Below are 72,089 nucleotides of genomic sequence, written 5' to 3' on the forward strand. Positions count from 1 at the left end.
AGGCTTTCAGCTTTAATTTATCCCAACTAAAATATTATAAATTGACTTTGAAGTACCTTTCTGGCTGATAGCTTGCATATAACAAAATTACTGTGTTCACCTGGGCTCAGCGTTGTATAATAGCTACATTCAAGTACATGTCAAACACATCAGTGTTAACAGCTTGCACTAGTTTTCTTTCTCTCTAGGATGGAAGAACCCTATTATTTGGAGTGGTGGCTCATGTCTGAGACAATAGCAATATTTTATGTGAAACAGAATGTAAAACAGAGTGATATCGACAATTAAAGACATGGTAAAGAGTTATTTTTACTAAAATTAAAACAAAATATAACAAAGCTTCAGTTGTCTCATTGCTGAATGATTCCCAAGACTAAAAAGATGAATTAATCTCTCTGTATGGCGTGAATGTAGTTGACTATTTTTAATGGTTGGATAAAGGCCAGGGTAAATGCGAGTAATTAGCATTTGATTTGTTTACTACTATTTTCTTTGAATGGAGCATAGTGAGAACCTGCAAACACCTGCTTACATTTACACTGTTTATGGTATTATAATGTATGATTACAGTCAACCTTGAAATACAACTTGCAATTTGTGTTCCTGTTCCCAGCTCAAACGAGATCAAATCTCTGGTGGTCTTAGCTCAAATTACCTTTTAATTATGCTACAGTACATCACTGTCATGACATTAATGTAAGGCACTCAAAAGGTCACAAGTTCGAATCCTTCAACGCCTCATTTCCAACATCAAATGTTTATTTGAGTGAATTATGTAGATTCTCAAGCAAATGTTTCCTTCACATAAAAGCATTTTGCTGTCTCTCCAGAAGGCAACATATCTATATAAGAAATGCAGTATTCACACAATTAAAAAATAGAAACTTTTTTCTTTAACATATGTTGCAGGACAGTTCACTTAAGCTCCATTTGAGAGGTACAGTTATGTACAAACTGGTGTATTTATGCACTACTTACCTAAATAAAAATATAATTTATATTTACTATATTTTGCGGTTGGTTTTTGTTTACCAAAACTGACTCAAATGACTAATGGTGGAGACTAGGTTAATGTAAACTGGATAAATTAGTGAATAGCTGGATAGATAGGTGGGATGGTTGGGATTAAACATGGGTAAAGGGGAGCAGTAGAGGGAGAAAGTGAAAGACAGGATTAGTCCGTAATGGGAACCACTGTGGTTTTCCCATCTGCTGGGCATCTTTTAACCTTGTGTGCCCCAGCCAAAAATAGATTTCTTTGACATGTTTCATGCATGCAGATGTACATAGAGAGATCAAAGGTGAGAGAGCAGGAGAGAGATCATATTTTTGTCTTCATATATGCATGCATGTATTTGCCCCCGTGCATACATCACTGATATTGGCATAGCATGTCCGCACATGTAAGTAAGTAAGTGTGTTAGTGAGACATACATGAATTCACTGCATATTTTGGTTCTGGTTTGTCAGTTCTTGTCTGTGCTCTTGCCTTTGCCTCATGGTGAGGTTAAGCACTGTGCATTAGAACCAGGCGTTCTCATTACATTACAGGATGAGTAATGCTTGGCAGTGGCTGCTACGGTTCAACTTAACTGTTACTGCCGTATGCCCCCATCATCTCTGCTATCATTAAGGACGTCATTGTCATTGAAACCATCATCATTTTCATAAATATAATCACATCGCCGATGTTGATGTTTTTTTTTTCTTTGTGGTTGCAGTCATTATCATTGCCACAAGTTGCTTCACTTGTCATAATTATAGTCATCCTCTTTGTATCTGTCACCTTCATGATTATCATCTCTCCATCGATGCTCGCTTTGTAGAAGTCATAATTATTCGTCTTGTCTACAGAACTGCCATTGTCATTGTCATTCCATCATCATTACTGTCAGTAAATAAATTAATTTCTATTTTTACTATTTTTTATTAATAATTATATTTGCAGTATCACCCCCTTACTCCAACCTTTGCAAAACTTTCTTCTTAAACTATTTTAGTACCTACTTTTCAGTGTGATTATTCGAGTACTGAATACATATTTGGGCATCTCTGGAATTCCCTGCAAAGTATTCATGAGCCTAATTTCTTCCACAGCTTCAGACATCATAAAATAGACTGGTGATTTGTTCCACTTCGATGCTGTTACAGTTACATAAGTGTTCGCAAAAATGCGTCTCATTGTCTTAAATCGAATTTTATCCCTCACAATACAGTCCTACAGAGTTTATTGTAATAACACCTTTTCAGTGTTTTGGTTGCTTTAAACTGTATCTAGAGGCATTTGGAATGTGGATTGCTTTCAGTAGATAAATTGAACACTACCAAACACAACTAAATAATCCTCATTGTTCATGTTTGGCTCTCACCTGAATTTAAACTGTGACCCAAGTTTGACCTCTGCAATTAATCGTGGCCAAGTTAGAAAACATGTCATTTGTTTCATTTTCGTGTCTTGGCAGGTGGATGGATTGATTATCCAATACCCAGTTCCTGCCAAAGTGTTTCTTTATAATAATGAAAAAACAGAAATTTCAGCACCAGGTGAAATGACCCTGAGTACCAATCATTCTGTCAATATACACGATGAATATACTCATATTTCCAGTGCAAAGAATATGTGCTTCAGGTTCAAATTTAATTACGTTCATAGTGACTATTTTCTCAAGAACTAACCCCTTCCTTGTAATATTTCCTGTGGCCATGTCTACCATTTCCACTCTGCGTCTCTTGTAATTTACAAATGCTGCTTAGGCCGCTTGGAGAACGTGACGTGACAATTTTCCCAAAAACATGAAAAGCCACTAAGTTTCACAGACAGTGTTATCCGCTATTAAAGATGTACAATTTCAGGGGAGAGCAGAAGGCTTTTGCATAGCTCATCCTCTCCCTGCAGTAAAACGGTGTTTTCATGAGTCTGATGAATATTTTAACTTTTGGGGCAATTACATGACTCTAAATGAGATGAAGCATAATTCAGCTAAGCTAAAATATGCAGGAGACCGTGAAAGACATGATGAGCATTGCCAAACAAGTGGCATGTATCTGACGCAAACACCTCCAAAAACTGACCTTGCCCTGTGTTTCTCTGTTCTTTTGTCTAAACTTCATGCACCGATGAATGGGTTGGATCTCATTCATTTCTGGTATTTACAGTCATCTAGCTCTTGCCATTTCTCTGTGTTTCTTTCACTTTTACTCCTGTGAGAGATTTAAAAATTAACACTCAAGAAGTAAATTTGAGCAAAATCACGAGCTAACCGGCTGCTCAGAGGACAGATCTACACACAAATGATAAATTCTCTAAAATTGTATATTTGCTATTTACTCTCTTACAGTTCAGTTTTGAAATGTTATTACTGATTAACTGCCACAACAGTTAACAGCTCTTACAACTACACTTTTTATTCAGTAAATGGAAATAGTTCCCCAGACACCTGCTGCCATGTTTCCTTAATAAACAGTTCTAAATTCAGAACTCAGAACAGCTTACATTTTGCACACACTGTACGCTGCAGCAAGCAATAATTGATAATTATGTCACATAACTCATTAGAGTGCATTATTGTAATTCAATAAACCTCTAACACAATGAAAAATACAACAAATTCATTTGACAGGTTTTATCCTTATCTCTCTGTTTACTTTTCAATTTTTTTTTCTTTTTTTTATCTCTTTTCTACAGCACACACACACACACACACACACACACACACACACACACACTGCAAAAGCAATATCATTTCACTGTTTCTGGGTCTGTGACCCATGGGGTTCTTTGCTGACCCTACTGTCACTCATATCTGCAACAAACAAAAAAGAAACCTCAACAAAGCATTGAGTAAGCAGTTTCTATTCTGCTGACCACGATGCCTCTCCACTAAGGCCAATCAGACTGGGATGAGTTACTGGATGTCATGGACCCACACAAACATGCCCAACTCTGTGTGTGTGTGTGCCCGTGCAAAGGGATTTGCTCTGTGTCAAGACAAAAAGAGACACAGCACAGTGTTTGTGAGGACACACACACACACACAGTAAAAAAACTTATGCTTCCTCACTGTATTGTAAAGTCATGATATTGGTTTTGAAGGCTTTTGGGGTTATACTGGATTCATTTTGTTGTGTTTGCAGGGTGGAGATATTAGCATAATCTGGGTCAAAGCCTATGAATGAGGATGTGGATGCATGTTTTACAGTTCTCCCCAAAGACTACAGCACAGCCCAGTTCATACATAATTCACTTGACTACAAGTGTCTCTAAGAAGAGATGGTGAGGGAGAGATAGATGTTCAGCCAAGAAAAAGAGATGACAGAAACTCAGCCAGAAATAGCAAGTCTTCAAGACAGACAAAAGGGCAGAGGTCTTGTCAACTGGGGCCAAAATTAATGCTCAATTCACATGTACAAAGAAACAGGCCAGTTTTAATTAAGAAAGAGGAGGGAGTTTTTGTCAGATGTTGGACCCTGAAATGGGCATGGCTGTTCTAGTCTTTTGGCCTCATCACAAATCTCACAAAGGGCAAAAAATGCCAAAAGGTCAATCCTCACTAGAGTAAACAACCCACAAACCATTTAATATTAAGGTGGCACTCAACTGACCAAACATTATGCAGCTGCACGGTTTTTCCTTTCCTTTTTTTTTTCTTTTTAATTACTGTCATCCTGACTAGCATTTTTTTCTTACAATATGTATTCACACTGCACCGATTGGTCAGTGTAGTAAAGGCTGGTGTTACTCTTGGTTAATTTCGATGCAAAACCTAATCACTCAACACATGGCTGCTCAACTTCAGTTAAAGTGCATGGTATGGGCTTGATATTTTACACTTGCATGTGTGCATGTCTGTGTTTGCATGTCAACAGTTCTAGCGTTTGCATGCAATCCTTTCAACGTAGCAAATTCAATTTCAGTACAAGGCACATACTTGATAATTTGAGTATGCATGTGTGTGCACGAATGAGTGTGAGTGTGTGTCAGTGTGTATACGTCTGCAAGTGTGGAAAGGGATAAAAAAAAAATCTGCTTATTACAGAGAAAGGAAAAATGTCAGCAGGGTTTCTTTTCTGCATCCAGCTGCATTTCTTAGCCTTTTCTGACCAATATTAGATTTCTGCCTCCATTCAAAGGTAACTGCAGAGATTTTCCAGGTCTCCTCTCTGTTCAGGTGAGAGTTTCTGCAGGCTAGAATCCATTGTTCTGAAGCTATTGTGGATGGATTCCAGAGTGGGGTAGGAATAGAACTTAGTCTTGCAGGAAAAGGTTCAAGGGCAAAAGCTCAGAAAAAAAGAGATTTTACGATATTGATTTTACACATACAAAAAATATTTTTATTCCCTATGTATTTATTGAGTCAAATGCTGCGCCAGTGAATGAAGGTTTACAGTATGTGCACATTGCATATGTGTGTGCATGCAAGGTTTGCATATTACAGTATCTCTACATGTGCAAGGTATGCATGTTTGTGTGTAGTGGAATGAAGGCGCTATAAATAGTTCTAAATCATACTGCATGGCATGGAAAGGACAGCAAGTCATCACATATAAAATATTCTCATTGGAAGAGGAGGCAAGGCCGTGACACCAGCCTGTACACATCTGACCAGAGCACGCTGAGTGCACACACACATCTGTCTAAAAGATTTATACTGAGTGCAATTCAGTGAATATGTGGTGTCTACAGGTCCTCGGTCTGCGTGTGCCTGGTCTATGTTTCTTTGCTTTCATTTCATGTACTGCCGACTTTACCTATTGCATTATTGTAATTTACTTAGTTTAATGCAATAGTTGTACCATCCCTTAAGTGATTCAGATTTTGTCCTTTGTCTGCAAGCAGAACCAGGGAATTATTAAGTAGCATAGTATGGGCACACATGAGCGCACTTGTGTATATTGGCAATTTAAGGATTTGCAAATGTTTCCATTGCAGCAATTACTGTATACAGTGGCAAGAAAAAATATGTGAGCCCTTTGGAATTACTTGCACTTATGTTTAAATTTGTCTTAAAATATAGTCAGATCATCTAAATTACAATTACAAACACAATCTTTTTTCAACTAGTAACACAAACCATTGGACTGCTCTTGTCCATAATGAATACAAAATGAACCAATCCATAATGAAGCCAGGCTGGAGGTGTGGGCTAGAGCTACGAGCATAAAAAACACTCATACATTTTGAGTTTGCTAATCAAAACAAGGACCTAGTGATGTGAACCATTCCTCACAAGATTAATGATCGAGAACTACTGATTTGCATGAATCTGAATCTTACGAAGTCATGTTAAGATATTCATCAGTGAGGGCACAAAAGATTTTGAATTATTGTCTTCAACACATTGTGTTTGTCTATAATTCTGGCTTGGATGAAGATCAAATCACATTTTTTGACCAATTCATGCAAAGGATTCACTTATTATTATAATAATATATATAATATAATAATAGGTATTATAATAATTCTGTATGAATTCTGTATTAAAACTGTATGAAGAATGAAAATCTTAAAGTTGCATGAGAAAATGACAGACTCACATCACTTCTCTGAACAAACAGCACACTGAGACAAACTCAACTCATTAAGAAAATTACTCAGAGTTTAACGGAGGTATGTATTTACTATTAATGTTTTCTACTTGGGAATTTTCTATAGCAGCCACCAATCTGCTTCTGTTACAAGCTAAAGATGGGCAAGTGCAACTCTACACCCACGGCTGAACTCTTTTTCACATTTTAAGTCTGCACTGCAGATGAGTATAAATGAGTATATCGAATTCAAAGTAATGAATGAATGCATTTGTAAATATTTGTCTGTGTGCATGCCAGCGCCCAGAGCCAAGAAAAGTAAAGCTGCTGTGCTAAATACATCACCACAACACAATGTGTGTGTGCCATCTGTGTTTATTCTACCAGCCTGGATAAGACACACAATCACACAAACAGTGAGTGCGATACTATTGCCTTTTCTTTTTATTTCTTGTTCTGTATCAAGTTAACATTTTTGTGTTAATCCCAATAGTCATAAAAGAAAAGTTAGAGAGAATTTTATTTACACCTGCATTCACTTAGTAGACAAGGTGTAAACAACACTGACATATTTTAGCCTTTTAAGTGGTGCATGGTGCTCAAAGTTTTGCTGACCAGTGTCAGTGATGATGGCTAACACTATATCCATAAAAACGTAGATTTTAGTTTAGATCAGCTCATCATGTTGTCGTGTGGGGTATTGCAAGTGTTTATGACACAAAGCCAGATCCAAACCTGGGGACTAAACAATACTACTGCTACTAGTAGTTGCCTGTCCTACTCTACAGTGAAATGGTTTTGCTTGTAACAGTCTATAACTTTCCACATGCAATCTGGAAATACTTACAGAAGCCCCTAGCTGCTGGGGAAGGGCCACCTGATCTCCCATCTACATAAATCTCTGAAGTATGTAAATTCAGCCACTTATTTGTGGTATCTGTGTAACTGATACTCAATGTCTATGTTGTCACAACAGCTTGGCTGGTATTATTTTCACCTTGTGAGTCTGTGTGTCATCATGTGGTCCTGAGAACACCTACTGTAGTGGGAACTATCTTAAAGGCTGTTTTAAGTACTTTGGCAGGTATTTTTTTATATGTCTGTCGGTGGGCAGATATTGTAACTGTGATAGTGTCACAACTATGCAAGATACACTCTTTACTTTATAGGAGTGTAGATGTGATCAAAGATGGGTGTGGTCCAGCCCAAGAATGTCAACATGTTGATGGGTCATTGTGCGGGGCTGCGGCTGAGGCACTAAACCCTAATCTCACCTATAGTATGAAAATGGCTAGAGCAAGTCCTGATGTAGCTTCTTTGCTATTAGTCAAACATCAGGAAATACTGTGTGAGAGCAGGCAGCACTGAAAGTAGGACTGGATATGTGTATATGTGTGTTTGTACGCACGTACGAGTGTGTTGTAGGTGAATCCCGTCTCTGAAGTCTGGAGGCCTCTGTCACTGTCATACCGGTCCATTCCATATTTCTCCTGCCTATGCACCTGGGACGTTTTATTTTATTTGCCTGACATAGTCCAAGGTCTAGAAGATTGATGGGCTCACATCAGCCTCTCTCTGACTATTTATCAATGGCCCAGTGTTCAGGGTAGGCAGGTCTCATGCGAACACGTACATTGATCAGCCGCAACATTAAAACCGGTAACAGGTTTTAATATTGTGGATGATCAGTGCACAAACCAATATAAAAATGAATACGATAAACACGGCTAACTCTAACTCAAATCTATAGACAGTGAAGCTACAACCCAATTCATCTTTTGTGCCTGTGTAATTTACATTTATACATACGTATCTTTGTGAATGTGAACTAAATTGTCTCTGTAACTAATTTTACTGCACTGGTGCCAAAACATGCAGCTCAGTTTGGAGTCTTGCAGAGACGGAATAAATTATAGAATCACTATTCTAAATGCCAAGTGTTTATCAGCCATTTATGCCTAACAACCTACAGTTCATCACTATAAAATCTAAACTGCGAGCCAAAGCTGGGAGCAATATTAAAATGGAGAGTGATTAGAGAGATAGCTCAGTCTGTGTTGTATTTTTTTGGAACTAGTAAATGAGCATTGTGTGTTACAATGAATTATCCATAGTAAATATAAAGATTATAGTCAAACAGTTCACACAAACATGGAGAGTGAGGCAGATGGAAGGAGGAAGAAAGATTTGTGAAGGAGAGGAATAGCGCAGAGAAAGATAAATGTGAGTAAAAAGAGTTGCAGGTAAAGTCATGGAGGGCTCACTCATTCATGACGCTAGATTTATACTCTTTAAGGTGTTTTTATAAGATATGTCACTGAAGATGTGTGACTAGATGAGTATCAGGTGGCATGAGTGACACGGGAAAATACAAGTAAGGTGTGACTAACGCTAGAGAGCAATATACAAGGGGAGAGCGGGGCTGTTCAGAAGCTAATGTGGCCAAAACAAGTGGAATAACAAAACAATTTAAACTGCACAGCAATTATAACAACTACAACAACACCTAAAACACCTAAAGTCACACAGCACAGTTTGTAGATTCCAAACTGTGTCAAATGACAACAACAATCCTAAGTTACAATAGAAAAAGGCTCTGTGCTGTTACATAAAAATACCTTTCATGTATTTCTCTTAATCACTCCTCATCAGCACTTAAGTACAGTGCTGTATGGAATGTGTTTTGTCCTGAGGTTAAATGATAGCAGTATTAGTATGTGATGCTTGTCATGTTCAATGAGTTCATTTTGACATAAAAGGTGCGGAAAAGGTGCCAAGCAACAAATAGGAGACAACAGGAACAGGGGAACAGGCAGTGTTCAAGCAGCCACTTAGTATGAAGAGTCATTAATAGGCAATGACAAGGCTGCATAGAGTGGATCCTTCTGCTTGTGTCACTGGCCTGAAGGAACATCAAGCTGAGCATTTGTACACTGAATTACTTTATACAGTTAGACAAGCAGACAGGAAGATTCTGTTCGGTGTTATTATGGTTTTGTCAATGTCAGAGTTCTGATGAGATGATCCCTCGTACTTAAACGGATTTGTGGTTGACTATATCGGCTAGAGTGGAAGGAAAATAGCTTAAAAGTGGGTAGTTCATGTTCGGGTTTAGGAAATCATGTCTTGCAAAGTGGTGACTGCCGATTTTTTATTTTTTTCTTATTTTTCAGTTCAGTGTCTGTAACCCCTGGCTCTGTTCAAGGATGGTCAAAGAGAAGAGATGAATGGCCCAGTTCAGCCTTCCTCCCAACTGATGGTCACATGTTCAAATTTGATTTTGTATTTGCCTCTAAGACATGTTGCATCTTTTTCTGTCTGTCCACCTCTTCACTAATAAGATGCTCTGTTGTAGGGGGCGTCTTAACCACTGATATTTTATGTTGTTGTGAGAGTTAAAATGAAGCTTCTGGTCTGTGTAACCTAACTAACCACAGCCCCGTGACTCACTTACTGACTCGCCTCTTCTGTTGAGTCATGACGTTTAGCCTGCAATCATTTAGGGCTTATGGGAAATGGTATTTGTTAACATAAACGAGCCACACAACATACTGATGCAAAAGGCTTTGTTGGATTTTAAATGATTAGCCTATTTATAAATGTTAATGGGATTTTGAATGAGCTTTTCTTCTGGAAGTTCTGGTTTCACTTCAGCTGTCTTCTGAAATGTGACATTGTTTGTGTGAAGAAATCTGGAATTCAAGCTATATGGTGTGCAAGAGAGTCATTTTTTTTTTTTTTTTTGTTATTTTAGTTGCTTTGTAAATACAAATAGCAAATATTTGACAATGCATTGTGACCAACTAATGATAAATATTTTTTTTATTATTCTTAAACATTTCCATGCTATGACTCATAAGACAGATTGTGTAGACGCGTATCTTTCATTCCAGGGAGGTCACAGTCCTCTCTGTGGCACACATTTGTATTCCTGATTAAATGCATCTATTATAAATTCTCAAATAGTGCAAGGACCTTTATTTGTCTCGCTATGACAATGCAATGTGTCCAAGTGGTGGGTGGGTTGCTGTGTCAGTGTAAGCTATATACCCAGAAGTTATATCTTTTTTTTTTTTTAAGTATCATGTACCCTTGAAAACCCAGCTGTTTGCAAAGGATTCACAGACAATCAATAGGCAGAGTAACGGGTAGGCAGAGATTACTCTGGATAATGATGACAATAAAAGGATTGAGGAGAATAAAGATAGTGGAGAGAGGGTAAGAGGGAATGGGATAAGACAGAAGAGACAGGATGGGGGCACGAGATGCTTAAACATTAACAGTCTGGAGTCAAAGTCACCTTTATCACTCTATTGCGTTCTTTGTTACATAAACATGCTCTATCTCTACCTCCCCCTGTCTTGAGACAGGGGCAGGTACAGCATGGGGTGCATGGGGACATTTTTGATAGAATACGATTGCCAAAGCTTTTTTTTTTTTTTTGCCAAATAGTCAAAATCTGTTTATGTCTGTGTGTCGGATCTGTGACCTCTGCGTCTGCTTTTCAGTGTGTATGTATGCTAAGTATGTGAGTATGGACTGGATCATGTTTTGACAGAACTCATTTCATACTGTAAATGGTCCCAAGACCTGTTTTGTCATTCATGTCATTCATGCATTATGCATATATGTGTTGGTTTTTAGTGTTATTAGCTTTTTATGTTGTTAAGTTTCCACATCTGTGTGTGTGTGTGTGTAAGTGCAACAAATACCTGATACTAAGCCCCCCTTACTAAAGGTCTGATGTTGTGTAATAGAGTGCAACAAACAGCTGTGCATGGGACATCAGCATTGTGGATTGTAGCTCAAGTGTGCATAATGCAGCCATTACATCATTTCATTTTGCCACTCTGCCTTTTCTCCTGCTGTTCATTTCTATATTCTAACTTTTCTCTCAACACTTCTTTCCCTCTTTTCTTGTTTGGTGGTTCTAGTACATAGAACATTTCAGTGGTCCAATACCAACTCCCTACTGTGTTGGCAGGGATCTGTCTGTGCCTGTCACTGTAAAGACAGATTGAATGACATAAAGAAGACGTGACAGAATAAAACAAAAAGAAGCAAACAGTGGGCTTCATCAAATTATGCTTAAGACACATATGTGTAATGTTCCAGTTACTCTGGAAAAAATATTAGCCCAAGAGATAGACTTTTTTGTATTTTAATCACATAGAATTGGTATATTTTGTTTTCCATAAAATTCCACTAGTCTGACTAGTGCGGACTAGATAGACCGATGCGTATGAACTGATGAAGCCCCTTGGATAAGAGGCGAAACGTCTTCCCAGACAAACATATGTCCAGTTGCCTTCGATTCAATTTTCAAAGAGAGAACTATGACCTGGATGAATGAGAACATTCACAGACACCTTATAGAAATAGATGACTATACTGACCAATAAGTAGGGTAAAAGGTGTTGAGATTTTAGGACTAAAATCTGCTCTGATCTTCAGCAGACTAATTCAAGTGAAACAACCATGGAAGGGAAACCTTTGGTGAAAGACAGACAGATTGCTCTTTTTTCAGTTATTTTTGTTATATACACAAGTCAGTGTGAGCATTATTGCTTTTCAATCCCCTAATACTGTTCACATGTTTACATGGTTGTTTTGTTTTTAAAAACTTAGTACTAATTCTAATGGGGTGAAATGGGGAACTGTGTCAACTATTTAGGTTGTATTACATTGAAGACAAAAAGCTGGAGAGGCATTGAGTTTAATTACTGCTATATTTTGCTTCAGTAATTATTTTGTGAACTTGATGTAACAGGTTTTGCATTCTTCTGATCTCAGCTTAACTTCCTGCCTTTCACATGGTATCAAAGGTGAGCTTTGTGTTTGCCTGCTTGTGGTTTTGTTTTAGTTCAGTTGGTGCAGCCAGTGATGAGTATAGGAATCTGGCTTCATCCCCTTTGGGCCTGAGAAACAGAACAAAGGTTGTGCATTGTAACTCTACTTCAACGATGACTAGTGGAATCTTTAAACTTTGTCACTCTGCCACTTCTAATTTGCTGACTTTGTGGATGACAACTGGAGAGTTTGATTGCCATTTATACAGCCAATACCAGGAGGCTTTGTTGTGATGCTCTGCAAAAAATAAGACTATAAAGCTTGTTAGAGTGTTGCATTTTGCTAATAAAACAATGGTTTCAATGTGTAAGCAACACAAGCAAGACAAGAAGTACTGCAGAAAGAAATGAAGTAATAATAAATATCCCATTAAATATACTCTCAAAGGAGGGAAAAAAACTCTTCCTCTCACTCTCTTTCCTGTAGTGTATTTTTTTTTTACTCTTCCTCTCAATGGCTCTGCACTGGGACCAATCAGTTTATTTTTGCTGAGGTGCAAGTCTGTGTGTGTATGAGTAAGTGTGTATGTGAGCGTGTGTACTCAACACTCCAACACTCTTGGGAGTTGTTTAAGGTATCAGAGGCGGGAGCTTTCTGTGCTAAACCCTTTGAAGCAACTCATCTCGATGTCAGAGGACACCATTAGATTGTCTAATGTGTGTGTGTGTGTGAAATAGAGAGAGAACTGAACATCACAAGTGTACATATACATTTTTGCAGTGTGTATTTACATGCATGTCTATATATCCTTGTAAAATATGTGCAACACATGCAGGAGGCGTGAGTGTATTCTGTACCATACACCAGTGCTTTGATAATCTGTGTGTGCCTGATTGTATGTCTGTCTATGCAAAGGCTCAAGTAATCTTCTTGACCAAAGTAAACTTTGAAGTGTCATTAACTAACAACTTCAGACTCACATTCATTCTTTTCTCACATTCATACCATCATCCAAGTTCATTATTTCAAACACAAAGAGAAATAGGAAGAGGATTTTTTTTACAAGGTGTACTGTATAAGGTCTTTGATATCAATAATAAAAAGTGAATAATCTCCCACATTTTTTTCAACTCCTCCTCCAGTTTGAGAACTCCAACAAAGTGAAATATCACTGGCCTTTCCATCTGCCTACGTCAGTACCACAAACCAACAGCTGATTGCAAAAGTAAGCACATTCAACAGAGGCTACAAAGAAAATCACATAAACGTCTTTCACGTCACATAACTTGTGTGCCTTTTCATTCTTTCATGAAACACATAGCAAATGATCCTCTGACAAAAGCACAGTCGTTTTTTTGCAGATTCCTCTTGACATATTTTTTCTTGGGAAATGTTTTGCTTTGATCTAGATTCTAACTTACCTATTTAGAAGACATTTAAAAAATATCACCAAATTGCAAAAGGTCCAGTCTATAGTCTATAGTCTATGTTTGTGCCAAATTTCAGAAAAATAGAGTCATGTGTGTATGACAGGGTGATGCACCAGCATCACCCTGTCATACACACATACACACATACACACACACATACACACATGACTCCAGTTTGAGGAAAAATATCCTGTACTACTTTAAAATTAAGCATTTGTCAGCATCTATTCTGTGACAGAATTATTTACTCATTTTGGACAATTCATCCCACTGGAAACACCTATGTGGCTCTGAAACCCTTTTAGCTGAGTGCAAGATATAAACTGCTGTCACAATGGTTTAGTCAGTTTGTACTATATTTTGGCTTAAGGCAGGCAGTAACACAGCAACAGCACACAAGCCCACGCACACTCACAAAGAGCACTGGTTTTAGCTGTGCTATTCCCACCACACCTAAGGAAGGAATATCATTGTTGCATTGAGTTCCATGCTGCTATCTCTGGTAATGCATAAATACACTCACAGAGGGAATACAAGCAGGCTATGACTGCCATACATGAATATATCATCTTTTTGTAGGTGATAACACCATGTCACACTGTGTCCCTTTCACATGTGCAGTTCGAATCACAGATACATCGGTCCTGTTGTGATACAGCCAAATTGTCACGAGCTGTTCCTCAGATCCCCCCGGCCCCTGTCTCCAGCCTCTGCTTACTTCTCCCTGGCCACGTTTGTCCCTTCATCTAACCACACCTGCCATTTTCCATCCGCCCGCCAGATGTCCCTGGACTTTCTTTCTGTCTCTGTATCCATCTGCTCACCTGTTTCCTCTTCCCAATCACCTGAGCTTTCCTGCCCACTCACACACCTGTTCCCAGTGTTTTTATCACCCAGCCAGTAGTTAAACCTGCCATTGCCACCAGCTCCTTGTCAGATCTTCTGTTTATGTCGCTGGGTCTGTCAACCTGCCTTCCTGCTTGTCCACTGCTCTGCCTGTAAGCCTTATTTCATCAATTAATGTAATTTCACTGCAGCCGCCTGCCTGTGTGTCTGCGTTTGGGTCCTCCCTGCCTGTGCTGCTTCCACCAGCCGTGACACAAATCAGAATGCATGTATAAACACGCTCATAACTTTGTTGTCATGCTTTGTGCACATCCTTACACACACCTTGAGATGCTACATAGTGAGGGTGAGTCAGTGGAAGTAGAGCAAATTAAAAGTGGTTGTCTTTTACCAGAAACAATAGGAAATGAGAGGCAGGTGTTCACAGATAGACGCAAAGAAGAAAGAAACATGGAAGGAGAAGGACAGTAAAGCGGTCATCAAGGATACAACTAACAGACAAAGAAAAAGGAATAGTCATGCAAACGCAGGATGGACAATTTAAAAGAAAAGATGAGAGAGAGAAACAAAACAAAGTAGTTAAACAGACAAAACAAATAATTACTGACTGACACCGGATCTATTGGGTGATCTATTTGCAGAGTGAGGTGAATCATAGCCACAGATTATGGTGGTCTACAGTCTATTGCTGACCAGTCTGTGAAGGTACCTTAAGCCAGGAGGAGGTGAGAATAGACCCTATATCCTCCATAATTACTCACCAAAGCCCACGGGAGGAGAGTGGGCAGGAGAGAAAAGGACAAGAGCAGGAGAGGAGAAAGTTGTGGGGGTGGAAACTGGAAGACAGGTAATCTTAAGAGGACATTTGCTATATTAGTAAAAGTTGATGATTTAAATTAAATGTGGGAGGTATATTGTGTAAGATTAAAACGGCTGCAGAACTATTCTATGTCAGCTAATTGGAGAAAGTGAGAAGGGGGGTGGGGGGGTCGGTAAAATGTGATATGGTTGGGTAACTTCAATAGATGAATAATCTAACTAGTTAATTAGTACACTGATTAATCTGCTAATAGATAATAATTTTAGATCATGTGTTATCACTTTTACACCTCTCTATGCAAATGACCTGGAGGGTAGTGAAGCATATCTACACGTATCCAAGTGTCTCACATTTTCTCAGTGCAAAAGTGAAATATCTGTTGGTATGCCTGTGGAAAACGAGCTTGACACACAGTCTCGGAGAATACATGCTTAATTAATTGAATGCATTTCAAATGGGATAAAAAGACAAAGATGCAGAATCCCAGTATAGCAGAGAACAATTTCTGTAACCCCTCTGGATATTGCAATGAACAGGAGCCAAGTAAAGCAGTAATGCCAAAAGATGTGAGATACATAAACGCAGTGTATTCCAGCTAGTGGATCAATCCACCTGTGGAATCAGGCATAGTGCAGCCTATAGAGTGCAGTATATGTCTGGAGGAAATGGTTTCACAGGATTGTACTTGCTAGTAATGGATCGCAAACCAGGGCAAACACAAATCTAAAAGGTCGTCTTTACGGGATTGCAGATTAACTGGATACTGGATCCGGAGAACTCTCTCTGGACCAAGCTATTATGGTTTGTGAATGGGTTGTGGAACATTCTTGCTCCATAACAACTACTGATAAAAACTGGAAATTTACATAGGACTTACTGGGGGTGGGGGTGGACAGATATTGAAGCCAGATTATCTGTGTGACAGAAAACATTAAGACAAAGAGAAACAAAGTCAAAAGAGAGATCTAAAGAGAAAAAGACACAAAGTGTGAGAGAGCGAGAGATGTCCCATCCTATTAAGGGTCCCTAACTAGTAAGGCACTGAGGTTTGGTCTGTGAATTATGGATAGAAGGGGATTAAATATGGATGGGTCCCTGCCTACTGTACAGCAAAGGGGTGAATGAGTAGTGACTGTTGGTCTTTCTGTCAGCACACACACACACACACGTACTTGCACTTACATCTTTGTGAGGTCGCTCGTTGACATAATGTATTCCTCAGCCCCTGACCCTAACCTTACCCCTAACCAATACCCAATTCTAACCTTAACCCTAAAACCAAGTCTTAACCCTCAAACAGCCCTTCAAATTTGTGAAGACTGACCAAAATGTCCTCACTTTCCCAAAATGTCCTCACTCTGTATGGCCTATGCTGGTCCTCAGAAAGACAGATCTACAAGTAAACATATACACACAACAACAACAACAGCAACAACAAAAGAGCACATTTGTAGAAACAGAAAACATTTCAACATTCTGTTTAAGAATTTATGAAATACTGTATAAAAATACAAATACAGTGTGCAATGCAAGAAGTGGTTTGTCATTGAGTTGTTAATAAGAAACTAATCTTTTAATTTAAGTAATTTTAGTTGCGACATTTTTTGTGGAACTGAGAACTTTTTTTAATCTAAAAATTCTTAGCAACAAATTATTTTATATTTCATAAATGGTAGTTTTAAGGTTATTATGAAATTAATGTCACAAGGGCGAACTGCCATTTCTGTCTTTGTGTGCATTCACACTACACAGACTGGGATGAAAGGTTCAAGGTATTTAAAGGCAATTATTCAGCTGGAAGACACAAGTCCGTGCCATGTTTTCTTTGCACCATGGCACAACTGAGAAATATATTTATTGAATTTAACCTTCGACAATACATTCCAAAAACCATCTATGTTATTTTTTTCCAGTGAATAAAGGATTTATAGTAGCTGTATCCAAGTATAGGAAAAATAAGTAAAATTTAAAAAAAAAATAAGTATAGTATCCAATAGATGTTAAGATACCTCATTTAAAAAGTAAAGTGTCATCTGCATGGTGGCACTACAGGAAATGTCAGGGGATCATCAATGTCAGTAGGATTGATCCTCTGGGATTCATGCATGTCTGTACAAAATCCCACGGCATTCCATCCATTAGTTGGTGATGAGACATTTCAGTCTGGACCAAGTGTTGAACCGAGCAACTGACAGACTGGAATTGCCATCCCTAGAGTCCCTAGAGTAAATCCCTAGAGCTGCTAGCATAGCTCAAAAGTAAAAATAAAAATTAAAAAAGCAAGGATAAAGGTAAGGTAAATGAAGAAACTACTAGCAAAATGTTATCTCTTGTAGGTTGGAAACTATATATTACTGTAAAACCTCAGCAGGAAGTTCTGATTTTCATCAGGTGCAGCTCAACATTGAGAGAAACTGATTGAGAGAATGCTAATGTGCGAAGCTGTCATCAAAGTAAAAGGTGGCTACATAGTCTGGTTGTTTGATGTCTTCAGTATGAATCCACAATGTAGAAAGTAATAAAAATAAATTAAAACCACTGAATGAGAAGGTGTCCAAACTTTTGACTGGTACTGTATGTACATGAACCAGCAATTTTGTTTTTAACCTTAATTCCCCTGGTCTTTATTTGACCTCTATTCAGTTGTCTCTGGCTGTTCTTTAAGACCCAACTATTGGTCAAGTATCAGAATTAGTCTGAGGATTTATGGTATGTCCACACAAAATGCAGACATTACATTTATTACACACTTGGTTAGCACACCATCATGATAATATTTGTTCATCATGAGCCTGTCCAATCAATGGTTAATTATTGCCACTTAAGTGTACAGCAGAGGCAGAGAATGAGTCTGGGTTGTAATTAAACACTGACCCTAATGTAACAATTCAGTCATGCTTCCTTTCGTCACTTTCTACCTCCAACATCGCTCCGTTCTCTACTGTCTGGTGTCCCCCGCTTTCCACTTTCATGGCTTCTTGCCAGAGGGAACATATGCAATTATGCCACTGAGTGCTCTCACACAGTACTGCCACTTTAAACTCACATATACTACACCTGCACTATGTGCACAGCACATACACACAGATAAATGGACTGCACAGCTTTTTTATACAGTATCTTTTGATGATGCGTATATTTTATCACTCATAACAAATTACTTACTGCAAAATTACTATAAAATTACTCATTTGTCGAAATGGTAAAATGAACAGTGTTAACTCACAAACATAAAACTTCATAACTTCAAAAAGGCAATTAACTGTCATTCATTATAAAGGGTAAATATGGTGTTCACAGCAATGCTGAATTTAGGAGTATTAAATTACATGAATCCTCAAAAAGAAACTTCAATGATTTTATTAATCTGCTTTGAGACAACAAATATCTGAGAAAACACAAGGCAATGATTGATATACTGTGTAATTTTACAAATACTGTCAGAGCACACTATGCTCCTTTTCCCTTTTGTTGTTATATAATGATTAGATTTGCTGCCATATTTTTACTATTAACTAAAATCCGGGAGGGACCACAGAGAGATAAGCAGTTATTTCCTTTGAAGTCTGAAAAACAATGATTTAAAGAAAAATAAAATATCATCCAGTAAAGAGGTAATTAGCACAAAACTCAATTGGTCTTTACCTCAGAAAGACCATTATAATGAGACCATTAATATGAGAATCCCAGTGACATCCAGCATCCAGAGGTAGCAGTGTTATTGGAATAAAGGAAGGTCAGGAAAAGTTAGAGCGGCCATGCCTGATTCACACTAGTACAATTTGGGAGTTGTCTTTACAAAATTAATGTGCTCTATAATTCACTGGGATCTGATGGTATAGTGTCACATTCATATGAATAACACAGCAGGATATATCCAAGGGATCCAATATGTTGATTAATTTCCCATGCAAATCAAGACAATGAAATACCATGTGTTCTTGAAAGATTTAAAATACAAAATCATGAGGAGGATAACTGAGGGAATTCCTCTAAATCACCTTCCCTTTCAAGTCCATCTTCATTTTGTTTCTGTTTTTACAAGTAAAATAAAGTATTCTGTGCAGTATCTCATCTAATTTGTAGTTTCTAGTCCATCATTTTGAGAAAATTGTGACGTGATGAATATCAACACAGTACTTCTTAATTTAAATTCTACTTATTATCATATTACGGAGCACAATTTCAGTTCTCTCAGAAATTGGTAAGGAAATTAACACTGAAATGTCCATGAAGACTGAGTATCCCTGATGAATACAAAATGTCAGTAGTATACACTGTATTATATAATAGAGACTCCCATGCTATGTGTAAACTGAAATAATCCAGTATTTATGGCTTTTTTTTATTTTTTATTTTATTGTGAAGTAGCTTTCGTAAGTGTAAAATAAAGGGTTAAATAAGCTAAAATGGTTACCACCATGTCAGATGACCCCCCAATCACACCAACAAGCTTGTTTTCTGTCTCTTTAGCTTTTTCATTCCCTATTTACTCATTCACTGTCACACTCCTTGAATCTGTCCCATGAACCTGGCATCTCCAAGCAAAAGCAAAGGCAGGGAAGGCTGAGTTTTCCATTTGTGACTGTGAAATATTGATGTCTACTCCATGCAGTCAGTATCTGCACTACATCCAACTTGTGACATGCGTGCTGTACATACATTTTGAGCCTCATTACTATTGCACCCCCATCATGCATGTCATTTAGTCTACCATCTTAGAATACCTATAGTATGTAAAACACACAGTGAGACGATATTCCCGAGCATGTATGCTAGAATAATGTCAAGCCTGTGCAAGATTTGAGTTGTCCGCACATGTACACAATTCGTCATATGAATTTCCTGGCTCTTGGGATGTTGATATGGCTCACACATCGCCCCATGGCACGCTTCTATCCCTATTAGGACAAGAGTTCCACGTTACCTGCGGTTGTAATATGTCAAATCAGTTTATTCTTTGGTTACCACTTAATGTATGTTCTGTTATGGTATCTGCAAGCCTGCAAACATCACTGGAGTGTGGATACCCCAAAGGATTATCTGTTGGCCTCACTTAAAATTGTCATTATACTTGACTTCTTGTGCTCACATGCCATGCACAAACCTGTAAGCTTTTTTAAGCTGCCTTTCAGCTGCTGTAGAATTTGAGCTATTTAGGTGTGTGTGTGTGTGTTGTATATAAGCTTGTGCATGTGTGTGTGTTGCCCACAACCCCTTGAGCAGTCTAATGACACATTAACATGCAACATACATTAGCATTTTAACTTCATCTTATTTTATCTTCAGATCCTTCAGATTGCAGTGATTCCTCTCTCTCACACAGATGCACACACACACACACACACACACATGTGTGAGCATACATACATGGTAGTTTGTTCCACAAAAGCATGTTTTTTGTTTTTTTTTGTGAGAACATGGCATTAATTGGTAATGGCACAGCACCACCTTGGGGTAGACACTGAGGTGATATAAACTACACACATACACACAATATGTAATTTTGTATAATTCAAGAATGAGTGTAGTAATTCCTCATCACCAAGCAAAAGCAAAGCAAAAGAGAAAGAGAACTAGGTGGGCGGGAAAAGACATAAAGAAAAATTGAAAAGAGAGAAGGCAGGGGTGCATTTGAATTACTTTGCATGGGTTATGAGACCTCTGCACACATATAGTAAAACTCTAAGACACTAACAACATGCACGAACATTCACACTCAGCTATTTACTTCAGTGAGAGCACTCTTTCCTCGCTACTTCACCTTTTGTCTTTTCAACACATCACAGCCTGAAAGAGCAGGAGAGAAGACATTTGAAATCATATTTGAATTAATTTTCAAACACTGTTTCTCCTGTCTGCCTAGAGAAACAACAAATGAACAACAATAACAACAAGTGTTTATGCGGGAGAATTTTCAGATGCTGGCTTCTGATGTTGGCTGCATCACAGGAGTGCATTGTCCCTTGGCTACAAGCTTCTGTCTTACTTCCTCCCCAGTGTGTTGTCTGAACTCTATACACACTTTTATCTGTCTCAGTTACACGGGGGATATTTGGGTATGTTCTTTCCTTTTATTGCAGAACAGTTGCATGGAATGGGGGAGATCAACCGGAACACTGGTGCCAATCTCAATCTGACCTTCCGATACCGGATGCCTGCGGAAATACAATTATAATTAAATCTTTATCTCCTGACTCTCCCAATGATTAAATTACAGTTAGGGGCGTCTAGTTCTGTGACTGTTTCCGCCTAATGTGATGCAACCTATTTCTATGTTTGTTATTTATAAATTCTGCCCTAGACAGTCTGAGTTATGTTCTTTCCTAGAGTTATTATGCCTCATCTTCACTAAATGAGCTGAAATGGGTATCTCAAGCTAAATGAGCATACAGTAAGCATTCTGAATGATGGGCCAGTCAGTGGCAGCAGTTAATCTTTTTCATTATGCAGGAGACAAAAGTTTAAAAAGAAAAAGGGATCTATTTTAGAAACTTAATTCAAATTGAACAATATGTTAATAATGCAGTTATGGAACTCAAATAACTTTTCTTTATTCTTTTAAGTTATCTTCTGTGGAGGTCCTGAAAGGCATGATTATATATTTCTTTATTCATTCAGTTAGTATCCAGGAATGATAAGCAATACAACACCTCCTTACTTGTCAGAGTGATTGATGGCATTTGTGTCTTCTGGCCATCCCAAGGCTACATCCTACTCTCAGATAGTAACGTATCTAGTGTGTACCCAGAGTACTGTAGAAATAACTGCCTATACACCAATCAGCCCCAACATTAAAACCAGTTACCTGATCAGTGTACGTGACCGTGGGAGTGACACGCTTCAGCTTATTCTCCCTTTTCAGAGTCATGCACAGCTGGGGGTTGCTTTGTTGGTGTGACTGTTGGACTGTGTCAGGGTAGTCAAGCCTGGTTAGGGTGGTCTTTCCCTCACACCCCTAACACAGAAGGATGCTAGAGCAATGGGCAACATCCTTTTTTGGCCCACATCCTTATGTGACCCAAAGTCATGTGTCATGTGTCATGTTGGTCTCACAACAGGGAATACAGGCATCATGCTTAACCCTTTTAGGTCTATAAAAACCATCAGAGGGCAAAATCTGTGAGAAATACAACCATGGTTACCCACTGTAACCCCGGTCTATGTGCTCTGGAGGTGTGAAACAATCCATGTTGGCTGGAAAAGCATCTAAATCCACTCATTCAAATCATTCACCCCTCAGGACTATAAATAATGCACCTGGGGTAATTGTCCCTACATTCATGTTTAAGTAATATGATCCATTAAACAAACACATGGCCCAGGCTACTTTGCACAGTTCCATTTTTGCAATTTTGTTTATTCTACAATTGATCTTTGCCCATTGATTTCTGCACATTTGCTCTTACACATTATATTCACTTGCAGTGTATCTATTCTTATTAGTATTATTATTATTATTATTATTACTATTACTTATTTTTTACTGGTTGATTTTTTTTTCTCTTTACTTTTGTACTTCCTCTTCCCTAACTACATGTTAAGCAATTGTGACATGGCAATTTCCCTGCAGGGATCAATAAAGTTTTTCTGATTCTGAAGTACATCATGCTAGATGGAGAGCAATTTCAAGGCTATTCACTTGACTCCTTCATACATAATCCTGTTGATTGATTTGATTCCAGAACACTGTGTGACCATAAGCATGAGAGCATTTAGCACACTAAACGAGACACTTCCTCAGCAAACATTCGGGGTGGAACCATAAGGTAAATGATGGCTAACAATTGACTGTAGGTGATATAGTAATTTTCTCAGCCTTGACACTGAATGTGAAATATCCATCAAAGTTAACAAAGGAAGAGTTACCATCTGGGCTTATTGTCTGCTGTCAAAGACATCCACGCTTCAGCTACCAATGGCAGGCTGTTGCTCACACCCCTTCTGTCTCTGTCTTCTCCTCTTCTCCATCCCTCTGTTTCTTGCTTTAGTCACATACTGTCTCTCCTTCCCTTTTTCTCTCCCTTTGTTGCTCCCCCTCCTCCCTTCCCTCTGCCTCTGCCAGGCGTTGAAGAGGAATGATCATTAAATGATTGCTGGCTAGATGATTGAATAGCACGGTTGACATTTTCCCATCGGTACGATACAGTGGAAGGGGGAGGGAGCCGCACTGACCATACCCCTCCAGCATATTGCTGTATTGTGTGCTGCTATTGTAGTTTCTTTTCATCATACTCCGTTGACTTGTGAGGGTCATGGTTGTTATTGTTGTTATAGACCCAGTGTTGTCGAATTCACTTCTTGCTGCTCCTATGTTGGTGTGTGTGCACTGTATGTGCAGGTGTATACTGGTCAATGTCTATATTTCCACTTTCATACAGTGCAGACACATGGGAATGTGTTTTTTAAGGTATACCAACAGTCTAGATATGTATAAAGGAAATAAATATGGAGTCAAAATAAATAATCAGCCATTTTAGAAGCTTATGTTGGCCACAATGCTCCCTGTGCTCTGCAAGGTCAAAGTGGATTAAAAATGATGCAATGATTACTTTTTATCACAGTTATATTGTTTTGGGATCTTTAATGGTCCATACGTTGTAGTTGGATATTAAATTTGTTTTCAAAGATAAACTTCTTTGCAGTTTTTAAAGTTTTCGCAGTACCTTTCAAAGTATTCTTGCAGAGTTGTTTTGTTGTTCTGTCTGGGCTGTTTGCACAGGACAAACCCCCATCATGATTGCAGCCTACCTGAAAAATAAGCCAAGGTAATTCATTGTCCCCACTCTAGACAAAATAAAAGCAAAAATATATATATAATTTATGATAAAAACAAAAATATATGTATGCCTTTGAATTATTGTATCCATTGTGTATGATAATCACTTGTTTACTCAAAATATGAGTCTACAACACATCAAAGCCTTTATTTTTTTCAAAAATTTCTGTCATCTTCTGTCAAGACTTTCAGTCATTTATCCTGTGTATCTATGAACCCCCCCCCAACACACACACACACATCTCACCTTCCTATACCTTGCTCTCTCTCAGTTTCCTCCACATATTCATGGATTCTGGGTAATTTTCATCCATGGCATGTCCTTTTAGGCAAATCTGTTGGAGCCTGAGGCAAAATCTATCTCTCCGTCCTGTCTTGGTATGGAAATGAAAGAACTATTCCCTTAATTATACTAAACATAAGTTGCTAACTTTTCCTGAGATGCTGTCCTCTTTGACACACATTCAAAGTAAGTTTTATTATACACGCATTAAAATAAGGACGATTTCCCCAGCTGCCAGGATGTAGAGTGTTTTATTGTGATATTGTTTTATTCTTGTCTCCCTCTACTGCATATGGGAAGCTATGTGTATTAATTACAGTTTGTAAATGAAGCTGTAATACATCTTTTAAATGAACAGCTGTCTGAATGCCTGTTGGGATGCTCCCAGGTGAGTTTTCTTTATGTCTCCCACTCTGTTTAGAGATATTTATTCAAATGGAAGACAACACAAGATGATAAGATATCATATATCATGATCGTTGTTATAACACCTAGTGGCACTTCTGAAATCCCAAATTTTCACTCTACATTCAACTCTACATTCAACACGTTTGTGTATTGCCACTGGAGAATTCTGCAAAACTTGGTTATAGTTAACAAAGAGATTGTTAGTTGGAAGACTGCGATTGGATGCAAACTTATATGTTGCGTGAAAGCTGGACACCATCCATCACCAGAAACTCTGCTGCCATACTTCCTGCCTTACTATATATAGGGTACACTACTTACTTCATTGACACTGAATGTTGGCGCTGGGCTAAATGCAAAAGTTCAACATTTTTCATACAGCCAGCAGTGGTTTCACTTAGTGCAAAGACTGAAAACAGTGGGAAACAGCAAGGGCTCTTTCCAAAGGTAAAATCACTAAGATGACTAATAAAGATCGTATATCTTGTTTATTTAATTGGTATAAACACCAGTGAAAACCATCAATTAGCTGTTCAGTGGAGGTTTATGTGCTGGACTATATCTTGGCCAGGCACTGTAACTTTCCAGCATTTCTGCAGGTTACCCAGGAACTACTCAGAGCCAAGAAATAGTCTGGCACATCATAACCCTACATAATATGACACACACAAAAAAAAGTCTAAATATTCCTTTAAATTGTGAGCTGAGATCATCATGTATGGACTTAAATCCTAGTAATACTTGGCTGTGCTCTTAGGTTTCTCTTAATAATGACTTTTACACCCATTTTTGTTTTGCTTGCCATGTTTGCTATCTACTATGTACCAGTGTATATGTGTTCTTACATTTGGTATGTTTGTGTGTAGCCCATATTTTCATCTTTGTCTGGCTTGCACAGCATGTGCTTATCAGTACGCACACATGTCCATGTCTCCTTATGTAATTTAGTATTTCAGCTCGAGTGTGTCTGTGTGGCCCTCTTCCTTCCCTTTCCCTTTCCCTTCCGCCGTATTTCTCTTATCTGACGATGTTATCCGATGAACAGCCAAATCTCCAGTAGTGCAAATCTCCCCCAAGGGAATCCTGACACCTTGTTATCATAGCACATGCAAAGCAGCCGCTATAGCATCCTCTCTACATGACATTTTCTTACCTAGGAGGAGACAAAAGAATAGAGTATAGAGACAGGGGAAGGGAAGAGACAGAAGCAGTGTTTAGTGTGTGCTGTTTCACACCTCCATTTACGAGGTACACATTTAGCCTTCACACAGTGGCCTGGAGGGGTTTTGAGGCCTGGCTTTCTTCTTCTGACTGTGTGTTTGCCTATTCATTGCCTTTGTTCTAACTGACCTCCTCATACCTCATCTTTCTTTACCTCCTCTGTTTTTTTGGTTTTTTTTTACCCTTGTTCTGATTGTCGGATATTTTTATACATTTAAATGTATTTTTGTACATTTAAATCAACGGGGTAATTTTTCTCCCCTTACTTCTCTTTTTTATTTCTCATCTAAATATTGCAGATTGTCCCATCTCAGACCCATACTTGGTCCTCATGAAAATCTAAAACCCAATATGTAAATGGAAGGCTAGAGTATGCAAACATATCCATGTTTTTTCTGTTTTCTTTTTTCAAAAGTGTCCCACTCTCCCCTTCTCTTTCCAGAGCATGTGGTGAATTCTGAACAGTCCAAAATGCTAACCATCTGTCTTGTTCTGAGGGGGGGCATTTTGGCTCTACACATTGCTGATGACTGAAAGACACCAGATCAGTTTCCAGGTAGTTACTCCGGAAAGAGAACCAGTTCAGCCAATGTGGACTAATCTCCTCTCTCACGTCTACCAACATGTTCGTTTCCTCAGTGCCATTTTATCACTACCCAGATATGACTGCCACCACACACACATCTCTCCAACTGTCTCCTTCTTTTAATCTCTCTATACTTAGTTTAAGTTGATTCCTCTTCAGCATCTTCGCCAAAAAACATGCCTTTTGGGTATAAGATTTTGTGCCCGTTCAGGCCTCAATGAAGAAGAATGCTTCTTTATTACACAGTGACTCATTCCGCCGCTACGCATGCCCTTTAACAGACAGTCATCACGATGAGTATTTTGCACTGAGCTTACATTTAAACCTCCTTCATTACCCATACCCAAATACAAAACTAGTATTTGCAAGCCAATTAAACACTAATATGAGAGAAGTGCCTCTGGTGGACGCAACTTTAAAAACAAAGCCCTGATTAAAGCCATACAAAAGGGGAGGCTCTCGACGAGTGCAGGGGTGCAAAAAGGGAAAGAGAAGGGGAAAAAAGATGAGAGAAAAACAAGAATAAAATGGTAGGATTACCGTGGCACCCCCGTCAGCGAAATGTTTGATTTAGTTTGGTTCTGGCCACTTAAGCCCCGTGTTAGTCCTATTGTTTTCCTAAGCCAATGCAGTAATCCCCCCCCCCCACCACCGACTGCAGTGATGAGAGAGGTGAAAAAAAGGAAAAGAGGTGAATCAGAGAAGAGAGCCATAAGCAGGACTGTAGCCACAGTTTAACAAAAAAAGCACTACAAGAGAAAACGAGGAGATGAGGGAAGAGGAGAGAAAGGGCATCCCCAATTAGTGAAAAAGCAGAATACTACAGATACAGACTTAAGTACTGCTTCCATCCCCAATCTGTTGTTCTTTTTTTTCAAACTCTTTTCACAGTCACTGTCATTCTGTCTTTGTCTCACCCTCCTTTCATGTCTGTTCATTTCATTTCTGCCGAATGGTGGAAGCTAGCGCCTCTCACTGTCGCCCAACTACAAAAGCTGCTAGAAACAGTCTTTCTCTTTCTTTCTACACTCTTGTGCCTTCCTTGGTTTTCTGTCTTTCTTTTAATGGGGTTAATCAGTAAAACTCAAAGTAATATCCCAGCTAGAAGTAATTAAGTTGTCAAAATAGGGTTCTTTAAACTTCTCTCTACTTCTGATGGTGCAGCACTCATTCTCTGCCTCCTGCTGGCCCATTAGCATATTTTTTATTATCCATCATTAACTCAGTGTTGACACATTGTTCACTCTTGGTGCATGTTTATGTGTGCAGAAATTTGTGTGCGTGTGTCCTCAAGCTGACACATCTCGTGTCTGGAACCTGGCGTCTGCACTGAGAACAATTCTACACACATGAACAGATACAGATGCTCGCAACACTGGAACACACTCTCGGGAGGGAGAGAGAGAGAGAGAGGCCAAAGATGAGAGAAGAGAGGAAGGCGATAAAGAGACAGAGGGAAGAGAAATGGAGTAGTAGAGCTGGATAGCTCGCGAAAATTGAGCTGTATTAAACCATAATCCGGTTAGCAATGGCTGGGTGTAATCTCGCTCATTAATAACATTCTGGCGGTCTAATCTACCAACCATCAAAAGAGAGAAATTTTCCATGGAGGAGTTCAGTTGCTTTTAGTGAGTTTATGAGGATTCTTGATGCCTCATTTTCACAGACGTCAAACGTCAGATGGGTTGACAGTTTGGCAGGCACGGAAGAAGAAAAAAATCTCACACACACACACACACACACACACACACACAGAGGGGAATTACAAGTACCCCCGAATCCTGATTCCCAGTAATTAGTGGGGATAAACAAACTGTAGCATGATAAATACCAACAAATAAACCACTGAAAAGTGAAGGTTTATACTTGTGAAGGTCTCAGGAGGAAACATGCACACTATGCCTAATTTATTTCAACATTTACATTTCTTTTTAGTGGAGAAAACATATAAAAACTATGAATTTAACTTTCTTAACTCACTAAAACAGGTAGGATATATGAAATATGAGAAAACCCCACATTGTGATGCAATTTTGTATTATTTTGAAACAATTTCATGTTACTACATTTACATAATATTAATTTGAGTGTGAGTGTGTGATTTTTTTGTGAGTGTGTGATTCAAGGTAAGATTTTTCTCTGCAAGCACACACACTAATTCAGTGTTTCCCTCTCTGTATGTTCCTCACACTGGTTTACGCTCTTGTTCACATTTATGCTTGCTGCTTTTATGTCTTGCTTCCATCTCCCTGACTCTCTGACCTATATGTATCTGGTAATCCCATACATAACACAACAAGAAGTCACTATGTTTATGCATAGCCTCTGAACATGATGTGCTCTGATTTCAATTTCATTCCTCTGACATAAATTGGACTTGGCCATGTAATACAACAGCAAGGACACACTCTGGCACGGACACATAAAAGCACACCGACAGTTGCATTCCCTTTCTCTCTTACACAGGCAGGTGCACGGACACACACAAACACAAATCGGGCTTGTCTGTAACAAAAGCGGTCCAGATGCGAGCAGCACAAGCCACTTGGTTGGCTGTAGGCATTAGGAAATCCAATATGGATGTGTTAAATGAACGTTAGCAGAGACGGAGAAAGCGAGCGAGCGGTGGTGTGGAGGGGAGGGAGTGAACGAGGGACACAGACAGGAAGGCAGGCAGGCTTGTTGATTACTCTGGTGTTTAACATTAGGAAATGCCAGAATGGAAATGGTGCTCATATCACCCTGTCAATTGCCTTGTTAGCTACAGCCAGAGAAAGTGAGAACAGGCGACCGGGTAGAAAAATCAGCTTTCTGAAGTGGTTGGTTTAAATTTCCATTTGTCTCAGCAGGGTTTGGGAGGTAGGGGGTGGGAAAATGGTTGTAATATGAAAAACCTTTTTCACAGCCCTCAGCACACACACTCACACACATGTATCAACATTCCACACAGAAATATACACACAAATACACCAAGCACACACACACACAAACATATGCCCCTAACTGGATACACTTGCCCACAATCTGTCCCTCACACACCCTCGCTACCTCCGTTGCTGTCTTGCCAATCTCTGGACTCAATTCCCTGCAGTTCATTCTGCTGTGACACCTGTTGGTGAGGAGAGGTGAATTGAGCATCGGAACATTCCACAATGAGAAGAGAGAAAAGAGATAACTGCCGATTGCGAGCGGTGAGGGAAACGTCTGAGCGTCTGCGGTCATGATGAGGTCACTGAATACCTGCCAAAGCAAATCTACCAGACTCAATGTACTGGAGGTAGAAGGGCACTCCAGGTTTAATGGATGTGTAAAAATGGATTCAAGGTAAATCTTTGGTAACTTACAATGACAAATGTGCCATGAATGAAAAAGCCCAGAAATGGTGGAGCAAGTTGTGGATGTCTGAAATTATTATTATGATTTTTCTTTTTTTTTTTTTTTGTAATTTGTTAAGAAATACTGAGTGAACTTCATAAATAAATAGCATACTTACTCACACCCACTGCACCTTCACCTAATTTGTCACCCATAACTGCTCCGGGTGCTCCTGAGTATCCTTTAACAGGAGAGTTTGATATAATGAGCTTCTGCCTGATTTAAAATGTGTGAAGATGACATTTCAACATACCCTGGGTTAAAAGAGGTAAAAATGGGCAAAACACAGCAATAGCTTTATGATGATATATACCACATTTTACATAACCATACCAACTCTCTAGGAATAACTGATTTCTATTAAATTGCTAGATTATGACCTTTGTCTGTGTCAGATACCTCATCAAAGACCTCTGGGGAAAGATGTTCATAAACATCACAAGGACAGCAGTCTAAAATAATGATAATGTGGTGGAACACAATCTGCCCCATGGGCAGTCCTACTATGACAAACCTTAGTTCTTAATTACCCTCTAGAGGTAAAGTCAGAGTCTGGAACAGCAGTAATAAATGTCCCTGGCATTGGTAGCTATGACTGCACAGGGACACGAATAGCCCCTTAAGTAATAATCATGTAATCAGGATGGGACCTCCAAACCTCAAGGGGGCAGTAATCACATGTTGACTCCAGGGTAATTGTGATATTGCCATTACTTTCTTCTGCTATTCACAAGTGCCCTTAGTCACCAAGGCAAGTTTTTTTTTTTCATTTTTCCTGCTTTGGCTTTTCTTCTTCTCACATTTATTATCATTACTCTCTCGCTCAACGTACAGACTGAGACACACACGCACATTCTTGTCTTACTATAGCTGTGAGCCCTTACGCAACAAAAATATATTTCTCAATATATTACATGACGATATATTTTATATGTAATTATATATTGTGAAATGCACGTACGAATATATCATGTGATATATTAATTAATAATATATTATATATGAGTTAGTGATATATTGCAGTATATGAAAATAATGCAATTATTGCCGTTTTCATATACTGAATAAATATATGTTGTTATACTATTTAAGATATTGTTATATATTGAAATTTGCCCCAATTTATATGAGATCATATATTGGAAGAGGTGTTGTAAATACATGTAAATATATATGTAATATATGAGATAATATACCTTAATGTACAAGATAATATAATCAGGTTTATATGGGAATATGTTTAAAATATGTTGAACAATATATTGGTGTATATATATACATAATATATTAAATATTATATAATTAGATAGTGTATGCACTGTATGTGAAACGCTTTAATATAACCATACATTTATACATGTACTCAGCAAATGGCAAACGGTTTGCCATATCATAATTAGTTCCAAGCCATAAAATCTTTTTATTTCATCCAATGGATGGAAACAACAACTACAATGAACAAATATACTTTAAAAATAAGTAAAACATTAACAAGAAGGCAACTGTCCTTCAAAAGTCTTGAGCACAACAAAAACAATTCCACAGTGGAAAAAATAGGACAACAGTCCTTTAGTGCAGTGTGGATCCCACATGCTAATTTATCAAGACCCACTCTGATTAGCCAGTCCTTCAGATGACTTTTTCTTCTCCTGGTGTCTTAACTCACAGATCCTTTTATTTATGGCCATCCGTATGTCTGGAATCTTCACCCCTGGGTGTTGCTGAACAACTGCATCTGTAAAAGATATTAAAATAAAAATGGCATCCACAATGTTGGCCTCTGATTGTTGCAAAAGATAAGATGAGATACTGGTAATATTTTTCTTGTATACCTTGTTCTTGTTCCACGGTGGGTTATATATGACTAGTTTATATAACTAGACAAGTCTGAAATCAGAGTTGACTACTATTAAAGCTACTAGAGGGGATCTGTTTTAATAGTGAGAAAATGTTTTATGTATTCCAACTAGACAGAGGAAAATGATTTGTATCTAAAAGAATAGCAAAGCTGTCAAAGCTTTTTATTCATCCATCTGTTTCGCTATTAGTACATTTCAGTCCTAAAGTGTTTGTTACCGTTTACAAAAACTTTAAAAATGTATGATTCCATTAAAAATAAATTCTTAGTCTTACTGAGTAAAGCTTGAAGCTTCTTGGGGTCCAGAGGTTGACGTCTCTCTGCAGATGGATCGACCTTGTTGACCCCTCCCGTTAGGTTGGACTTCAGTAGCACATCAATGCTGAACAGGCCCAGTAGGAGGGTGCGGGCCATTCCTTTCGCTGTGGATTGCGCTTTTGCAGTTTCCCAACAATGGGCAGACACTCTGGTGGAGTCATCCTTCCCTAGTTGCACCTAATTCATTGAAGAAGGAAAGACATAAAAGAATAAATACAAAGAAAATCACCAGTAACTGAATGTTTCATGTTTTTAACTGATAACAAAAAATGTATTTACTGATGCTGGTTTGGGAGATGTAGGTTGAGCAGGTGACGGTAAAGCAACACTGGCCTCATGTTCGCTTTCACCTTCGTAGCTTGAGCTCTCTGTGATCTTATACGAAATGAGGGTCTTCACAGCTGCCAAGAGTGATGGAATTTCTGGAAAATATGGCCCACCAAATTTACTACTAAGGAACCCCAAAGATGTTATGAATACCTAACAGGAAAAAAAAATTACACATCTGTTCATTTTTTTGGTGTCTCAAAGTGTGTGAGGGGTTAGGAAGGCATTACAGGTTTACTGCCACCCCCATGTTTGCCTTAGGGGGGTAGCAAACACCAATCCAGTGTTTATACTACATAAACCCTACACTATATGTGTAGATTTCCTCTAAAATATAGACACAGATATATTTAAGAATAACATCAAAAACAAGGAGCCAGTGGTTTATACAATGTAAAATCCCTATTTTAATCAAAAACAGATAGTTGCCTTTAACTGCCATGTTCCGCAGCCTGACGTTCTCCTTATTTAAAGCCTTGAGTTGGGTCTCGAGATCTTTACAGGCTGCAGAAGATCCTACACTCTGCTGGTACCGCAGTCTTTTGTTCTCCTCCCTGAGGGCCCTGACCTCCTCCTCAAGTGCTTCTGCAGTATTCAATTGGCTGAGGTTAGGCTCTTCTTCAAGAACTTCTAATTCAGAATGTCTTGCAGCTATGAGTTTGTAGTTTTTCTGTTGGGTGAAAATCAAATGCATTTAGTATGAAACCAAAATTGATTAAAATTAATCATTAAGTTTAATAAGTTAATGAGTCTGAGTAGCCAGAGAGAACAGAAAACTCTACACAGAAAGGCCCCAGCCAGTTTGAACCCTTTCTATTTGTATTAGTGTGCACACAGCCCAACTACAAAACTGAAAAATTTAAATAGCGGTCATGAAAGAACCCCATTACCTTTTTTGAAACTTTTCCTACAGTTTCCTCCTGTGGGTCAAAGAAGAGTTTGTTGGGCACCCTCTTTCTCTTCTTGCTTTGAGGAAGGTCCTCTTGCAAGAGTCTCTGCTCAGCAATCTTGAGTGTAGATTCCTTTTCTATTAATATAAATATAGAGTTACAAGACAGAATGTAATGCCTAGAAACAGAACTATCTAGCTTTACATTACAACACTTTACTGTACAATTCTGTGCTGTTTAGTTTTGTGTTGTATTCCCTCTGCTTTTATATTATATATTTAGTATATATAAACACAGACTACATGATCATATTTTTGTCATTAATATGCGTTTAGTTTAGCATGATGTATAGACACGAAATTGATTTTCAGTTATGACAGTTCCAAACCTTAGCTGATATTCTTCAATTAAACAATTTTAAAATACATGTTAAATTTATGTTTCACTAATAATTAAAAATACATATGAAGCAAAACTTTATGTAACTGTGGCTGATAATTGCAAGTCCCCCTTCATTTAAACTTCACTTCAGCTAGCTAGATAACTAACATATAACAGCTAATGGCTAGTTCGCTAACGACCGTTAGCCACGTCAGCCCTGCTTCATTTGAATTTTTAGCTAGCCAACCTAACGGTCGCTAAAATATTAGCGGCTAATGGCTAAATAGCTAACGCCCGTTAGCTACATCAATCTAGCTTCATTTGAACTTTTAGCTAACGTTAGCTAGCTCGTCACTGTCCTGAAGCTAAAAGCCTACATAGAAAGTGACTTGGCCAATGATGAAAAATCTCAACAATTGCTTAATGTTGTAAGACTAACAAAGTAAAAAAATATAAGCACTGTACTTGCCCGCCAACTGCAAAATCTGTGCTGGTTCGACTCTCCAACCATTAGTGGGCCTCTTTCCACCAATGCTGCGGCACTCAATAAGGTATTCCGTTTTGGCGTTTTCCGGGTCGAAGTCCACAATCCAACTGACAGGAACAATGCTGAGAGCATTTTTATCCTCCCCCCTTAACCAGCTCACAAGCGCAAATTTCATCTTTTTAACGTACTCCTCCAACAACTGACAAGGTTCTACCGTAGCTTCACAGTTTACCCTAATATCTCTGGGCGTGGCCAGAACCTTGCCGTTCGCGGCCATTCGCCCATAAAAGTTTGCCGTTCAACGTGACCATGGTAGCAACAAGCTCGACCAATCAGAGACGTACACCTAACAGGATGTCAGCTGCCAATCAAATAGAAGAAAAAGAAGAATTTTTTTGAGAAGAGGAGGCATGGACGGAAGGAGGAGAAAATACACGGCTCCTGGTTCAGAATTCAATATTCCATCAAGAACAAGGAGATACTGGAAAAGGAGGTTTGTCAGTTACACCCACCTAGTGAAGTAACGTTATTAAACATTTATTCTGTATTTAGACATTGTTTATTTTAGTGTTGTAGTTAGCTAAAAGTAGCTAGTATGCAGAATGTTGGCTCGCAAACTTTATTTAAACGACCATGGCCGTTTTTGCAATGACCAATAAGGCAATCTGTAACGGAGCGCACACACATAAGTAAATAAATTAATAAATAAATAAGAGAGAGAGGGGGACATAATCAGTATTGCCGCTCATTTCCAGGTCAAGTTGTGCAGGCGGGAAGGGGCTTCATAACGTTTATATGGAGTGATAGTGACACATACATGTTGCCCATGCATGGACAGCCTCCGATAATAGACATTCAGTAAATTGAGACATATTTTTCATTTTTATGGTAGGAAACTGACTGAGGCCATCAACATGCATCAGTCAAACCAGGAAACGGTAGGTCATTAAATGAAATGCAGTTCTTCTTAATTAATATTTGTTAAGAAAGTTGAGCAAATAAGTAGTCTAATGCATATCAAACATACAACATACATAGCTATATACCATACACATGCTTTAAACTGTTCTCTATTCTTGAACAGCAGAACCTGGATCAGGATTCTGACCCTGACAGTGGCTCAGAAGACGCACATGATGGGGCTGAGATTCATGTAAGTAATCTGCTAATAACTACTACTTATCTACAGGTCTCTGTCTTTGACTATGTCTGTCAGCATTTCCTCTAAGACTTATGTTCTTCCACAGCAGAACCAGAATCAAAATTCCTCTGACAACGACTCTGACAGTGGCTCAGAAGACGCAAATGATAATGAGATTACTGTAAGTACAATGTACTGTTATTATATAAAACTACCTTGTAATAATCCACCTGCAAAGGGTGGCAGAAGACCCTCTATGTATTCTGATGTAAGTGTGTCCTTGAATGGTCCATTAATGATGTTTATAGCCAAGTTCTACTGGTCTCTATATTCACTATTTCACTGAAAACATTTCCTCAAAGACTTCTTTATTCTCGTACAGCTAAACCTAGATCAGGATTCCTCTGAGTACAACTCTGACAGTGGCTCAGAAAACACACATGATGGTGGGGAGATTCATGTAAGTAATCTGCTAATAACTACTACTAATACTACTGTTACTATTAATCTACAGGTTTCTGTCTTTGACTATGTCTGTCAGCATTTCTTCTAAGACTTCTCTATTTTTACACAGCAGAATGAGGATTCCTCTGACAACAGATCTGAAGATGCACATGAAGGTGATGACATTACAGTAAGTAATTTTAAAAGGGCCATTATCTCGCATAGGATTTTTATGACCTTAAGACTTTAACTGTTTTGCTTTCTTAGCTTTTTTTTTTAGACTAACCTAAGCCTTACTTTTATCATGTATACAACAATGCCACATATTAATATTTGTATAATTTTATGCAAATTTCCTAGTGCTTATGTTTGTCAGCTGTTCCATAGACTTACTGTATTTTCCCATTACAGAGCCTGCACACCAACCCTGAATCTGATGAACTGCCACCAAATTTGAGCCAAACAACAGAGTCATCAGTCTTCAGTTATGAGGACAGTGTCGATTTTGGTGTGTTTGAACCACTGTGGCTGTCTTTTACTGACTCTGAATCCATTGCCAGTGGAGAAGAAGACAGCACTGACAAGTCAGTAACTGAAGAATCACATTTAGGAGCACCCATTAATGAAAGGTTTCCTCCAGTAAACGATGAGCCACTTTACACAGGCTCACAACTATCCAAAGCTCAGAGTTTTTTACTTATACTTTCATATGCTTTGAGACACTCACTTACTGGTGTGGCCCTGTCTGATCTTTTAGATTTGATTAATATCCATTGTCCAGAAAATGTTCTAACTTCAAAGTATCTGTTCTTAAAAGAGCTTAACCCAATACAAGGTCACCTAGAATGTCACATATACTGTCCCAATTGTGAGTATTACATTGGTGACCAAGTCACTGAAGGGAGCTGTTCTGTATGTAACTCTGCATGGGATAGAAACAGCTCACTGAAGAATGGAAATTTCTTCCTGTACTTACCCATCCATACACAACTGGAACATCTTCTTCAAAGAGAAGATATAGCATGTTGTCTTAAGTCAGGAAATGGTACATGTAATCCAGAAACTTATGATGACATATGTTGTGGTAAAATGTATCATAGTCTGAACAAAGCTGGTGGCCCACTAGATAGTCCTCATGCATTCTCCTTAACATTAAATTGTGATGGAGTTCCAGTATTCAAATCATCCCAGTATGGAATCTGGCCATTACAAGGGATGGTAAATGAACTTCCTTATCTTGTCCGCAAAGAGAATGTTTTACTATTTGGCCTATGGTTTGGTACTAAAAAGCCGAATGTTAACACATTTTTAAAACCATTCACTCAAGAGTGTCAGTCACTGTCAACTGTTGGCTTCAAGTTACACAGAAACAACTCTGTGAATCATTGTAGAGTGATAGCAGCTGTTATAATGTGTGATTCAGTTGCCAGGCCCATTCTGCAAAACATGACCCAATTTAATGGTCATTACGGGTGCAGCCTTTGCTTACATCCTGGTGAACAAGTTCCAAAGGGAAATGGAACTGTTAGGGTTTATCCATACAAACATGTTCCAAAAAGGGATCATGCTTCAACCCTAACTGATGCAAGAGAAGCTGTGCGTACCGGACAATCCGTGAAAGGCATTAAAGGGCCTACATGTCTTGTCAACATCCCACACTTTGACATTATATCTGGAATGCCTCCTGACCATATGCATAATGTACATCTTGGAGTTGTTAGGCAAATGGCAAGCATGTGGCTGGATAGTGAACACCATGAGGAGCCATATTATATTGGTAATCGTATTCCTGAGCTCGACCACCAACTCTTGAGAATTAAACCACCTTGCAATATCACCCGAGTGCCCCGCTCTTTTCAGCAAAGGAAGTTCTGGAAAGCTAGTGAATGGCAGAACTGGTTACTTTTTTATAGCATCTTTGTGCTAAAGGGAATACTACCACATGCATTTTACCAGCACTGGTTAATCCTTGTCACCTTCATGTTCTTGCTTTGTAAAGACACTGTCACATCAGAGGGGTTAAAAAGATGTGAAAAACTAGTTGTTGAGTTTGTCAAACAGTTTGAAACACTGTATGGAAAGGAAAATGTGTCATTTAACGTACATTTATGTCTTCATTTGCCAGACTCTGTGAGAAATTGGGGACCTTTGTGGGCACATTCAGGATATATTTTTGAGTCTTTTAATGGGGAAATACTGAAGATGTTTCATGGCACCCAATGTGTTCCATTACAAATAATGAAACAATTCACATACAGACAAGTGTTGCCTCTTCTGAAAAAAAATGCACTGACAAATGCTGTGCCTAGATGTATACAGCTGTACAACAACTTGACTGGTGAAAAAAAGCTGAAGCTTTTTGAAAGAGTAGCAGATCAAGTTGTTACACTTGGTTTACACTATGTACGAAAACTTACTAAAGAAGAAGTACTGGCTATGAGAGAGAAACTTTCAGTCACCACGGATACAGTAGTGAAAATATTCAGTAGAACTTTAGTCAAAGGAGAACTGTATTACTCGGAGCAGTTCACTAGAGTAATGAAAAGGAATAGCTTCACTGTTTTGTTGGATAATGGACACATAATCACTGTGTATTATTACATTGTGGTAGAAAGACTGGATAACAGAAAATGTTTTGCTGTTGGAAAACAGTATGACAAATCACACAGTTTTGTGTTTTTAGACAATGTAGTTAGCTTGAAAAGAGTGTTACAGGGCAGGAAACAGGTTTTTGATGTGATGAAATTCAATAGGAAATGTATGTTAGTTGATCTGCCACAGTATGCCAACCTTTATGCATGTGTACCTCCACGTTTCAGTGTGGAGGACTGAAATGTTACGAATAAAAAGTGGACTCAAGAAAACATTTTGTATTTTTTGCTGCTGTTAGTGATTTGATTTATAATAGTCATCTACATTTTACAATATATCAATACATAGCCGTAGGTGGTCCATCCAGATGGCTAAATGTGTAATGTAAAAAATAATGGATATCATGCAAAATGTGATTTGGAGTTTGGAGTTCCAAAACTCTAAAAAATAATCCAAACTGTTATTAAAATGTTTCAATAAACATAATGCAGTTTTGTTTGCATAGCAATGTATTTTAAAATATATGAATCAATATATAGCAAATGTCATCCATCTATATATTTCTAAATATATGATTAAGTTTCTCATATACTGAAATATATTTCCTAATATATTGCAATATAAATTCTAGTATATTGCAATATACTTTTGTTTCGTAAGGGAGGGTACTTGTTGACAAAATGCATTCCCTAGCTTCTTACCCTTAACGATCACAACTAAAAGCCTAAACCCGACCCTTACCCTTACCATAACATAAACCTGATTCTAACCTGAACCCTAAAACCGAGTCTTAACCCTCAATAATCTCTTTAAATTTTGCAGGACCGGCCAAGATGTCCTCACAACAGTGGTTTGGAACTTAAATTTGTCCACACAACCACAAAAAGACATGCACACACACACACACACACAAAACAAAACAAAACAAACAAAAAAAACCCTCCCTGATATAGACGGACCAACAGGCAGACAGACGGACAAACCACACACACTGCCAATGAGATAAACACAGTGCGATAATTATGGATGTGGTTTGCTGTGGATGTGACACCTGTGTCCCGCCTCCTGTGTCTCTTTGGATTGGACAGCTGTGCTAACACTGACTACTGTGCCAAAGTGCACACACACACACACACACACACACATGCACTGGACAGCACAGTCTAGAAAAAGCATGCACACATACAGAACAGAGTAAACACATATAGAGAAACACAATATGCAGATACTTAAATGAAAATGATAATTTTTAAACAGATATTTCTGCATCTGCATGTATCACCGCATAGAAGCCACACATAACATGAATGGGCAGATGACGTATTCTTATACAAATTATATTACCTGAATAGTAATTTAGCTGAGGACACAGACATAAACAAACAAGTATGCCTGCAGATTTAGTGATCACAGCTACTATAGAGTTCATCATAGATCATTTGAACTTCTCTTTTCTTATGTATGGCACTTTTTGTATTCATTTAATTAAAACTTTTAGTCTATTATTATATTTCTGTTCAAATGTCAGTTTGTGAGATATTAATGTGTTCACATGCATTAAAGCCAGAATAGTCTATATAAGCTGTTGATTTAGATAATTCCGTTGTATGATTTCCCTATACTTTGCTATTAAACCCTTGATTAAACTGGCAGCTGCATCACCTCTCACTAAACTGGAACAGATAGTTCTTAAAATCTTGATTATGCTCATATAATGTGGTGTGTCTTTCCACTGATTCTTACATTTTGTACTGCTGCGCCTCTATTTTTTGTTATTTCTTTGCCTCCACAGAACATGACGTGAAAATAAAATGACGAATAAAATGTAGCATATAGTATATTGTCCCTTAAAATTGAACAGCTTGACATATGGTTTCCCATTGCTAGATCCACACACACACACAAGCCAATTTAGAAAAGAAAAGAATTGCTTTTTGGATTGAATTTGTAAGTGTATTTCACACGCCCAGTTAGGGTATAATTTATTACACCAGATGCCAGCCATTCAACAGTGCAGTGTTCCCAACGCCTGCCCAACGTTGGATCACATTTAAAATGTTACATATTTTCATATGAAAGGGTTGTCAGTGTTTGAATTTTCTATGACTGTAGTTGTGTAGAGTTATGCAGAGTTATCTATATTCAGGGTCACAAAAGCATGCAGAATGGAGGAGATATGAAATAAAAGAAATGTTGTGCACTTATTGAATCTCTACATGCTCCAGTGGAGTTGTATTCTCTAACTGAACATGACCTTTGATCGCTGATATACATTCTATCTTTATGAAAATGAAGGAAAGAAAGTACTGAATGTTATATTCCACATATTTACTAATTCTTAATACATGTAAGACATCCAATACTACTTAAAACTCATGTGTGTGTATGTTTACTGGAGGCTCCTATGCCTGGGTCAAGCAGTAAATTCTTAAGACTAATGCAAAAGACCAGATGGATTGAACAGTAATTATCACAACAACTCAGATCAACTCACTAGTTTTCAAATACAAAAGAAGGGAGAATAAACTTATCTTTGGTTGATATTTTTGACATTGTGAAACTTTTCTATCTGGCACAGAAGTAGGTGACACAGGATTAATTTCCAATGTAAAGCCCACAAGCTCAGTTCATGTTCTCCATTACATGTTCTTATGTGTTATTACCCTCATCATCCATGAATCCACCACCGGGTACAATCTTCATGGATTTAATACATTTCTCGGAATCTTATACTGTATCTATATGCCAAGTTAATTCTTAGTTAATCACCTTTGTTCATGCGCCTTCACACATAATGTTGCAATGGGCAGCTGGAACACTACATGAATATTAATCGTATAGCCTACATTTTTTCATCTTTGAGCTCTGAAATGAAATAAGTGTAACATAAGAGGATCATCAGATGAGTTATTGTTAATGTGAAATACATACATATAGCCTACCTAAACTTGCTAATTACATACTGTGCAGCACTATTTCTACTTTATATTTACGAAATATCAACAAGCCAGGCAGTCTACAGTCACGCTAATAGCTCTTCACGCACAGCAATGCTCTGAGGAAAATGCTAATGTCAGCATGCTAACATCCTAACAATGACAATGCTAACGAGCTGATGTTAAGTTATGATGTTTAGCATGTTCAACATCTTTAGTTTACTGCTAGGAAAGTCAGTAGTTGTAGTTTTGGTCATTAACAAAGAAAAAAAAAAGAACAAATAATGTGCCGAAACAGTTTCTTTCAGCATTTAACTGCATTTAACCATTGAAGGTTATATCTCAACAATTTATTTAAAATACATTCTGTAAAACTACATGTTGTACTTGTACACGTTGAACCTATCTATAGCTCCCAAAGAGCATCATATGCTCTTTACAGTGCTTCCAATGAGACCTTGACAAAGTCAGTCTTCAGAGTTAAAGGATGTGAAGGAAATGAAAGATGACCTTACTTGATTCAACAGAAAAAAAGGGGGAAAAAAGTACGATTCTTGATCTGAGAACTGTGCTTTTAATAACAAGAACTTTATTCACTATTTTGCCTGAATTCTCTTTCAAAGTTAGGTCAAAGTGGATTTAAAGACTGAGGAAATCTAAACCTAGAAGAAGGACCTAGAAGAAGTATCTCTTTGAAAAATAAACCATGAGGAAGGTGAGAGGAAAAAAAGAGGCAGACTTTAAAAAAACAGCACAGGATAGGAAGTAGTTATTTGAGATGAAAAACAAGCATTTGATTTTTTGAGAGGGACTGAAGAAAAATAGGAATCCAGGCAAATAATTAAAGAATCTAGCATGTGTTGATTCAAAGAGAATCTTGAACATAGCTCTCTTTGGGAATGAAGACAGACAGGCATTACAAACCATTTGGCAACATAAATCAGCTGATAGGACCTGCACCTGTGTGTCCTCACACTCACCTTAAGATACATTTAATCCCTCAAAAGACATAAATCCACAGCAAAAGTCAGGTAGCTATCCCCAAAGTTTTAAAACAGCTTCCACAATGAATGATTTAGGAGACAAAACTTCTCTTTTAGGACTACAATAAAACCCAAGTGTCATTTCCATCAAGCTGCCGGGAGAAAGACTGACAGTCTCCCTACTCCATTTAGCATCATAAAGTACATCACTTTAATGCAGACTTTTCCTGACACAATCCCTTGGTTTATATCTGTATCTATGTCTCCTCCTCGGGCCTCCCATAGTCTCTGTCTCTGCACACCTCTAATTTAACTGGTTTGATCAACCCTCACCCCTTTCCCAACGCAGCTATGCAGACAGCTAACTCTTCCAATGACGATGCATGAGAGTAGTTCTCCTTCGTGTATTATATTCCGCATGACGGTCAGAGTAAAAACAAAAATAAAGGAAATGAATGTCTTTGAATAAACATTGCAAGGCTCTGAAAACCTGCAGGATCCAGAACACGGTTTTACTTTTGCAATAAACCACTTAGCACTTTGTGTATGTATTGCAAGTCAGCTGTGACTTTTTTGATGTTCACACATTAATATTACTTTATGTTTTACTGCATGAATATAACAAAACAAAATGGGCTCTGAGCATGAAAAGCCAGTATGACAGGACAACCAAAAGTAGGTACAGAAGCAAATGAGTTGAATAAAAGCAGGACAGAAAATTGCATTATGGCTTGTCAAAGGTGTTTATCAACTGCACACAACTGCTGATCCCACATCAACAGAACTTAATACTGTTGGACTTGCACCCTAGGCTACACCTAAAGTCATAATGGCAGTGGTGGTTTATTTTATCAAGAAATACCTCAAAACACACCATCATTGCAATGATATTAGCAAGTTACAGTAGCTCTAAATCTCTCTTTCACACACACACATTGTCTTCACCCAGACTTTGGCCGGGAACCGAGGGGGGAACGACTGAGTGATAAAGTGAGTGTGTGTCTTTCTGTGTTGATTGATGACAACTTTTGGGTGGGTCAAATTTCCCTATGCCATACCCTGGGGATGTATCCCTCCCAGCCCCCTGTGGCAATTACACATATGCACACAAATGCACACACACACACACACACACACACACACACACACACACACACACACACACACACACACACACACACACACACATCCATGCATTAACACACTCCCTTCTTGTCAAATGATCAGTGGCTGGATTCCATATTTTTTTTCCAGACAGTGACAGCCAGGACAAGCAGAGCTGTATGTGGTTTTGTCTCATGTTGGGCCAAACCCCCTTGACAGAGAGCTATTAATTAAAGTAGATCACACTCCTGGTCGGCTCCGCTTTTGTGCATACATTCATGAATGAGCAGAAGCTCTATTTACAGTTGTTAGCGAACCAAGCAAGTTATTGTCAGGTTTTGATCTAATGTCTCATTTTCTTCTGTAGTGATTCCTGTCTGTCCCTTTAATTTACAAGTATATTAGAATCTGTACTGTAGATAGGAGTGCAGACAGGGAAGGTCAATGAAACTATGATGTGAAAGAGCAAGGGCAGGGTCTGAAGAAGTGACAAGGAGAGCTACAAGGTGGAAGGGATCAAAGGATTAAACTCTCTAATCGGATTAATTGATTGTAATAATTGGTCCGGTCCCAGTCTTTGTGAATATGAAGTGTCTTCATGATGTTTACTGTTGGCAGAATTTGTTGACACATTATATGCAGTGTATCACTTGCTGTGATACATTAGTATTTTTATATTAGCCTATAGTGTAATTATATATATTAAAAAAACACCTCTCTAATATAGAGTTGAACTTTTATGCACAGTCTGTATTGTGCATTTCAATCTATTTCACCATCTCCTTTGCCATCTCATCCCCTCAACCTACCCCCCTCCTCTTCTGACTGAAATGGATACTGATACTGGAGATGTAATCAATAAATCTAAGGACACACTTGAGGATTACGGGGTCAAATTTACACCAGATTTGCTCATCCTGTCAGCTGGAGGGGAAATCTTGATCAGAGGCTTGGTCGGAAACTGATTGTCAGCACAGATTATCTGGTAATGTGAGGATTTTATAGATTCAGCCCTAACCACCCCAGTCAATTTACAGGCTGATATGAGCCATCTTGATAACATCACCTATGTTTGATATTTACAGTTTCACTCTGCTTCTGTAGCTTGTTATGATTTATACCAAGAGCAAATCGGCCAATTGTTAACATAATGTTTGTAAAGAGGAGCCAAAGAGAAACTGTCAATTGTTGAGGAACATGATGTCACATTGATACACCTGGGTTTCTCTGAGATTCACTCCTTCACTCACCATTGGTGTTACAGAGGTCAGGAGTTAACCACAGTAATTCTGCCTTGTCTGACGTTTGATTGGAAGTTACTGCTGAGAGAAAGAGTTCAGTGACATCTCTTGTCAAGATGGGTTGTAAATTCAAATCTTCTAATTTGTCCCTGAGATTACAAGAAACACCTGTGTTTACCTGGTCTGTCTGTATCCGAGAAAGAACATATGCTGTAAATATTTGCTCACACCTCCTCTGTTTCTCCCGGTATAACAACCACTGGAAATGTAAATTGTTTGGCAGATGGCTACATCAAAATTCAGAGCAAAGGCGTTCCTGTTTGTTTCAATAAAATTTCACTGCAATCAACATTATGTATCAAAGTAGGGTAGCATAATTTTTATGCTAAATTCTGTTGCAAAATGACTGAAAATGTAAAAGTGACTTTGGGTCTAATGTGAATTTATTTGCTAATTTGTATGTGATGCATTGTATGCTTGGGTAAATAAAACTCTTTATTCTGCTTTGCTTTTGAATTGTATTCCCTTGTATTGCAGTTGGCAAAGTTTCGGTAGGGATATGATATGAAAAAGAAAAACAGCCATTCCTCAGACTTGGAATAGCTAGATATTTTTGATGCATGTCTTTGTTTGCAAACCAATTTCCCCAAAGCCAAAGTGCTACCGGAGAAAACAGAAACCATTTCCTTCCAAGTGGTGTTCCATGGATTTACGACAGGCACGGAGCAATTTATAGCTCCGCATGACAAAAGGAGAAATGGGTCTGTATAAGCACGTAGCTTTACACGTTTGATGGAGTTGAGAATGTAAAGACTTTGAATGGTGAATATTCATTCCAGGGACATACAGAGAGCAATGTATTTATCTGTCTGGCAGACCAATGGGTGGGTATCAGCTCCCCTTGTTTTATCATCTATGCTACATCTTGTCTTGAGGGAGTCTCTCTCCCCCTCTCCTTCTCTCTTTAAGGTTCTGTTGTCGTTCCGAGCCGGAATTGTCTTTGGCCGATGGAAGTGCCTCTATCTGACCCAGATCATCGGAATGAGTTTTCTCACTGCAAGCATTCTGGAGACAATTCCCTGGCCGAGGAATGGAAATAAACCATTGGCTGAGAGATCAGATAAGGGAAGAACAATCAGTCATTGAATGTGTGTAAACATGCATTTGTGTGTATTTGTAAGTGTGTGTGTATGTGTGTGCGTGCGTGCGTGTGTGCATTTGCTTGAATGCGAATGTTCATGCAGGCCAACATGCAAGTGCCAATATGTGTGCATTTGTCGGTGTGTGATGGAGTACCACAGATCCTATCAGGTTAATACCTCTGTTGGGCCTTTGGCTAGGCTGAGTGCATCTCCATGGTAATTCTGCCCTCACTATGTTTGTCCTCCCTAACTGAGGGACAGAAAAAATAACAGGAAGGGAAAAGGGGATAAGAGAAAGGCCGGCACACACACACTTGAGGGGAAATGAATACTGAGAGCATGTTAATGTTATCGGATGTTGTGGAGTGCAGGTGATCAAGCCCAGAGGAGTAAATGGGAGTCCAAGTGGATTGCGTCTTGTGTGTGTGTGCTTGTGTTTTATCAGTGCTGAGAAACCTGGTAATAGCAGCTGTGTGGATTAGACAATCATTATGCTCAACTTCTACTTCGTAACACATGATGAGAGGAAGCTATTTCCCACTAGGCATGGGAGTACACACACAGACACAAAGAAATTTACACAAATTTACACAAATTCCCCTGTGATGAAAGGTAAATGACTCTTAAAATGCTAAAAAACATATATTTGTTTTGCAATTCTATTGGTTGCAAACAATATACCAAGCTTTTTTCACACATGCCACTCAGAAGGAAAGTTTTAGCTCCACAAGCAGCAGATTATCAATGTCACATGCACGTGATTTCTGGATAAAAAGTTTTTGCAAACTTTAAAAGTGGAGTCTCTTGCTGCCTCTTGGCAAGATAAGTGAAATGCAGATTTCAAGAGGCTTACAAAGGCAGCTTTAAAGTTCATGTTTGGGTGGCCGCTCCGTCACCTATGTCAGGTGTAACTGCTACTACACTACTTTATGTTACTTCACAATGCCATAGTGGTGCCTTTCTCAAAAGCTAAATCGGTGGGCGCCGGCTGGAGGCTTTTATTGCATATCGTTGCCTTCTGTTTCCATTTACCCCTTTACTAGTCCATTCAGCCTCTCAAACTGCTTACAGTATCCTGTTCAGGGTTATTTTTGCTAATGTACCTGAATTTTGTATCAGTAGAATTACTGCAAGAGGCTTTTGGATGTGCAGCCTCCTCTCCCATCCAGATCACTCTGAGCTGAATGGATAATGTGTGAATGGCATTACAAATGACAAATTTTGAATTGAAACAGTCATTGGAGCCAAGCCCTTATCATGCAGACACAAGAGCAGAGCTACTCCTGAAAAGAGACTCTTACACACAAGAGCTCTCAATCTACCCAAAAGCACATGCAGATATAATGTAGGTGCAATTTAGAGAAGCATGTCATCGATGTCATTTACAAATCTTGTATCTCACGTCTACCCATTTTTGAAGTGACAAGCCTGTACACATGTCCTGGTCTCAGTACTTGGCGTTTAACTGCAGGTACAAATGCTGACTTCCCAACAACTATTTTGAATTTTATAATTTGTGCGTATAATAATGGGAATGGTAGGATGGTAGGTCTGGACTATGTGGAACAAAATATTGTGAGTATCTGATTGTGTTTACTTTTCAGCAAGTCTCAGAGTCTCTAGCCTTCTTAGGCACTGCTAAATGCTAACAACACTATGTTAACATGCACACAGTGACAATGTTAATATGACAATGTTAAGCAGGTGTAATGAGCGATTAGAATTTATCCTGAGGTTAACACAAACATCTGTCCCAAATTTAATGGCAATCCATCCAATATTTGTCAGGATCTTTCACCCACAGCACAACCTGGTGATGGTGCTTGAGGAAAAGTCAGGTAATCACCAATTTCATGAGTAACCATGTGCTCACCATGAATATCCAAGTACCACATTTCTTAGCAATCCATCCAGACGTGTTTCAGTCTGGACCAAAGTTGTGGACTAACTGACCAACTGACCAACTGACCAACCGTCAACATTGCCATCTCAAGAGCCATGCTACTAGCATGACTAAAAACTAAACATCTGACATATTGTTAGCTATATTATTACATGCATGTTTTCCTCCTACTTTGTAACAGAAAACACCCAAAATTCCAAGCTGCCTGTGTTAATTTTACAAACCTTCTGCCTTTCTATGCAGTCAACTGTGGCTACATGTACAGATGTTGGGATTACCTGTAGGTTGACTAGTGCAGATGTGTGTGCACTGTAATTCAGACATCAAACTGACAGCTTGGCAGCTCTAGGTGCTCAACCAACTGTGCTGCTGTCACAGGTTCAGGCCTGGCTGCCTCGACACAGCATACACGATTGATGTTAAGAAAAAAAAAAAAAAACACACACACACACACACACACACACACACACACACACACACACACACACACAGCTGCTGTGAACAGATCAGAACAGATCTTATCTATCTAAAGATATGTCTCCTAAAAGTGCAGGTTCAATTATTGGAACGTAAGCATGTGTGAAAGACACCTCAAGATGTACCATGTCAAGGATTTAATTGCTTATATGTTACACCCACTGATCTCTGTGTCTGTGTGTGTGTCTATTTATGTCAACTGTTGCTATTGTACAATCACCACCATGACAGTTAAATATGCAGAAGACGTGTCAAGATTTAATTGTTCACACTATGATGCTCTCATCTTCAAGCTGATTTGACTCCACTTCAGTCGTGAGAAGTTCTTCACTCTGAATTCTATATAACAGCCTCATCTATTTGCTATAATGATTGAGTCTGAAGAGTCAGAGGCTGTCTTTTAATTTTTTTCAAGACTCCAAATGCTGTCTAGAAACTGTCCTTTTTCTCTTTGAAGGTTAGGATTGACTGGTTTCAGGCAATATATCAAAATGCACTGATCCAAATGTCCACGTATGAGGTGGACAGAAATGCAACAACACACACTGCATCTGCTGGTTGTTCAGCAGCATATACCACATGGCTTAGTGGATGATACTGTCATCTATTCTTGAATTCCTAGAAGAGGCAAATAGACTTGGATGGATGGCCTTTTGGCGGCCTTCCTGTCATGCAACACAAAGGTTATTTCCATCATAACGATGAGTCTAAAATGACACAAACTGACAGATTTATGTAACAGCCACATGCTCATTTTTTGTTGAACATTCTTTCCTCCTCTAGCTTCGGCATAAAGCACAGACATGGCAATGCAGACATCCGATCGGGGTTGTGATTCTCTGTGGGAAAAGTAAATTTTAGCTTGATGCAGGTGGATAATAGATTTGAAATTTGATGACAATCTCTGTTAAGTACAATTTACAGGGCAGGCAATGGTGGAGAAAGAAGATGCTGTGGACTAAATGTAAAATTCTACACTGTTCCTATAATATTTCTACTTACAAAAAACACTTAAAAAGTAAATAAAACAAAAAAATAAACAAGAACTAAAATCTTAACAGTTATTCAAAACTTAAAATTATTATTGTTATACATTCATATAGGTTCACTTTATGTAAAGCTGGTAAGACTCTAAGCTTCATCGCTATACTTACTACACATTTAGCATTGAAGCAGTATACACTATAATATAGTTGTAAGCAGATGCAAGTGGAGGCTGGCGTTTAAACAGATGATGAATGACAGTATAGCAAAAAAAGTGCATATAAGTGATAATTGTGAACAAATATTGTACATTAATAAATATATAAAATGTCCTTACATATACGCCTACATATACATTAGGTATTCTTAAGCCATTTGTGTCACTGACAATGCAAACATGCCAGGTCAGGCAGCTGCATTTATTTACATATCTTGTATGTTTCTGGCATATGATATATTTCAAATATGACTACAATATTACTGGGGTTATGTTACCACTAGCTTCTTTCTGTGGATCTAATCCCACATGCTCTGGCTTGTCTTGCATTTTTTCTGCTCTTAAATGCCAGAAATCCATCACTGACAAAAGGCCTGAAACTCCACATAAAGATTTATTGCATTAAAATATTGATAATTGGGGTCAAGGTAGCAGTCCTTCATGCCAAGCCTCTAGGTTAAATGATATTGCTTATAAATGTTAGGTTTTTACATCTGTTCAGAGTGAGAAGTAAGTGGATTTTACATCATTTGGAAAATCCACATCCACTCGGTCTGCCTGTAAAGTTTCTCTCAGTGTCTATGTCTGTCTTTCTCAAGCACATAATTCTACTAATCTCTCTGGGTCTTTCGCCCTTTCTCCAGCCAACACACTCACACACACACACAAACACACACACACACACAGAAATGCACACAGCCCTACCTTGAGGGTGTGTGATGCATGCAGTCAGGCCTGATAAATGAAAGTGTCTAGGAAGAGGAATGAGTTGGTGCCTTGACCTCCCTCCTGGCATGGGCATCCTTCTCCACACTGCCTTATCACCAGACAAATGGTCACAATGGTACACACATCACTCCCTAAAAAACGTGCACTTGGTGAAGTAGCCCACCAAGTATTCAAGCCACCAACCTAAAAAATATGTCCAAGATCATACACAAAGGACATGCTGCTTTGCACTTCTTAAAGGATTTCACAGAAAACAACTTCAGATAAATGGTCAAAACCATACTCTAGAGCCAAATCTTTTTCTTCTTCTTCGTCTTTTTTCTTTTTTTGAGCCAATTCAAAATGTAGGAACATTCACTTTCAATTATTCCATTCATATGAAGCTGTAAGGGAAAAGTTTTTCAATTACTGGATTCTTAAGAAGATTTAAAAGTGAATTATCCCTAATTCTGCAGAGCACTCCCTATAACGTTCCCTGTCATTGTAGCAGAAATTGTACCAACTTACATCTGCTGACATTAAATAATGTAATTCATGTACAAATTACTACTGGAAAACTGATAATTCCATGGATTCAACGAATGAAAGTTAGGATTTAAATTTTTCAAAAGATAACCACTGTAAGGTCCCATAGCTATGGATGTTTTTCTGGTAAAAATTCTCTAAAAAGTATGACCTTTTTTTGTAACATCACCAATTTAGTTCATTGTTGAGACTTAATTCTCCAAATCTCAGATTGTATTTTCTTCCAAACAGTGGTTCTACTAGTACTACGCATTCTATTAGAAGAAAGAATAGAAAGAAATGGTTCACTCCATGTATTCATTTCTCAGATTCATAATATTACAAATATATTATGAAGTGAATTTCAGTTTAACCCAAGATATGTAGAACACTCCCGATATTGTGGTTTCCCTCAAGTTTATATGAATGCATTTGTTTTGGCTTTTCATTGCCCAGAGCTACCAACCAAGACCGAATTAAGCCCTTAAAGAATAATAATAATGAAAAGACCACATTAATCAATACTGAGTGGATAGCCATGAAGCTAGAGTTGAGCATTTGTGCCTTTACAGTTCTCAAGCACTTTCTCATAACTTTTCCACTGCCATTAAATTGTCCATAAGGTAGCAACTGTCAGAGCCTCTGAAAAGATCGAGGAGAATGAACGTGAAAAAATAAAACATATTTTATCCTCAAGTGTCCTTTATGTGTGATGGAGTGAATGTGTTCAGTGTATGAAAGTAAGTGAGTGACAGATGAAGCATGTGAGTGTGTGTGTGTGTGTGTGAGAGAGAGAGAGAGAGAGAGAGAGAGAGAGAGAGAGAGAGAGAGACAGATGGTATAGCTGTCTGTTGGTTCACCTTTTATATTTAATAATTCATCTCTCAAATGGATCAATAAAAGGATAGTTCACTGAAATACTGCTCTCCTTTCAGCACTTAAACTATTAGAAGAGTGTGTGTTTGTGTGGGTGTGCATTTCTTATGTGTGTGTGTGCCAAAGTTTGTTTACACTGTGTTCATGTCATGTTCACATAGCCAACATGTAAGTAGTACACAGTGAGACGTGTCTCCTTGTAAGTAGGCGTGTCTGCAAAAGTACATACTTGTGTGTGTTCTTAATGTGTACAGACTGTGACCCTATATTTGAGGACTCCATCTATCTATCTATCTATCTATCTTATCTTGTTATCTTGTGTTATCTGTCACGTAACACGGAAACAAAACTGTCTGATGTATATTCTCTTGTTATTTTCTGTCTCTGACTGTCTCCTTGAAGATGTGTCTCCTCAGGTGAGTCAGTTGTTGTGGAGTCATTAGTTTTCATTCTTCTTTGCGTGAGAGAGAGGAGGGCCAGAGAGCAAAGAACAGCAATAAGCCTGCACAACAGTTCTGTATCAAAGTATCAGGGGGATAAAAGTGACCATGTAACTGCATGAGAATGACAATCTATGTATGTAAATATGATTTTAACCATACACCCTGTTTATTTATGGCTTCATCCAACATGACTATTCTGAAAAGGAAAGAGAAAGAGGCACATGAGGTATGTCATGAGTAATACTTGTAGTAATACTATTTCTACTCGATTTGCCAGAAATAATGAGACAGGACAGCAAGGGAACATAGGAAAAAAGAACATAGACAGGTCATGACACATATTGGCAGGGCTGAAACAATATTATGACTGGATTGTATGCGATGTATCTTGGTCCAGCACAAAACTTTATATTTAAATCATGTTTTCTTTATCTTCCACCATCTGGGCAGTTTTACCTGATTGACTGTCCCTTTCTGACAGTGATTAAAAAAAAAAAAAAAAACATAGCCTAAGGAATACTGAGTCACATAAGACATTGCTATTCTGCAGACATCAAATCGGTGTATGGATGTATGAGTTTGTCTTCCAACCAGGCGTGGAAAAGTTTTACCGTTGGACTTACTTTGAACAATAATTTAAGGGACTAAAGAGAAGAGAAGAGGGAAGCCTGAGAGAAATTATGAATGATATTTGCATTGTATAGAAAAATAACTGAAATGAAACACATTCCCCGTTACCACATCTGCGAGGAACCTGACCCCAGGCTCCAGCCTTTTATTTGAGTAAATTCTTATATAAATTAGCCTCTATGAATCAAAAATTTCACTGAACACCCCCTGACCTGTATACACACTCACAACAGTCAGTCAGGAGCAACAGGGAATGTGTGAAGCAGTCATGGGTTTTACTATTCATTGTAAAGTATGCTCTATAAAGTTCTGTTGTTACTCATGTCCCCATAAAATCTCAGTTTTTCTCCTGAGACACAAATACAGCATGCATACTATGAGGACTTTGACAGAACTACACACACACCACAATCAATTTACTGTTATGTCACTATGTTGGCTATCTGGGTCATTCTTTTTGTATGGTCATATACAGATCCTTGTAAACAGTAAATTTCTGTCAGGAGTACAGAAGAGTGCGCACGCACGCACACACACACACACACACACACACACACACACACACACACACACACACACACACACACACACACACACACACACACACACACACACACACACACACACACACACACCAGAGTTCAGGTCACAGTGCAGACAAACAGGCTAATAAGTCATTTTAGTGAGTGTGGACAGTAAATTTCTCTGGAGTTATGAGAGACAATGAAAAATCTTTGCTTTTGCATGAGGTCAAAGTTCACAATAGCTCTTCTCTGAGGCAGCCACTTAGCTCTCCTTACAGGCAGTGTTTAGCTTGACGTATGGCTGCAACTAACAATCATTTTCGTTGTTGATTATTCAGTTTATTGGTTTCCTGATAATTCATTCATCTTTAAAATGTCAGAAAATATTAAAAAATGTTCCTCACAATTTCCCATTAACAATTTATGGTAATAGAAAATATAGAAAATAGGCAAATCCTCAGATTTGATAAACTGGAATCAGAGAATATGGGGAATTAATTGCATTATAATTGATAATGCATAATAATTGACTTACATCATTTTTAAATTAATTTCTGACAATCAAATTTTCAATTATTTTACTAATCATTTCAGCTCCAGTTTAATGTTTAATGCAGCTTATTGCAAAAAGGTGGCAATAAAGCACCTCAGTATCTGGCTCAATAGCTTTCATAAATATTCATTACATTATTTTCAGCCCAAAAGTTAACACTAACTATGCAGAGGTGATTCACTCCCCCAAACTACCTGGAATCATTTCGCAAATCAAAGGAGACTACTCTTCTTTGTCTGGCATCTTAAAATGAATCCACTATCCTTTCAGGAAACTTGGCATCAATGCCACAGTGATTCTCAATCTCCCTCAAAAATTTGTCAAGGTACTTTCATGAGAACAACTGAACATTAACAATGACTTTCGGAAAATCAAGCCATTAGTTTGGATCCTAGGACCTTAACTTGGATTTGGCTGAGAAAATAATAATAATAATAATAATAATAATAATAATAATAATAATAATAATAATAATAATAATAATAATAATAATAAAGAGTAGCAGCATGAATGGTGATCTTTTTTTTTTAATCATCTCTCGTCCTTTTTGTCATAAACAATCAGGTCTACTTGTATCAGATTTTCAGTATGTGTACTGCATTAATGATCTGATGCAAAGGTTTACATAACCTTTAGAGGTTTTGTAGGTCAATTGTAAGAAGAAAGGCACTTAAAAATAAATGCCACTCTTAAATTCATAATATGCAAAGTTTACAATCCACGGACTAGAATGGATACAAGTAGTTGCCCACCTCCAGGTTTCCTGACATGAAATGCATGAAAAACAGAGGGAGGAGAGCAGGAAGAAAGGAGGAGAGGAGCGGAAATGTTATGCCTTGTGGCGAATGATGTAATTCAACCCCAGCCACGCAATGCTCTTATCTGTGAGAAATCTGTCACATGGCACAACAAAATACACACATGCATGCACAAATGCACCCACAAAGCCTTGAGGATGATTTGTAAATAAATAAAAACTCAGAGGCATGTACACATGCAGACACACACATACACACATTCCAGGAAAGAGCCTAAATAAATCCAATAAAAAAAAAAAAATTCTCCAATCTGTTACTCTGACTGGGAGCTGAAAGGCCACTTGGGCATTAGTGCACACAGATACAACACACACATAGGGATGACAGTGGCCTGGAGCCGTCATGGGAGAGTGGGCTGTCATTTGGAGAGGTGAGTGAGGGGGACGAGGAGAAAGGGATGGAGCTGAAAGAAGATAAAAGGCAAGTGGCAGTGGAGGTGGAGAGCAAGAACTAAAAAGAAAAAAACCAAAAAAACAAGTGACATGGGAAAAAAGACCGTGTGAGAAAACACGATTTACTTGAACAACGGTACAGATACTTAGAGGAATTAGTTTGGAGAAAGAGCTGCGAATGGAGCTGAGGGAGATCAAAAGGAGAGGAGAGACGAGGGGAGTGGGAAAAGATCAAGTTGGGAAAGAAACCACAATTGATAGGTTGAAAAAGGGATGCCTCAGCAAGACACTTCCCCACTGATTTATACACTTGAGGGTATTGGATATTCAGCTTGATGTATTAGCCTACTGCTGTGCTACAAAAGTTATGTATTGACATCCTGAGGAGTCTGGAATTGAAAACTAATTGCAGACTATCCCCAACAGGGAAACTACCCAGGCTACTTCAATGAAAATTTATTTTGAAAATAAGTATGATGGTTTGTACCATTTAAAAATTGTACAGTACACCTTGATGCCTTGACAACTACATTATCAAAGTCATAGTTGTTTAACTCTGCAGCCTACTAAGCACAATTTGTTCCAGTATTTCAAAAAAGAGTGAATTGCTTAATTCATCAGTTATGTTCCTTTGGCTACTTGACTACTGTCCCTGCTAATGTAAGGTGTCAGTCAATATGCCCAACTACTAACTAAAATATGGCATGTTTGGCCAGCTAGATTACGGCAGCTGATTAAGAAAGACTCACCACTCCTGTTGGTCCTTTTACACATCAAAACAACAAAATCGACTGTGGAGTGAAATTAGTCTCAATAATGGTGATAATTTTGTGTCATATGATCTATAAATGTGAATGACAATTTGTGGCATTCATGGTGTTCACAAATGCACTGTCCGATCCACAAACAAATACCAAACATTTGTGTGTGTTATATGTGTGAAAGGGCAACTCCACATTGTCAAACAGTTCATATGAGAAAATGGCTTATTACAATGCTTTTGTCATGCTTCCAAAAAAAAAAAGAAAAAAAAAAAAGAAAAAAGAAATAAATCAATGCCATCCATGTCTTAGCCATTATAAGAATTATTTGATAATTGGTTCTGGCTCTTAAAACTAAGCAGATTCACGTGCTGAGGTGTTGACTCAGAGGTCTGCTCTATTTCTGTGGTTCCAGGCTTTTCCACCACGTCTCACAAGCTTGAAGTGTGCAACGGCATGGAACGTGCAGCTCTTGAAGCTGAAAGTGGTTCAAATCCTGGCTGTACGGTTACACTGTGACAATTGTCACTGTTGTAGTGAAAGCAACAGTTACCTCCAGATCTAATGGGTATCTTACCTCTAAGAGAACGCTAAGCTGCATGTTTGTCAGCGTGACAGAGCTGACATTCAGCCATGAAAGTGGACGCTGATTTCAAAGACTAGAAATGGAAACTGCAAAACTGGCAAGCATGTCTCTCTGATCTCACGCCAAGTATGTGAATTTGTTAGTACAGTACGTGTTGGCTTGGCTGTGTGTCTGAGTACAGTATTTGTGTCTATGTGCAGGAATGTATATGTATACGTTATCTCATCTGTTATTCTGTGCTTAGATCTGAAATCTACAAGGACCTTTCGTTATGAAAGCAGGGGCCATTGTGGATTTTCTACTTCAAATGATGGGTTAGATACAAAGCCTTAAGTATCTTACTGACACAGACGCCACAGTTCACTCTGTTTACCTTCTGTACCTGTGAGTAAATACTATGAGATTTTATGCAGTGTCTGTGTCTGTGTGTGTGTGTGTGTGTGTGTGTGTGTGTGTGTGTGTGTGTGTGTGTGTGTGTGTGTGTGATTGTGTGTGTGATTGTGCGTGTGATTGTGTGTGTGTATGTGTGTAAAGCCCTTTGGAGACTGAAATCACAAATCTTGCTTTTCTATGCAAATTCTGTGCAAAGACTAAAACAAACACAAATACATACAAATATACTCTGGCAAAGATAAAATAAAACTAAGTGTTAGATTAAAGTGAGGGAGAACGAGGGACATCAAAGAGAAGATAAAAGAGATGGACCTGTCTGTTTGAGCCTCACTGATTCCTCTGTTTCAGATGTGCAAAATGACGGCTTATAGGTCAAATACTATATTTCTTTTCTGAATTATTTGTTCACACATAAAGCTGTGTGCAAAACCAGGTATGTCTTTGGGTGTATATGACCTATATAACCTATATGTCTTCCCCCCTGTTGCTTAACACTCATGTATATGTATTAAAAGTGTGTGGAAATGCTACTATTTATATTTTGTAAATTCATATATATCCATATTTGTTTAGCCAACCAAGTTATGTGCATCCTTATATGGATCTCATGAAATTTGAATAAAACACAAATTAAAAAAAGAACAAAAAGAAATGATTATTATTATTATTGTTGAACAATAAGCAACCTGATCGACTCAAACATACTAAACAATCAGATTTGACACATTTGTTATTAATAGCCTGGAAGGAAACCTTGTCAGCTGATCATCTGACGCCCATCCAGTATCTATATCCACTTATCTCGTTAAGGTCACTCAGGGTAGGAGCAGTCGAACACTGAACAAGAGGCATGGCTGACCCTACAGAGGTCACCAGTCTGTCACAAGGCTAACACACACAGACAGACAACTACTGTCTCTCACATTCGCACCTATGGGCAAGTGTTCAACTCCCCTAACTTGCATGTCTTTGGATTGTGGGTGGAAACCAAAACACCCACAGGAAACCCATGCAAGACAAAAGGAGAACATGCAAACAGAGCTTGAGGTTACAGTGACCACTACAGCTGTCTTACTAACAGTTGTTCCTAATTAACCTAATAGTTACACATTGCGTACAATTAAATATACAATGGTGATTTTATGGGAGGAAAGGCATAAGAAAATTTAAAATGAACCTGAATTCCCTCTGAAGCTATCAGTCAAGTGTTCATCAGATCAGAGAATTATCTGAAGACAAAACTGGCTTTATTGTGACATACTTGTAACTGCAAGGTCTTCTAAAATGATAGCCAAATTAGAAATGAAAAATAATTGTGATTTTAAAGAATCTTAAAGAATTTTGAAGAATTTTGAATAATTTGTTTTGAACATGCAAAGAATATTTTTAAAAACTACTTAAGTAATTCCAACATTTATGACTGAAATCATAAAAGACACTTTGCTTATATTCATTATTGCACATGGGAAATTATGGTTACTTTAAAAGCTAAAGAAAAAGTCTGCTATAGGTATTAAAACACAACTGTGGTCAAACCCAGGGGTCAGATGTATGATTGTTTGGTCAAATAAAGACCTACTTGCTCTGTTGACAAGCCTGAAGCTGCTCAACCAGCTGAAACCTTGATGCAGCAGACAGCTGTATCGATGCTGCACAGCAGAGATGATGTTGAGAAGAAGGATGAGGAAGGGGAGGGGGAGGAGAAAACAAGTGACGGAGAGCAGGAAGAGCAAAGGATTCAAAAACTGTAAGGATAACAAATGTGACATGGCTGCCTAGGAGAAGAAAAGCTTGGCTGAGTAATGGAGAGAGAGAGAGGGAAGGAGGGAGAAAGGCAAAGGCTGGAAAACAACACAGGAGGTCAAAAATGGGATTCAAAACATGAAGGCAAATGGCAAAAGGAAAAAAAAGAGTTGCTTGACAAGCAGACTATAGATGAGTGTTCCTTCCAGCCAGTAGTTTGTAGAAATCATTGTTACCTCCTTACCGCTGGCTGTCCTTTTGTCCCATTTCATCTTCCAGTCCCTTCTCCCCTTATCATCCTCCTTTCCTCTCCTCTCTTGTTAGCCCCTCTCATTTCCTTTTTGCCTCATTTCTCCTCATCTCGCTCTTCTCTCATCCTCTCCCCTCTCCCCTCTTGAAGGTTTCAAGATGACATTGGTGCTGCTTACTCATTAGTGCCATCCTTCAGTGAACTGCATATATGACCTGACAGCGACTTGAACACTCACTCAGACACACACACACACACACGCACACACACACACACACACACACACACACACACACACAAACACACACATGATTCAGATGCACATTAACATACAAGGGCAGACAGACTCAAGCAGACTCACTCATACACACACGCACACACGACCAGAAGGAACAAATAAGATGAATGACAAGTGCCATACGTGACTCAAAGAAGGGCTCTTGTGAATATAAAAAGACCTTGTGGAGAGGACGGAGTGACCCTTTCCTTGTGTGTCCTTTGTGCAATCAATCCTACCGACATCCGACTATTCATATTCAGTTTCCTAACCCATGTTTGAGTCATGATTAAAAGCAATCAGTTTTACATATGGGTGTGTATGTGCATGCGTGTGTGTGTCCTTGTGTTCTTATGATATTATGAGCACCTATAATTGTGTTTATTTGCATATCTGTGCATCATGCTGTGATGACAGCCAGGCTTGTAAATGGAGACACACATTAAAATGACTAGAACCAGACTGAACCATCTCAGATGAAGGTGGAAATTATTTATCAGAAAAAAACACATACGTGCGCAGACGCACACACACACACACACACACACACACACACACACACACACACACACACACACACACACACACACACACACACACACACACACACACACACTGATGCCAGTCTTTGCCATTCACCAGCTGTAAATCACAGTGTTGGTTTTTATTTGTTTTTATTTATTTGTGTGGGTATTATAGAGCAAGGTCAAGGTCACTAAAATCAGGACATGTCAAGTAAAGTATTCTCTGTGCAGTTCATGGATTTGTTTTTTAATCAAAAAACATTTTGTGATAAAAATTCTATTATTTAAAAAAATAAATTAAATATTCAGTATGATAACATATCTGCAGGCAACACAGAGGACGAATGTCATGTGAATGAACAGTGGTGTTCAAGGCTTAAAACATCAGGTTAGTGTAACCAATCACACCTCACCTCCATCATGCGTTGAAGGTAAACAAATTGTATCTTACAGCTGTACTGCCAAAAACAAAACTCAAATCACATCTCCTTCTTCAGACGTTCATATTTTTATCTATCATGTGTGGTCTTTTACTGCAACAACTGTGGAAGCGATCAGTAAAAAGCTCTTTGATTGGCAGAGGGACTGACCTGCCAACAAAGGGCCAAATGTGGGTCATGTCAGTGGCAGAAAACATGCAGTATAAACACACAGTAGCCAGGAACTGTAGTTAGAGGGAGTTCATGTGTCATAATGAGTCATCTCATATGCACCAAGTCAGTAACTAATACTAGCTGATGTAAAGAAATGTTTGAGTGTTGGCTAAAACTGAGCCGTCTAGTTCCAGTGGCCTCTTCGTATATGCACCTTTTAAACCTGCCAGCAGCACACTAATGGTTTTGTTAGCATTCTGGTATTTTCAGCACAAACATATTTTTAGCATCTGTCATACAAAACTTAATGAGTGCATGATAGCAAACTTGGAGAGAATAAAGTGGTCATCTTCTCATTACATAAGTTCCAGCATATCATATTTATCATATACATCTTTTGTGCCATCCATTCAATTATTGTGTATGTGTTGAGCATGTACACCACCAAGACCAAAAGAATAAACTGACCATATACTATCTATAAATCAATTATTGATATAAAAATGTTTGCTACATCTGACAATGACTCATAAACATAGATGCATTCTGGCAATGTGACTCTATCCCCCAGTGCAATGTATTAATAACGGGCACACACACACACACACACACACACATTCACGCACACACACAAACACAAGCTGGCATTCTGACTCCATCCCTGGGCACAGCACATAAATCTTCCCTAATAACAGCGGTGGCATTTCAGCAACAATAGGGATTACACACAACCTCTGTCGAATGGTTTACCAGCCAGAACACACACGGACACACACACACTCACATACTCAAGATACACAATATGTTGCCAGTTCCTCAAGTTCTACTAGAGAAAGAGGGAGTCAAGGAGAAAAAGAGAGAGACAGAGACAAAGAGAGGGAGAGAAAACTTTCCCTTGATTTCTCTTGTTTCCTCTTGTCAGACTGTATTCATACAGTGCAGCCTTCATTTTGGATAAAGAGGCAAAACCTGTCAGGGTTTTAATGTGTAATTAGTCAAATGGATGGATTAATTAGGAATTTCTGCACAGTATATGTATATAGTGGTATATGATACCTAATTAATTAGGATCAAAATGGGTCAGGCTTTACTCTGTATAATGGAAACCCATCCATTGAGAATGCCTGGATCAGACTTGATGCAGATGAATCTATTTTTGGCAATGTTGCCACATTCTGAGATCACAGTAATTACTATGTTTTCATCACCAGTTGAACTGATGACCTGAGCCACATTAATAAAATCCAAGTGGTAATAAACTGTGGTCTTCCTTTAAGCAAGTCTTTAACCAATTACCCAGTCAACAGTTAGCTTGTTATACCATACAGCAGCTATGGCTACTGTGTGCACATTAAAAGTTTTCTATGGAAATAATGAAATGTGTTGGAATATGCTGTATATCAGGAATTCAAAGTAAAGGCACGTTCTAAACGAAGGCCTCACTTCAATTACGGTAAATAAAAACAAATGAGTATTTACAAAATATTCTACATGCATCTGGATTTTGATCATTGTGAATATGTGCGATACCATATTCTTCAGCAAGCCACATTTCAAAAAGTGAAATTTAAAGGTGCTGCATAGACAAGCCAAGAGAATCCAAACGCACGTGTGTGTGCATTTCAGTGTTCCTTAAGGTCCTCAGACAGCTGGGTGCTCTTGATTTAACAGCCCATGGGAACCTTTTACTTCTAAACAGTTGTGCCTGTTGATAACGGCACTCCAGTGAACACAGAGCAGCAGACGGAAGTTCATCTTCAACATCGGCTGCCGGTGATTCAGCTGAAGTACTACTTTAATATCAACTGATATCAATAGATTTAGTGAGATGCCATTTTCCAGTCAGTTTAGGGAAAGGCATGCTCCACTCACACTCACTAAAATACTAACTTCGCCTTTCTGTAACATACTGTATATGAATCAACAGATCTGAACACATGTTTGCATCAATGAAAACCACAAAGGCATATTTTACTTTAGTCCTACAGCATCAACTGCAAAGTCAGATTCAGGATAACACCGCTGGAGCTGGAGGAGATGAATTCTTCAACCCAACCTGTCCACCTGCTATGCTCAAACAAACTGTTAAGGGGAGAGAAAAAGCCATAAATGTGCCCATAAACGTGTTCTGACTAAATATGCCCCCGCTGGGCCTGCTATGACAACAACGTGCCCCACACTAACACACTAATGAGGAATGGTGAAGGAGAGTTTCTGAAGCGTCACCACAAATAATGGAAATTTGTCAGGTAGTTTGTGAGACTAGTCACACTATTCATCACTGTCATGCTATCTCAATCTCCATCTGGCAGAGTAAAGATATGAATACAAACTGGCAGCAGCTTTATTGTAACTTCATTTTTAGCCACTATATGTATTGATTTCTGTGTTGCACTGCAAACTGCTGATGACACAGTCTTGATCACTACAGAGCTTAATCTGCAGAGTAAAAACACAAATAAGCAGACCTCAGCAGTGTCAAACAGCCCAATTCATCACTGATGCTAAATAAGGCCTTTGTATCAGATCCTGAGCATTAGTTCAAAGATTTTATAAATTTACTATGTTTACTATTATGTTCAAGCATTCTAACAAACATCATTGTATGGTCAGTGAAATAATATGTTGGGAGGACAGTGGGATTTCTCCCCTCCTGGCTAAGACTTCAGGTCAAGACTGAGCCCGTACAACACTTAAAGTGAGAGATGTGTTTATTAGTTCATTATACACTGTTCCTGTTTGCATGTGATGGTAAAAGTAATTGTCGTGTCAGATTGCATATTAGATTACTGCTTACTGCTGATGCTTTGGTGGATGGTTGGTAATTACAGCGTACTAATGATTATAGTTTGTAATAATTTACATGCTATTACACTGACTTTATAGAAAAATAATCAGGTGTTTAAGTCATAAACCCCATAACCTACTGCCAAGCCAGAAAGTCATTTAACTGCTGTTTCTAATTGATCTGCCACTGTAGCGTTTACAATCAGAAGCCTCAGCTTACAAAACCTGCCACAGGGAGAAGGTGCTATTAGGCATTGCCTAACGTGTGAGGCTTGGTAACAGAGGTGCACTAGAGTATCAGTGTGTAGACCAGACCAGTGATTTCCACATATCGCGACTCAAGACTTTCCCCTATAATTACAGCTATTGATAAGAAGCAGCAAGCACTTGCTCATAATTACTGGCCTCTCTGCTAGGTAACAGCTGTTGGCCAGACAATGCTGGAATTTCAGAATGGAGCTGGCGCTGAATGCTGTTTATATTCATGACTATAGAATACTATTCCTGTAGTACATATAACAAACAGGAGAAAATCAGCTGTTTTCACTCTACACTCCTTCACTGTGCATTAGATGACATTCAAAAGTATATGTTACACTTAACTGATAAGTCAAGGTGCAAACGTGGAGCAGCTACAGAACTACTCTTTTGTTTGATGCACACCTTTTTATTCATGCTACTGTGCATGGAAGGTAGCGGGAGAAAGACAAGCAACAGAGACAGAGATTTGTTTCTTTTCAAATGGCCACCGTCAAAGAAGGCACGAGGGAGGTGCAAGGCTCCGCTCTCCTGGGACACAGAAACGGATGATTGTTTACAGGAAGGATGCTACTGTTGTTTTTTTCCCCCCCTTTAATTCACTTGTTCTTGTTCAGAAAATAACATTTGCTCTGAAGCATCCAGGAAAATTGCCTTGGGAAAACTTTTTTTTTTTTTTTTCACTGCCTTTCCTATGGTGAAGCTATGGTGAAGCTGTGGAAAGATAAGGCATACCTTTCTGCACTACAATTTGTTACAGTGCTTCTTTCTCTCTTTTACTGTGCCTACCTGTCTGTCTGTCTTTGTCTGTCTGGCTGTTTGTTCCCCTCCCTTTCTCTCTGCTATCTTTTAACCACCTTGTCCTCACAATACCCTCGTGTCAGAACAGATATGCAGGTCCCAGTGAGTGTAATCAAAGGCCAAAAAGACTTTGTGTCTCTGTGTAGGGGTGTGACAGAAGGTGTGTGAGTGAGGAAGAGAGACAGAGAAAAGAAAAAAAAAAAAAAACATCCAAAAACTTCACAGGATATATTCTTCATATCTATTTTTTGTCGCTTGCCTCTCTTTTTACCTTTGATTGTCTGCTCTGCTTCCTGCTATGATCACTGTTACAGCTGTGTGCAAATGAATTGGGCGCTTCATTAAGAAATCAGCAATTACCCAAGTACATTCTTCAAAAGTCTCACTGGAAAAAACACTCTACTTATTATCAGCACTATGCTGATGCGTCCCCTGAGGTTGTCTGGTATGCTCGCGTGCGTGAGTCTATGAGAGTGTGAGTCATACAGCACAAAAAGAGCAGAGTGCACCTGTCTGGAAGGAAGAAAGTGATTCTAAAGAAAACATATTTTACCCTCCTTCTTGAAAGGGCATTGGAGACAGGCAAAGGAGAAGATGGGAGGGTTTTGTCTTATGTGCGTGCACACGTGTGCCAACAAAAATGTCCACGCATGCACACCAAATATTGAATCTTACGTAATTACCCGTGCATTAAGAACCAAATAGAAAAAATCACAAATATGATAACCCCAACACAGCAAACATGTGCAGAGTGCACAATGCAACAGAACCCTAAACTGTACTTAGGGGGCAAGAGAGTTGTTTTACATATTAACCATACAATGTACATGACTAATGAACCAAACACAATAAGGATCTCTAGCATTATTTGATCACAGGGCCTGCAATGACAAGACTCGCCATCCTCTCAATAAAGACAAAGAAAGCTCTACATACAAACATAGAGTCTTTTGGAAAAAAGAAAAAAAAAAGATTATTAGGTTTATGATTTATTGAATCTTTATAAATTTGTTGGAAAATGCAGCACCTGCAATTGCACCTGAAAAATTATTTAACCCAAAAAGTATTGAACAAAAATGTTATTTGGAAAATTTAATAAATAGGAATAAACATAGCACTGGAAAAGGAGAGAGGGGTGGGGTGGGATCAAAGTTGAAGTTCTGCTCCTTATTAAACCTCCCTGCTTTGATACCGCAGTAACTCATGATCTTGAAATCAAGTAGCTCAATATCAAATCACACGTCTGAGTCGTTTTATCTAACTAGTGCTAAGAGCCTTTTCATGACAAGTCTAATATTTTGGTATGAAAAAACATGTCATTAAAAACTGAGCCAGTTTGATTTCTTTATCCAAAAAACAGAATAATGCGAGCACGCACACACACACACACACACACACACACACACACACACACACACACACACACACACACACACACACACACACACACACCAAAAAAACCTCTGATTTTGAAAAGTATTGCATACATAGAAGTAAGCAACCAAGAAACAAATACACACACGAAAATGTCAAGTACTTTATCACAGGAAAACAAAATACACATGTGCATGTAATAATTTACGGTGTGACTTTGTGGTTTTTTAGTTAAATGTCTTGACATTTCATTTTTGGTTACATTCGTTGCGCTCATTAGTCTTAGGAGTTACACCTGTGTGGATTGGGTCATTAATTGCACCTGTGCTGTGTATGCTGTATATGTGTACTCATTAAGCAGATACAGCGCTGCTGAGTTTTAAATCACCATTATTTGCTGTTGTTTTGTCTATTATCTCTTGTCTACTCAGTCACTTGTATAGTTTAATAGTATATAGTTTTTATGAAAATACACCACACACAATAAAATGTATGCCAGACACTGTAACAGTAATAAAAATCAACAGCTGACGGCACTGAAGCTATCTGCAAGTATCTTCTAACAGAGGGATCAGAATTCATAGGGTTCAAGCTGTTCAACATACAAATGCAGGCACACGAATATCTAATTAGCTTAACCACAAACTCAATAACAAGGCTACGATATTGAGAAAAGGAAACGATTCCTACCTGATCACAGCTAAAAGGACAGTCAGTAACCAGTGTTTAGGAAGCAACCAACCAAAAGACTATTATTCAGCCATGCATTCAACGCTCCTTTACTATCCATGCTTTAACAAGCATTGACTTCCAAATGGGACACGCATTGACTTCAGAGAGGACTGCCTCTGAGAAGTGTGGCCTCGGAGGGGGACAACTATCGACTTCAAAGGACACATGCTTTGAAACACATTAGATTCAAATGGGGTACATTCACAACAGCATTAGCTTCAAATGAGTCATCCTTCATAGTTTATTGACTTCAAACGGAGAGAAGGAGGTGAACAGCAATACACCCAGTTACTGATACGTGATACCCCTCAGAAAAAGGGTGGGACACTGGCCTCTGCTGAAAGAAATATTCAAAAGATAAAGTTTTAACCATGTTTTCACCTTTTTGATTTAAGCAGTATGACAGATTCAAGTGGAAAGCTGCTTTCGCAACCCTCCATCACAAAAGATCGCTTTATTTCCAAGGCCCCATGGCCGTATGAGAATGTTTTGTGTAACAAATTCATGTTCAGCAAATATTTCGATTGAATTTTGCCAAGAGTGCACAAAAAAAAAATTAAACAGAAGTTGGTTTCCCAGGCAAATTTTAAAAATCAGGGTGCTTAACAGCTTGTTAAGAAAATGAAATGAAATCATTTGGAATTTTTAATCCTGACATTTAGATAGCCAGTGGGTGATTTCTTTCTTTAATTTAATAAAAAGGTTGTTGGCATGTACATGCTTACCCTTTTTTGTTCCTATTACAGGCTGAACTGTGGAAACTTAAGAAGAAATTGAAAAGTATCAAACATTGTTCTGAAAATCAAAAGAAAACAAGATTAATATAGATCAAACCTAGTTATTAATGTAGCTAATAATATTCTCAGTTGTTCTCATGTTGTTTTAGGTTCATTATGAAAGACTAGAAACCTCTGCAGAGGTCCATTAACTGTCTATAACCTCTGTCTTGTTCTCATTTAAGCTGTCAGTCAAACAGAAACACACTGGCACGAGCACACACGCACATTCGCAACAAAAATGTACTTTCACACAGAAACACACAAGTACACAAAAAATGTGCACCGCACACAAGCTCCTAAACACTCACATTCACACAGATCCACATGCAAAAGCAAATACACAGTACAAAGAAACACACACTCACATGCCTCCCAGCTCTCTGTGCACTGTGATGAGATCAATGAACATGTTGACAGACAACACAGAGATAAGGCGACAGGTTCTCATTACTCTGAGTGTGTGTGAATCCATCCTTAAACCTAAATACACACAAGAGGACCCTGAGAAATTCACACTACATAACCACGTATCTTACTGAATAAAAATAATGCTGTATATTCATAGATAAAAAGGGGTCAGAGCCCCATTATCATGCTCTCTTTTGCCTTCAAGCTCACATCATTCCTGCAGCACCCTTGTCTTGTTTCTTTCTCTTCCCTCTGTCTTTTCCTCCCCCCACTCGCCTCTCTCTCCAGTATAGTAAATCTCCTCTCTCCTGTCTCCTGGCTGTGAGGTTTGGTGGAGAAACAGATAGTCAGTGACACTCCCAGTGAAGCGGCCAGCCTGATACTGGCTCCTGCTCTCCTTGGGGGATAAGACACAGAAGCATGTAGGCACATGCATGCGCACACGGCCACGCAGACACTTTGGATTCCTACTCTCGTGAGCATTGACAGCATTTATACACCGACCTAAATGAGATTAGCTAGTAGCTAAAGCTGATAAAATACATCTTCTTCTCTTTATATGAGGTTAAGGTTTGTTGTATATAGTCCCAAACTGACCAAGCAACCGACATTGTCATCCCTAGAGCCGCACATGTAACACATATAACATAATGTATGTGCCCTTGTACAAACATTCAAACATGTACTGACATCCTCACATACTGACACATACAAGCCGTAAGGGTGTGGTTATCAGTTGGTATGTCCGGAGGCCTCGTGTTCCCTGAGCTGTCTTTCTACCTAGCTGCTCTAAATGTGATATGACAGATGCAGGGTCACTGCCTTCATTTATAACACAGGCACCAAAAAGGAGAACAAAAAATCATTCTGCAATTACTGTCACTTCATGGCTGAGCTAGCTGTACGCTAACCCCAGGCTTGCCTTAGGTAGCCCTAAATGCAATGATGATTCACCGACTTTGAGCCCGTTTGGGGACTGGAGGATGGTTGTGTGTGTGTTTTATGTGTGCGTGGATATGTGTGTGTTCATTAGTGGGTGTGTTGGCTGATGCCATGCCAGAGGGACCTAAGCACTACCAGTGGGGATTTAGAAGGACACACTCAGATATAACCAGCATACTGAATACAGGGAGACTGATCTGTCCATCTTGTTGTGCTTGATTGTTTATGTGCGCATACCCTCATGCGTGTTTATGTTTGTGTGTGTTCATCAATGGCTTAAATGAAAATAAAGAGAGAAGTGAGAGGCTGTTTTCAGGCAATTACTCTGACCCCCAGTATTAGCTCTTTATTTCCCTTGGTAGCTAAACATATTAGATGATCCTCTAGCCCTTGAGCTGTACACACACAAACACTGTCATATTCACAAACGTGCACAAAGACACAAAGGTGTGTTGAAAACAATGCATGAAGTAGGTCTGAGAAATAGGGTAAAAGCACGTGGAGAGATAAATAAGGCTAATACATTTTAAATGGATTCTTGAGTTTATCGGGCTGCAGGGTAAGACATCTGCAAAAAAAAAAAAAAAAAAGAAAAGAAAAGAAATAAGAAAAAGTTGTAAGTCTTTGAATTCTAATGCCCGTCACTTTACCACAGAAATCCGGTGTTTAATCCCAGATCGGCTAAGTTCAGTCGTCCGGAACAAATAGTATGGGAAGGCTGACAAGAAGATGGGGAAAATGTCAGGAAATCCATAGGAATTTTACATGCTTGGAGTAAGCCTTGATGGGAACTGCCGATTAGCACTACACACATGAAATACAGCAGATGTCGTGACAGCATGAGTGGAACTTGGATTAAAGAAAAAAAATATAGTGTAAGGAGTTATTCTTATTCTTAGCCAACCAACTTAGAGTAAAAGGTTGGAGGGTATTGAGAGGGTTGGTGAAGTCCCAAATGCATAATTCGCCTCCTTGAGCCTCACCTGTTCTCTGAAGCTGAAATTTATCTAGCAGCCACTGCAGGGGGGATGGGGGATAATATTAGGAAAGCTTGAGCTGAGGGTTTTATCTTAAGGTCAGGTTTTACATATCATATCCACACACAGTTGTTCGGAGTTGTTGAGAGTTAAACACATAAATACTTTATGTGTGGAAGTTGGAGTGAATTTCTGCAGTCCTATTCATCTGCACACACATTTAAACGTGTGCACATGGATGCTGTCTCGGACATAGTGACGCGCACACACATACACTGTTAGTGACAGCACCTATCTGCCACCCACAGTAAGTGACCTGGGTTAAATATGCAATGACTGCTTGTCCCACACTCAGGATTAATGGGCTGTGGAGAGAGGAGATAAAGACACATCATTACCACACACATACACATGCAGGCATGCACACACATGCGCACGCACGCACGCACGCACGCACTCACTCACTCACTCACGCACACACAATAAGATAAGAAACATCATTAGCAGTGGTGGAATCTTGTGTGGTATGGCTGAGCTTTTCTAAAAGGACCATTAAGATATTTTACATTTCTGAGAATTTATTTTGTTTTTAGCAGATTATTATACGGTGCTTCTGGTGGTGCAGCAACAATGTAAACAATGTTTAAAAGATGTGAATATACAATGATTTCCAAGAATATGGAATGGACCCAAGAATTATTATAGAAAAATGAATAAAAAGGTAGTTTTCTATGTCAAAAGTGTGGTTTCCCAGGGGTGTGGATGCCAGTATATGTTACAATCAATTAATTTGAAGACAGGAAACTTTTTCGACTCCATTTCCAGAGAATACTTTCAGTTTTACCTAGATGAATGCAATGACAGAGACGTGTAATATTCTTCTCTCTAATATTCTTTCCATCAACATTGTTATTCAGGTCCAATGCTTATAATGAAATGCAAACTGCACCCCTCATTTTGCTCCATCCAGCCTCTTTTTCATTCAGGTCTCCCCTCCTCTGGTCTAACCCCCTTTCTTCATACATGGCATACCACCACCCCCACACACATTCAGAAAACTGAAAAGTCAATCTAACCATGTAACTGTTGAAACAACAAGTTTGTTCAGGGAGGTGTAAACTGAAAACTGCTGTCAGAGCTGCAGGTGACAGTATTAGCTTTTTGGAGGATTATGCATCACATTATAGGCTACTGATTGCATGTTTAAGACTTTAATCAACGGTCATTGTTCGTTAAAATCTTCAAACTTAGCATAATCAGCAACGCAAAGAGAAATGGTTGCCCAACAATTTGTCATCCAGTCAGCTGTAGACAGTTAATGTTGATGTCGATAGTGCAGTTTCAAAATAATCTGTTATCACTATGTGCAATATGTCCTTACATTCACAATTTGAAATATTTCTATAATATGTACAATATCACCATGTGCAATATGCCTGTTACAATCACCATGTGAAACACCACATACTGGAAATGACAATGTGCCTATATTAGGCACCTAATTTTCTTAAGAACTTCTCAGTATTTTAAGTGTACTATCTTGCTCTTCTTTTGTATTATATATTTCTTGGTTATTTTATTTTATTTCTTATTTTATTGTATTCTTTAAACCTTTTAGTAAGCTTGACTCAGGGGAGGGATGCACAAGAATTCCAATGCACATGTACTGCAATGTATCTGTGCAAATGGCAAATAAAAAATTCTATTCTATTCTATTCTATTCTATTAAGTCTAACATGGCCTTGCCACATCAGAATGACCAGGAAAATGTTAAATATATTTGCAAAGGTTTAGCAAAACTCACAATATGATGTTCTGGCTGATTAGAATTTATAGACGCGCAGTTCTGAAGAATCAAAAATATGTATCAAGTCCCATAGCATATTAGTAGAAAGCTTTTATTATGCACTGTGGGTGTTCAGAGCAATGAGGACCCAAACCCAGACACACAGGCAGGTAAGTGCAGTGAAGAAACCTTAATGAGTAAGCTGCAGAAAACCTAGCGTACAGGCAGCTGCAAGAACAAGCAGATAGGCAGGCAGGTACAGACAACAGGTAACTACAAGCAGGTAGCAAGCACATGGGAAAACAAGCCTCAAGCAAGCAATCTAGCAAGGAACAAAGGAAGTGAGCGGGTGTAAGTAGAGCAAGACAGATAGGAGTATGGTGCAGGTGGTTTGAGCTCAGGTAACTGCAGGGGTGATGAGTGGTGTGTGGAGGGATGGGGTGGTCAGGTGATGAGAGAAGAAGGGAAAGCCCTAGGGCATCTGGTGGACAGGTAGAGGAAGGCAGGTAAAGTGAAAGAGATAGAGATAAAGACAAGAGGGGTTGAAGACAGGGACCGAGGGGTACTAGGAAGCAGACTGGCACAACTCCTGCCTCTCACCAAATGTTCTAAAATGTTTTTGTTCTTTTGTATTGTAGTTTCATGTTTCATATCCCAATGAAACATGTGCAGTCAATTTCAACTACTCCTCTTATCTGAAATCTTTGATCTGCAGCCCACAGCCCTCAAATTCTGCATAATGTGTGTAGATGATTCAAATGTCCCAACACACGCAAATACACACAAACTAGAATACCATACAAACACACAGAAACACGCAAATCAAGATACCTGTTCTCACACAAGGATACTTCACTGTGCACAGATGCATAAATACACACATACAGTCTGTACCTTGCACACGCACACACACTTTTATTCTGTGCTTATTCATTTGTCCCAGTAGATGTGGTGTGTGCATAATCTCTTTTAATAATACATAACAGAAATAAAGCTACTTATTCCATTATTAACACTTTGGTGCTAGGGGACACCCATGGTTTATTTTGCATCATAAGCTGATATGCTCCCTGATCACACACACACACAAGTACTACAAACTGCCATGGAAATTAATGTACAGGTATTGTTGCATATGAATGCATATATATATTCACAAAC

General features: G+C 38.6%; 2 protein-coding genes across 6 annotated transcripts; one reads left to right on the forward strand and one right to left on the reverse strand.

Annotated features, from left to right (window-relative positions):
* Positions 1-31,384: 31,384 nt before the first annotated feature.
* Positions 31,385-34,616, reverse strand: LOC121187687. The gene is made up of 6 exons (XM_041047055.1): positions 34,307-34,616; positions 33,457-33,593; positions 32,996-33,236; positions 32,519-32,661; positions 32,197-32,416; positions 31,385-31,798 (listed from the first exon to the last, which is right to left on the reverse strand). Exons 1-6 carry the CDS (start codon positions 34,599-34,601, stop codon positions 31,665-31,667), a joined length of 1,170 nt encoding a protein of 389 aa, XP_040902989.1. The 5' UTR covers positions 34,602-34,616; the 3' UTR covers positions 31,385-31,664.
* Positions 34,617-34,719: 103 nt separating this feature from the next.
* On the forward strand, positions 34,720-38,980 carry LOC121187686. 5 transcript variants are annotated; one of them, XM_041047050.1, is made up of 7 exons: positions 34,720-34,817; positions 35,217-35,262; positions 35,409-35,477; positions 35,572-35,646; positions 35,848-35,925; positions 36,040-36,099; positions 36,321-38,980. In XM_041047050.1, the coding sequence occupies exons 1-7, from the start codon at positions 34,735-34,737 to the stop codon at positions 38,739-38,741; spliced, it is 2,832 nt and encodes a 943-aa protein (XP_040902984.1). In that variant the 5' UTR covers positions 34,720-34,734; the 3' UTR covers positions 38,742-38,980. The 5 variants fall into 5 exon arrangements, with proteins under 5 accessions (XP_040902984.1, XP_040902987.1, XP_040902986.1 ...); XM_041047053.1 differs by having other exon boundaries at positions 36,043-36,099; XM_041047052.1 differs by having other exon boundaries at positions 35,575-35,646.
* Positions 38,981-72,089: the final 33,109 nt, after the last annotated feature.

Source organism: Toxotes jaculatrix, chromosome 9 (assembly GCF_017976425.1).
Source record: "Toxotes jaculatrix isolate fToxJac2 chromosome 9, fToxJac2.pri, whole genome shotgun sequence".
NCBI lineage: Eukaryota > Metazoa > Chordata > Actinopteri > Toxotidae > Toxotes > Toxotes jaculatrix.

Bases quoted from the DNA above. Each gene is read 5' to 3' on its own strand.
- LOC121187687 (XM_041047055.1), bottom strand. From the start codon at position 34,601: ATGGCCGCGAACGGCAAGGTTCTGGCCACGCCCAGAGATATTAGGGTA. The intron at 33,594-34,306 runs GCAAGTACAGTG...TTATATTAATAG, and splicing joins ACAGATTTTGCAGTTGGCGG to AAAAGGAATCTACACTCAAG. The intron at 33,237-33,456 runs GTAATGGGGTTC...TTCACCCAACAG, and splicing joins TAGGAAAAGTTTCAAAAAAG to AAAAACTACAAACTCATAGC.
- LOC121187686 (XM_041047050.1), top strand. From the start codon at position 34,735: ATGGACGGAAGGAGGAGAAAATACACGGCTCCTGGTTCAGAATTCAAT. The intron at 35,263-35,408 runs GTAGGTCATTAA...ATTCTTGAACAG, and splicing joins ATCAGTCAAACCAGGAAACG to CAGAACCTGGATCAGGATTC. The intron at 35,647-35,847 runs GTAAGTACAATG...ATTCTCGTACAG, and splicing joins CAAATGATAATGAGATTACT to CTAAACCTAGATCAGGATTC.